At 43.2% G+C, this 62,860-nt stretch overlaps 2 protein-coding genes across 5 annotated transcripts; both read right to left on the bottom strand.

The window, feature by feature from the left end:
- Positions 1-3,816: 3,816 nt before the first annotated feature.
- tdh (L-threonine dehydrogenase) lies at positions 3,817-11,777 on the bottom strand. 2 transcript variants are annotated; one of them, XR_013792060.1, is made up of 10 exons: positions 11,600-11,777; positions 9,496-9,696; positions 8,642-8,684; positions 8,424-8,494; positions 7,772-7,921; positions 6,703-6,875; positions 6,490-6,580; positions 5,691-5,960; positions 5,023-5,444; positions 3,817-4,977 (listed from the first exon to the last, which is right to left on the bottom strand). XR_013792060.1 is itself a non-coding variant. In XM_079526080.1 (9 exons), exons 2-9 carry the CDS (start codon positions 9,683-9,685, stop codon positions 5,305-5,307), a joined length of 1,128 nt encoding a protein of 375 aa, XP_079382206.1. In that variant the 5' UTR covers positions 9,686-9,696; positions 11,600-11,777; the 3' UTR covers positions 3,817-5,304. The 2 variants fall into 2 exon arrangements, 1 of the variants encoding a protein (XP_079382206.1); XM_079526080.1 differs by having other exon boundaries at positions 3,817-5,444.
- Positions 11,778-17,692: 5,915 nt separating this feature from the next.
- Positions 17,693-50,234, bottom strand: mtmr9 (myotubularin related protein 9). 3 transcript variants are annotated; one of them, XM_079526602.1, is made up of 12 exons: positions 50,087-50,234; positions 46,466-46,709; positions 44,690-44,798; positions 43,408-43,533; positions 42,219-42,392; positions 40,022-40,239; positions 36,326-36,487; positions 35,626-35,767; positions 34,464-34,684; positions 32,875-33,026; positions 23,345-23,544; positions 17,693-18,627 (listed from the first exon to the last, which is right to left on the bottom strand). In XM_079526602.1, the coding sequence occupies exons 2-11, from the start codon at positions 46,645-46,647 to the stop codon at positions 23,381-23,383; spliced, it is 1,650 nt and encodes a 549-aa protein (XP_079382728.1). In that variant the 5' UTR covers positions 46,648-46,709; positions 50,087-50,234; the 3' UTR covers positions 17,693-18,627; positions 23,345-23,380. The 3 variants fall into 3 exon arrangements, with proteins under 3 accessions (XP_079382728.1, XP_079382730.1, XP_079382729.1); XM_079526604.1 differs by lacking the exon at positions 50,087-50,234 and adding an exon at positions 49,882-50,004; XM_079526603.1 differs by lacking the exon at positions 17,693-18,627 and having other exon boundaries at positions 22,080-23,544.
- Positions 50,235-62,860: the final 12,626 nt, after the last annotated feature.

Below are 62,860 nucleotides of genomic sequence, written 5' to 3' on the forward strand. Positions count from 1 at the left end.
GGTCAGGGGTGGTGGTCCCTGGTCAGGGGTGGTGGTCCCTAGTCAGGGGTGGTGGTCCCTGCTCAGGGGTGGTGGTCCATGGTCAGGGGTGGTGGTCCCTGGTCAGGGGTGGTGGTCCCTGGTCAGGGGTGGTGGTCCCTGGTCAGGGGTGGTGGTCCCTGCTCAGGGGTGGTGGTCCCTGGTTCACAATCAGTTGAAAACCCCTGATATATAAGTGTTTATTCAGTAACAGTCTTCCCATTCTTTCCAGCTCTTTTGTAAACAGAAAATAAATCTTCAGGTGGGATGCCAATTTCAGCCAATCAGGACCTATCAGCTTCAATAGTGATAGTGTTCCAGTTTCAATTTTGTCTGCTCACTTCTTTCTCTCCTCCTGATTGGATAAATGTCTATACCGGTATCCGACCTGAAAATGCATTTTCGGTTTATTAAAGACTGCTACTGTTACTAAACAAACACTATAGCAATGATAACAGAAAGAGCTATTTAACACTGTATTTTAACAAAGAAATAAATACTGCACCTTTAATGCAATGACAATTGTCTCATATTCCTCTCTGCCATGCATCTGCAGAGTAAGCAGACATAAGACTCAAACAGTGCATGACTCTGCGGGTTCTCTTTGCGCCAAGCTCTCTCCCTACCTAACCTCGGTCTCCTTACTCTGCAGAACAGCACACATCCAGGTCACCCTGCCAGCCAGTAATTACTGACTCGCTGAAATTGAAGAAAGCCCGTGAAGCATGTAATTTCACACAAATCATTTGTGCTATGCGTTACGGTTTATATGGCCTTATCTGCAATTAAGAAAACATCAGTTTGGGACGTATCATCACCGACCTTGCACACTGATATGCATGCAGGGGTCATTCTCGTCATGGTCCACTTGGTAATGCATTAGTTTACAGCGAGCTAATCATTTTGTAATTGCACGTGTTCATGAGGTCATTACAGACGTATACAATAATGTGGTTATTGGGGAAAGCAATAATAAAGCAGTAACTATTTTGTATAGTAACTGTACATGGTTCTTGTAAAAGAAATAATAACACCTTTTCCATTGTGGGATTCTTACTGGGATAAAATATTTTTTCTGGACACAATAATGTAGTTATGGGGAACAGGGATATTTAGGTGTCTTCAAGTATCCAAATACACATTTTGCACTGCACAAATCTATTTCCACAAATCTATTTTCTCCTGTTCTTTGCATAAAACAAATGGAAAACGCAAAACGGTATAATAATGCATGTACACAATTATATAAAAGGTCAAGTTGGCACGCACACAGATACAGTTCTAGCTAAACAAGCAGGCTACAGTATACGATTTGTTTTCATTCCATTCCAATTTCCATGAATTGGAGTTAGGCTATTGGCTATAGTCCACTTGCCAGAATGTTAGAAATGTTGTAGTATGGGTCACCAGCATGTAGAAACTGCCGGATGCTAACTTGCATATGTTGAGCAATTTTCATAGTACCACAGACGAAAAACAGTCTAAGTCCAAATTTCATTCTGACCCCTCCACGAAAAGGCCTCGTTGTCCTGACCCCTTATCTATCATTTATACATTATGGATAAATAGTGTGGACTTCGTCTGTGGCATTCTGGCATAATATGTGACCATACCATTAACAACCTATAGAAGGCAAAAAAAGAAAAAAGATCATCATGCTTTATGTAGCATGTGATGTGTTAAACTAGGGGGTTTTCATGATGCTGAATACATTCCAAGCATTGGTTTTGCAAAAAAACCTCATTGGGCTTAAAACGGCCATAGCTGTCATCACAAATGTGATGGTGTCAGCACATTTGGGCAAGTGGCTATACTAAACATTTCTAACATAAAACCTTGGTGTACTCAACATGTCCGGGTTCACAATGGGTTTACTAGCTTTAAGAGGCGGTGTTGGCTCACACAGGCTATAGTCTTGTGGTGTGGCGGCTAAATGACACAGCAATTACATCAATTGTGTTGTGAGGTTTTGCTTTCCACTTCCCCTGAATTCTCTCTCCGTTGTGCCCTATACAAAGCCAAAGTGCAGTAAATAAGTTTTTTAGGGACTCAGGGGAGTTAAGAATCAGAATCTCAACAAAAGACACTTTGGGCAGTATTATGCGTGTCTTAAGTACCATGTCTTAACTGGAGGCGTGGTCAATGCTGTTTGGCCACTCAGAATAGCCAAATGGCATTGATTACGCCTCCAGGTCTTAAGTTAAGTCATAAGACCTGGTACTTAAGACACGCATAATACTGCCCTTTGTGTCTGTCTCCATGACAAGAAAGAGACAGAGGAGAAAGTGGTACAGTCAGCTGGGGCATTAAGGCCACTGTGGCCTCAGGGCATGCCGTTTTTTTTGAGGGGGCACAAGGCCAAACTGAGGGGCAACGGCGGCCATGGACTTCGTCTGACCTCCCTGAAATTCCTGCCCCTGGCTGAGTCTCTTCATGCATGGTGATCGTGTGACATCGCAGGAGCTTGCCTGTCTGCATCGGCGCCGCACAAAACAGTCCATTGCTGGGGGGATGTGATGTGTGTGCAGTGTGTGTGGGTGGGAGGGGGAGCCCTTGTGAGGGAAGAAGAATAGAACCCACGCACTCACATGCTTTACAATAAATATAATGACAGCCGAGGCAGAAATGGAGCACGTGAGTGAGTGTGCGAGTCCTGACCATATCTTAACCCAGTATACCCTGACAGGTTATGTGTGTATTCTATCAGCTTTGTATGGATTTAAAGCCGCCTTACATGTGCTGTATGTATAGAGTATAGACAAACTGTGAACCCAGCATCTGTTTAAATAACATGCTATCTAAAATACATCCTCGACGAGTCACATGTCACAAGTCAAATGGCAGTCCACGGTCAAATGCATATCACCTTGAATGAACCAGAGTTACCTGTACAGTACAGTACAGTACAGTACAGTACAGTACAGGTAACTCTGGTTCATAACGCTATATGGACCAGAGATATAGTAATGGGTGTTACCCTGAGTGCTCAAGATGAAGAGATGAGAGATGATACTAATTCATACTTGAAAGAAAATGCATGATTTTCAACTGAAAAATCTAATTACAGGGTCGTATCACAAAAGGAATTACAGTAGGTATATTAACGGTCCTCTCACCTTGCAGTGAGGTCACAAATATGACAGACATGCTTACAGGAACTGCGGGGGGGGGGGGGGGGGGTTCACAACAGTCAGTGGCATTTTGTTTCTCAATTTGAGGATGACATGTTGTAGCTGTATTATGTCCTGTGACGTTAGATTATGAGAACGTTAGCTGCCTGGTCCAACCTCAAATGCAAAGTTCTGCAACAGCAGACCTTTATGCAACTTAATCCCCTTTTATTTGAGCAACTGCATCCTTCACACGCTATAGTTTAAGGCCAAGCAATCTTCAAATACCATCTCTCTCTTCTATGTCTGCGCTTTGATACATGACACAACTCAGGCACAGTATCTATGATTCTACAGATTATGTATCTGTTGAAGAACAAGACAATAAGCCACACCTCATTCCTTTTACAATAATGCCATTGAGTTTGCCTCCGGAACCATTCATTTTACCAGAATCCCTCCCGTCTAGTTTCTTGTGTCTATCCAATGAAGAATCAGGCAGACATTTTTGCTCTAAATCTAAATTTGAGTATGCAGCAAAATTAAACTTTTAACATGCCTGCGGTGGTTAGAACATTTTGTTCTGATAACAAATTTCCAGCAGGTATTTGTCTTCAATTGCAGGTTTCTGAGATTATATTGTAACTTAGTGGCAGTAAGAATCTGACAACAGAAGTGATGACGAATGAGGTATTTGAGGAAAAGGTTTTATTGATAAAGCGAGTTTTGTGACTTAAAAAAAACAGACCTTTATGCTTTCACATAGAAAGTGACAGATTCTTGTAATGGCTTGAAAAATGAAAGAACCGTGCAGCGGATATTTGTAAATGTGGCATAAAATGTCACATTTTCCCTTTATGTCCAAATAACCCACTGAGCTGGTGAATAGTTCTCTCATAAATAGAAAAAGGGAGCATTTGGGGCAGCCACTGAGCCAGTCATGACTTCAGAAATGGCTTGGAACACATGCACACAGGTAGTGCAAAACATTCAATATCATTCTCATACAGTACATTTATCACCAGCAGAAAGAATAAATAGACAATGCAAAAAAATGGAATAAACAAAATATAAAAGTTACCGCGGTGCTCATATTCAAATAAGTTGCTCCATACGACCACTCTGAATGCAGATGCACTGTCAGATTCCCCTCTTTTTTTGAGTGGTGTAAACCACTCCTACAACTGGCTTTTGTGTGCAGAAAAAAATGAGCATGGTTGCTATGTTCAAAATAATTTCTGACGTAATTAAATCACACCCGGGTGAACTGGATGACCGTAGCAACCATGGTAATTTTCTCTGCACAGAAAAAGCCAGTTGTGAAATCACATCCGGGTGTGATTTCATTACGTCAGATCAGAGCTGATCAGGCTACATAATACCTTACCTTATTTCATTACGTCAGACCACAGCTGATCATGCTATATAAAACCTTACACCACTCAGTTCACACGGGTGTGATTTTTTATATATAATTTCAAATGGTTGATTTTTCCACCCTTCAAAAGTGCATCAAAGGACAGTTGCTTGAATATTATTTAGTAAACCTCTCATTTAAAAGTCCTTGATTTGTGTTTAGCCTTAGATGTGGGCCATGGACGCCTGAATTCCCTGCTGTATTCTTGGCAAATTAATAAATAGAAAAGAAAACCCTCGAATACGATTTCCAGATAAAGTGGTAAAGAGTTCAGATTGATCAATGCTACATTCACTTGTTCAGTTTGCTTGTTTTTTGGTGTTACTTTTTTAAGCTCAGAAATCGCTGTACTTTTTACTGCACACAATTCATAGTCACGCAAGTAAATTTTCCTTTTCAGTATGCTGTTATAGCCCTGATACTTCTGACAACCTTCCAGTTACAGGCTTCTGTTATAGCCCTGATACTTCTGACAACCTTCCAGTTACAGGCTTCTCTTCACCCTGATTTCCAAGGGTAAAGAGTAAAAAGGATGGCAGAGGGATTGATCGATACTAGGCAGAAAGGTGGGGAGGGTCGTCTGGCATGACTTTTACATTCTGCGGACATGGTAGCTTTGTCCCGGGAAAACAGAGCCCTTCTGACTTAGATAGAGAACAGAGAGAAATAACTATGTACAGGCCAAGGTTTCTCCATTCTCATTCAGCAGTCTTCTTTACACTATGTACAACGACTAAAACCCGCTGCCGTTTTGTCCTCTCAGTTGGCACGCGCGACACGTGTTTCCGAGCCAATGTAGTTGAGCATTGTCTGCACGAGCTCTGGAAGGTCATAGTCGTGTTTCCAGCCCCAGTCATTTCGTGCATTGCTGTCATCAAAGTTCATTGGCCAACTGTCAGCTGGAAAGGAAAGAACACAAAGTGCCGTGTTATCTAGCAGTCATACTCAGCCATTTCAATTTCTTGGCAGGTGAGATGCTAAATTAAACACAGGCCAGACTGGGGGGAGACACGGGCTCTACCCATTTTAGTCACAGAGACAACTTTAGCACTGCACCTTTAAGTTACACAACACAAGGTTCTAACATCAAGCAGCCGTTCATTGGCTGGCATACCAATACAATATAAGTACGTAGTAGGGCTTACCGATGGCCTGTCGGACGTGGTCGATGTCATAGCTGACCTCCAGGTCGGGCAGCTGCTTCAGGACCTCCTGTGCTAGTTCCTCCGGGGTGAAGCTCATGGCGTTGATGTTGTACGTCCGCATGGTGAGCGTATCCGCCGGCGCCTCCAGCACCTCCAGCGTGGCACGTAGGCAGTCGTCGATGTACATCATGGGCAGCCGCGTGTCCGGCTTCAGGTTGCACTCGAACTTGCCCGTTTTGACCGCGTCGTGGAAAATCTGGACGGCATAGTCTGGAGGAAGAGGTGAACACGCAAGTTATTTTTTCAAGAAATATTAGCCACAGTGCTTGTGATCACCATCGTGGGAAAAACTGACATTCTCACGTGTTTAATCACTAATACTGCGTTTAATCATTAAGACTGTAACAAAAGTTGTGAAAAGTCAACTGTGTTGAATGTCATGCAGTACAACAGGTTACAAGCTCCACTAAGTTGACCAAACTACATGCATGCACTGCACAAAGTAATGATGGGGGATGACAGGAAAGATGGGGTTGTTTTTAAGGAGGGGGAAACATAATAGCGGTTATCCTGTACCAGATGTACAGTACCACAAGTGTTTATCAGCTGACCTAAAAATAAACCATGCGTCATAACAACTCTCTGGAATTAGTCCGTTACATAAGTAACTTGTGACATGACAGGAGAGGAGGGGGTACAGGAATAGACAGATAAATGAAAATGGAGAACTTGTGTACGGCCCGGGGTAACTCTCGTACAGAACCATGTTGTGAGAGTGTGCCCAATCTCAGACTCTCACCAGTTGTGCCGCCACCAGGCGTGGAGTCAGCAGAAATGATTCCCGGGTAACGGAGACAGCGGAAATCCAGGCCGTAGCGATGGTGGTAGTACTGTGGAACAAAAAGAAAACAGTACTTTTGGTTAGATAACAACAAGCTAAGCTTAACACGAATAGTCTTGTGTATCCAAAACAGTGTTGTACGGTAACGGAGAAAGTGCTCCGACAGCTTACCTCGCCCATCAGCTCTGCGTGGACTTTGGAGACCCCATAGATGGTGCGAGGTCTCTGCACACAGAGGTCTGGAGTGGGGTTGCGGGGAGACGTGGGCCCAAACGCCCCAATTGTGCTGGGGACAAACAGACGCAAGCCGTGTTCTGCTGCAATGTCCAGGATGTTATGAAGCCCTGGAATGATGAGACAAACAGACCCGGTCGTTAGGGCATTGCACTTCACCAACACGCGTTGAATTGAAAAGCAGCTCACTCAATGTTAACCTGACTAAGTTTGTTAATTAAGCAATATTACACGAGAGGGTGTGCGTTATTGTCATTAATGGCACGCCTGCGTTGCTGCAAGAACGAGCCGAAGGCGAGTTCTGTAAGCAGCGCAGAAATGCACACCCTCGATTATACAACAGTTACCCTTAAAACTAAGATAGTCGCCAAAAAAAACATATTTTTTTTAATAACAGATGAAGCCACTACGACCACAAACGTCCCAAGAAACTAGCTAGCCTAGCCACAGAGTCTGCTGCACTCTGGGACAACACGGCTGAATTCTTCGTTTTAATGAGGTGTTCCATGACCATGATACTGGTTTCAAGCACGGCTAGAAGGCTGTTTGAACCAATCAGATTGCTTCCTCGAAACGACCTGTTGTATAATGTTGAATCCTTCGAGATCCTAAGAGGATTAAGCTAGTTAGACTTGGACTCACTAGTGACACATGGCATATCAGCCTCACCATCAGCGCTGAGTACAGCTCTGTCGTGAACTAGCCAAGAGGACAGTCTTGTCTCTTGGCAGAACCTTGTGTTGTACAGTATATTCCTGGCCTTGATACGTAAGTCCAAATATTGTCCAGTGATTCCATTCACCTTTATGGCAAAATAGGTAAAGAAATAAAATAATTGGTGGAATTCAACCGCCACCACCAAGAAAATTGAGTATTACGACTTCCAAGTTCGATACTGCTGTGTAATGCAGGCATCTTTCAAGACCCCAGAATCTAAGCGACGAGAGAATGCCTAATAAAGCAGACGTGAGACGAATGGACTGTAAGAAAGTTAGGCGTAACTCACCAGTGATGTTGACAGCCCGGGCCAGAGGAACGTTGGCCTCACCAACAGCACTGAGGAGAGCACTGTAGTGAACCAGCCACGTGATGCGGTTGTTCACCACGATCTCTCTCAGATTCTTGTAGTCAAGGATGTCAGAGTAAATGAACGGGCCTGAGAGGGGCAGAGATACAGTATTCATAACAGATTTATTTATTTCGAATTGTCAACATAAAACGCTCATTTATAGTTTGCGGTCTGTTACCAGCCGGGGGCTTTTAACAGGTACATTTATCAAGTCTTTATTAGCAGTCACTGGACATACATTCATCATACATTATGAATCGATTTGATCAATGACCCTGTTCAAGAGAACACATTGACTTTCATTGTGTATTTGAGGCAAAGAAATCAATACCTAATCAAAAAACCATTCCTCATTTTATAAACACACATGGTCATGTGAAAGAAGAATTGGAGCATTTTAAACTGTGTTTATCCCGTATGGGGCATACCGGTATGATGCAGTTGTAACACGTTTAGGACACATTTCAGCAAACTTTACATTATGGGCCAATATCGGAACTCCTGATATATTAGTCAATGACTGATGTGCTCATACTGGAAGTCCCTCTCATGATCTGAAAGTTCATCTCCAGAAGGAACATTTACTCACCACTGTGGAAGACACTGTTCGGGGGCTTCCTGATATCAGACAGAATGACGTTGTTGTTTCCGAACCTCTTCCTGTAAGGCAGGAAAGACAACATTAGCACAAATTACGTAATGATTTCTACCCAACAAAGCCTGCGTCTTATACAGCATGCCAACAACCATTCCGGGAAATGGAAAATACAGTACGCGTGTCTCCACACCATGAGAAGCGCCTCTTACCTCAACAATCGGGCAAGTCCCACTCCCAGCTGGCCAAGGCCGCCTGTGATGAATTGAAACAGATCTCATTAGTACACAATACTCACGTTGGAATCATCACCTAAGGGTTGTCAGTACTGGTTTCCATGGAGATTTCAGTGGAGGAGTGTGAGAATATAAAGGTCACAGCACCAAACACCGCCATCTCCTTGTTGTTGTTGTTATTTTAAACCATCAAACTTTTATATGTCAAGGACCCCTAAGTTAATCGTTTTATGCCAGGAAACCCAATACAAGATTTCTGTAGTTAGAGTGTTTTAAAAAAATATTCCACATTTAGCTTTAAAAAAAAAAGAATTATAACCGATCTACAAGCTCGATGTGATGCGTTGTGAGCTTGCAGGTGGGACATTTTCAAATGGCCGAAAGTGGTAAAACTGATTTTGATGCCCCACTTTGAGAACTACTGTTTTAAACTGCAGTCATCCCTAGATACTTTATTTACCAGCCCCATTATACATGTTTACATCTCTGTTGAGTACATTAAATTAATGACCCGTTTTTATATACAATTCTTCACCAAAGCCTAAAGGCCTGACAATGGCAGGCGTGATATAAATCACAGCCATAAATATTGATATGTTGTTCTGGCTGGTGTGCATTAACCAATTTCAACCTGTCGTTCCATTTTGGGCAGGTCATTATAGACAAAAATCTGAACAAAAATGCAATAATAGCAAAAAAAAGAAGAAGCTATTTTCAATAATATCGATCTACAAGCTCACAGTAGATTGGCTATTTCCACACAACAACACCACATGGTATGATAAAGTATTTCAAATATGGCTGAAGAAGAGGTGTGTTTCTTTGCTTACCGGTGATGAGCACCTTGGGGTGGTCTGTCTCGGAGAAGGACCGGGAGTGGAAGCTGGCATCGGAGCCTGGAACCTGTCGAGGGGAGAAGCTTATGTTGCGTACGGCCACCATGAGAGGCTGGCACCCACAGCCGGGGGAGGTCAGGAGGGCCTGCTTGGCCACCCTGCTCAGGTTTCTGATGACAGGCATTCTCTTGTTACCTTTGGGGGAGAAAAAGTTCAAAGCCCTAGGTCAATGATAAGTTATATTTTACTTTTTTAGAACTATTAATGAAGTGCTATAATATTGAACAAAGACCTATTAATGAAGTGCTTTAAGATTGAACAAAAACATAAGCATTTCATGCAATGAAAACGTAAATGTAGTGAATAACATGATTGTCTGACTGTGTAGTTATATTTTACATAAGCATGCTGCTGTTCCTGTTTAGTTTATCAGGAAGAGGATCTTCTGTGAACGGGACTGACAAAAGGATTTCACTGCCATCGCCTGGTTCTTTCAATGCAACAGTAGCATGCAACTATAGTAGCTTCTTGTGTAATTATGCAGGCATCTTTCCAGACCACATGCAGAACAAGTAGTCTTAAGAAAAGATACCAAGAAAGTCTGTAGCCTATACTGCAGAAAGTATAACATGATGCGACTTAACCGGTCTACCGAGTGCTGTACTGCAAATGCAGAATATCATGAATATGTATTAAAGCCTACTGCGCTCTCATTCATTTCATTATTCTCATCACGGAGCAATACTTTAATGCTGAAATAGATAAATAAATCTACTATCATTCCATTGAAATTGTGTCTAATGCAAAACGAAAGACGGAAGTCACGATTCGTATTAGCCATTTGTCATGCAGAACAGAGCGCGATCGATGCAAAGCATCGTTTTTTATTGAACTGTGCTAATTAAAGTCGCGCATAATAATGAACCATTATTAACCTAAATAATTAGTTGCTAGTCAGCCGTTCGGTGACGTCCAAACAAAACTAATTTGCATCGTAGGCCTACGATCACAATAATACTTACCGAAAGCCAAAGAACTAATGAAGAAGAAGCTTCCAAAAAAGGAAGGATAACGTACTTGACGCTCAACATGTATATCGCCCTGCCTTCAAAGAGAGCCAATCAGAAGTGAAGGAAGGGGCGGACATCATGACAGCTGGATGAAACCCCCGCTGGGTGTTGAATTTGGCAACACAATTCTAAAAGGATCAGCCCTTCATTTGAGTTCTGCTGGTTGAGCACGAGAGACAGTCTGTCTGACCCTACACTTTAGGAACACGAATTACAGGGTTGATCCAAAGAGGTTTATTTTCTCTCTTTTTTTTTAAGGACAAACCAGAGAGTCCCTCCCGGCCATCAGAGTAGCCTATTATTATAGGAATCAATTATACAACGTTGTGATATATAGCTAAAGGCTGTAAATAATAAGTCACACGTTGTGAATTCATTTTCTCGGAATAAATAACGCAATAAGTTGCCTTCTACTAGCTTCTAATGTGTGTACAGTGTGTGTGTGTGTGTGTGTGGCACCATCCTTTTGCTTGCGCATCACGCCTGCATATGTGGCATCTAAAGCTGCATGGTTGCCAAGGTTGTGTAATAGACTAATAGCTGTAGGCCTATATCGTGTTTTCATTTGAACTACATCGGCCAGTGGTTCACAGAATGAAATGTCCCGTTTTACTTTAGGAGTCTTGACTCTTGACAATGACATATGCTGATGAATGCCAATTATGCTGCCTGTTAATTTTAGGCCTATACTGATTGTGATACATTCTGTAACAACCAACTCTTTTATTGGCTTATTTTGGCTATATATCCCAGGACAGGCCTACTGCAATGATCTAGCCTAATATATTAATGATTTAACATGAATCACTAAACTGACTGCCCGTTTGAGCGCATTTTAAGCAGAACATTGTCTCGGCATAACTTAAAATCACCAGTCACAATTTATAACTTGCTTCACTAAAAAGAGCTCATGGCCCTACACACAATTGGAATGGCTGTGCGAGTTATTATTAATAAAAGCCTATCGTGTTTTCTCTTCTTTCTTTAGTTAAAAAAAAATACAATTATTATTTATTAGTTTTACTTACCAATAGATCTTCTTTTCGTAGAAAATGAAACAATTAAGCGTCCTCTTTGCTTTGTCTGCTTCCCCTGACCTCTGTAGAGATACGGGATGCTGCCTGCCTGCCTCCTCACTTTCAATTGGTCCTGTCACAGACTCTGTAAAGAACAGCCTTACAACTGCTGACTCGTGTACACGTGTGTTATCTTAGACTAGTGTTGCATCAGCTCATGTTCGGGTTATATATCACCGGCCATCTGCTTTCACCGGCCTCGCTCTGATTGGAGGAACCTCGGAGGTGCGGTCGGGTCTGCACACACCAGGCCACTCCCACTGTGCGTCACACCGCCGGAGAGGTGACGTGCCGCAAGGTAGGAGTGGTCTGTGAAGAGGAGTCTAGTGGCTCAACTAACAAGGGACCGCTTCAACCGCTTGGCGCTTGTTATTGCCTGGCTCAAGACCAAGAGCCCAGAAGGACCTAATAATAAATATATCAATGCGATAAAAAGTGAGAGAATAAACGCAAAAAATCCCTCACCACATGCCATCTAGACCTATAACACCCAAGCCTGTACTGTACCAAAGTCTGTAAATGGGAAAGGTTTGGCTTGGATGTTAGGGCTTAGGAAACACCCCAGAAATAGATTTAAGTAATGTGTTGAAGGGAACATTCAGTGCATCTCAACTAACTCTCAAGCCCACCCGAGAGAGAGAGAGAGTCTTATTTGACTTTGTGTAAAAAATAAATGCAATGTTTTCATAACCAAATCCACTATGTAAATGAGTGTGTTAATGTTAATGTCTAACCATCCATAACCCTAAATGTTAAAAACATGTAGGCCTAGAAGTGGTTCTACAGAATCCAGCTGACCTTACACTGGCACTGGCAGAGCAATAACATCCAAGACTACGTCACGTGCCTATAAAGACTAGCCTACGCAAATGAGGGGGAAAGAAAATCCATAATAAATATAGGCTTAGGATGAACAATAATAGAAATTAGTGGGTGGACTCAAGGCAAGAGAAGATAAAAATCGATGGAACGGCACTAGGATAATGTCCATACATACATTATTTTATCATAACGCATTTAAAACCGCAGCATGCCTTTATAATTATTCTTAAGCTTTGACATTAACAAGCTCAAGCTCTTTGTTGAGTTTTCCCATGGTAAACACAAGTCTGGTAACTTGTGTTTACCAAGGGAAAAAAGGCGAGATGTGCATTTCCACACCCTCGTATGACTTTCATGTGTGTTTGTATTAGATAGAGGTGTTATGTCTAACACTGGCCCTCTCTAGCATTAGCGGAGGAGGGTAGGGTTTAGGGACATGGGGCGCCTGGGGCGGGCAGGTGAGTGGTGGACAGAATACACACCCACACCCCATCATCACTGCATATAGGAATAGTATGCACGTCATGCATGTCTAAAAACAAATCTAATCTCATGGTGTCAGTAACCTGACACCATCTTTTCCCTGGTAGCTGGAAAAAACCCAAGCTTACTCTTGCGGAAATCTCCAGTGGATGGCATCTATACCCCGGCCCCCAAAATAATTTGTGCAATAGATGCACGGCTCGTTTGTTTTGGATGAGTTCGTGTCAATGAACTTGGGTAGTTGGAACAAGCATGTGGTCCTCTATCTCTCCTCAATCATACAGAGGCAATATAAGATCAGAGAATACTTGCGACTTGACAGAAAGTGGGGAGGCGGTAGAATATTAATAAGCAATATATGTGTCATGTATGACTGTGAACACTGGTCTCCCGAGTCCTCACCCTCAACTATCACATGATCACTTTTATGTAACTCTTGCTCCGCGAGTATATTATACTGTACTATACCTGCTTATCCCCTATTAGCTAATTTTCAATTGGGCATGTGCAGCCCTAAATGTCCTGTTTAACATTAACCCATTTTGGTGTTAGCATTATGTTATGCTTTAGCTATTGAAAAATAGCAGATCTACAAGCTCATAGCGCGCCACCGAGTGGCGCGCTTACGAGCTTGTAGGTCTGCTATTTTTGAAAAATCGAAGAACGACTGACATAGAAAGTAGAATAGCTTTTTCAGAAAACTGTCAGGATGTAGAAGACATTTTTAGAATCTGATCTCAGTCCAAAATGGGTTAAAACAGTCATTGATACAGTATATAATCAGAAGGCAAAAAGGGCATGGCTTCTTCATAAAAAGCCATGGCTGATGCTCTACAAACATCTCTCTGTCATATGCGTCCATCGGGCAGGTGACTGTTGCCATCTACTGTACTGTACTCCTCAATAACTTTAACAGATGATACATTTTGTCACAGTGATTGAAACACAAGTCAGGAGAAACCATCAGTGATGGGAAAAGTACTCAATTGTTTTACTTAAGTAAAAGTACCAATACTGCAATTTAGAACTACTTCGTTACAAGTAAAAGTACGGAATTGAAAATGTACTTGAGTAAAAGTACAAAAGTATCGGCATCAAAATGTACTTAAAGTACTAAAAGTAAAAGTATTCCTATTGCAGAATGTCCCATTTCACAAGTTCAAAATGTGTAGAAAATCGATTGAAAATAGCAGATCTACAAGCTCTCAATGCGTCGCGTTGCGACGCATTGAGAGCTTGTAGATCGGCTACTTTCAAATGGCCGAAATGTATAGGGTTGAAGTGGTTAATGTATGTTTTCTAATCAAAATTTAAATCGCCAAAGTAACTAGTTTTCAAATAATTGTAGTGAAGTAAAAGTACAAATTTTGGCTCCGAGATGTAGTGGAGTAGAAGTAAAAGTATTGGAAATTGGAAATACTCAAGTAAAGTACAAATACCTCAAAATTCTTCAAAAAAGTACAGTACTTAAGTAAAAGTAATTAGTTACTTTCCACCACTGGAAAGCATGCGGGCGAGGTGTTGGTTCTGCAGTGAGGCCAACTATATCAGGCCAGGGTGTTGGTTCTGCAGTGAGGCCAACTATATCAGGACAGATCATGATGGTGCAAGAGAGCAGCATACTGGCCTGCTATCAGTGCTGACTGTCTAGTCAAACTTGAATCCCAGCCAGTGTCACTGGGCAGCGACAGAGATGTCATGATATCACAATCTCCCGCCCTCCAGTACATTTTGTACATACTGTACAGTACAGTACAGTACACAGAATGTGTCCCATTTTAACTATACCAGTATTAGGAGTAGGCAGTCAAATAGTATTCAGTATATTTTATGATGAAAAACATTGAATTAACTTCCAAATGTTTATGGAAATACATTTTAAACAATAATAATGAAAAACTTCCCTTCCTCTGCCACACAAGGCCCTTTTCCACCAAAATAACATTGGGTTCTAGAACTGGCTCCGTTCTAGATTCTTGGAACCTATTGGTGCTTTCACAGAACCATTGTTTGATTCCAGTTCCCAACCATCTTTTAGGGTTCTGGAACCAATTCATTCTCAGTGGAAACCGGTTCAATATTATAGGCAGGAAAAAAGAACCGTACCGGTTCAACCCCGGTGGAAATGGGGCCACAGTTTGAAGAACACTTCTTCGCCCTGGAAAGGAGCCAGCTTAGGTGGTTCGGGCATCTGGTTAGGAAGCGTCACCCTAGGGAGGTGCTCGATGCATGTCCCACTGGGAGGAGACCTCGGGGCAGACCAAGGCGCAGATGGAGGGATTACATCGACTCACTGGCCTTGGAACGCCTCAGGATCCCCCAGGAGGAGGTTACTAATGTTGCTCTGGAGAGTAATGTCTGGAGCTCTCTGGTGGAGCCGTTGCCCCCGCGACCCGACTACGGATAAGCGGTTGAAGATGGATGGATCACTGAATAGAATAGAATAGAATGGAATGTCTGGCAGCCATCTGTTAGATAAATTCTGACATGTTGTTTACACGTCATGTCAAGTTGGCCATTCCATCATATTCTGTTGGTCAACACATATAGAACTTTGGGCCCAGACCGTGTTCCATATAGGTCATATTTTGTCATCTTGCCCTTTTATCATCATTTCACTCATAGCCTACTGCCTGTTTACACAGGGTGGTTCATCTTATCCTTTATATTATTTTATCATACTTATATTATGGATTTCCTGACGCCACATTCAGCAACGCCAGCCTCTGTGCTTTCCCGGTCTATGGCCCTCAATGACGGAACCAAGGAAGATGTCACGATACCAGTCTCATCATCCATGTGCTGGTCCAATGAGCGCTCGACAACCAGCGCCACCGTGGGATATTGCGGAAATGAACTATCTCAAGCCAATGAACATTTTATCAACAACTGACGTCAGATGCACTATTAATGCCAGTAACATACTGTGAAGAGGAGTTCAGGTTCAGTTCGGATCCATATTGGAACAATTGAATACTCTAAATTATAGTGATGTATTGTACTATGATTATTATTATCTGAACCATGTAGCACATTCTCTATGTAAATTGACTTTATTACCTACTAAAAATTACAGTTAAAACCTTAAACTTCCTCTCAGAACTTTATTTCGTCTGTCTCCAATTCGTTTTTAAGGTATCCTTCTATTTTTTATGGTACCGTGGCTGTCATTCAAGATTTAAAGGGCTATCCACTCATTTGTAAGGTAAATACAGCACGGTATTTGGTCTCCCTGCTGGGTTATTGAAGGTATATATATATTTACAGTCCTTTCTAATTAGCATTACAGAATAGATATAATTTATTTTTATACACAACAAATTGGTCTTCGATCCTTCCCTTATCTTAAATTTCTGTAACAAATTGATCCTTGGGTCGCCGGATTTTTTACACAACAAATTGGTCTTCGAGCCTTCCCTTATCTTAAATGTATGCAACACCATCTCACAGTGGATGTCTTCTCACTGCCGCAAGCTCAACGCTGACAAGACTGAGCTTCTTCTCTTCCTGGAAAGTCCTGCCCTTTGCAGGAGATTTTCTGGTCAACACCACCCTGGTGGCTCCTGTTCCAACTGCCAAGAACCTCAGACAGTGGTCCTGTATACAGTCAGTGTATAGTGTGTTGTCCTCAAGGCACACACTGACACATTGCAGTGACTGCTCTGCAGGTTGGTTTGCAGACTTTGCACTGCATGTACAACCTCTGGAGGACCAGACCCTTCCTCAACCCTGGAGTCTGCCCATGCTGCCCCATATTAAACCCATTTAGACCTGAGGACGATTCTACAAATGTCAGTTTTCAGAAAAACCCCATGTTTCTACAGTTGTTCTCAAACATTTTCATGTCAAGGACCCCCACAAATTATATGTAATTGGCCCCCATCTCAAAATATGCACTCGGTGCCGCGCTATGAGCTTGTAGATCTGCTATTTTTCAATAGCTAAAGTATTAACATAATGCTTAAAACACCAAAAGGGGTTCCCGCCCCAAAATGGGTTTTAATATCCACATGTCATCTCCAGGCTTCTCTATCACAACTATACCGCCCTACGTTTTCACATCACCCCTCTATGGTCTGCGTTCCCTTCCCGCATCTAATTTAAAACACTGGTGATGACCTTCAAGACAATCAAGGTCAACTCACACAAATGTGTTTTATTTAGATAGCATGTGTTGTTCGGACGGATGCTAGGTTTGATGTTTACCTGGCATCCTAGTCACTTTGTAGCACAACATTGTTTTCTTTGCAGTGTAATTACTTGACCACTTCACCCTGCTGGGTTCATGCCACTTTGTAAGTCGCTCGAGATAAGAGTATCTACTAAATGCTAATAAATTGTTTAGGAAAAAATAAATAAAATGTATTCCCTGAGTGTAAATCATATTCCATAATCAATGTTTACCCATTTATGATCTGTAGCACTAAACAACAACTTTTATTTTCTTTTTTTATTAAGCTTAAGCAGATACAGGCTATGAGAATGAATACATTCAAAGAGCCTATCAGTGATCTGCAGCTACTCAGTCAGGTGTACAGTATGTGTAAACTGAATGTTGGATGAATGACAGTCCTTGAGCTTTGTGGGATTACAGTCACATACTGAGGAGGTGTTTGTTCAGCCTCTTCTTGAAGGCGTGGACACTGTTAGATGTAATGTCTCCAACAACCAACTGATATTAGGTGTTTGCATAAGTGTGAATAAGCATAGAAAAACAAAAGTACAAAAGGTGCGTTTGCACAATCATCTTTTAATCGCTTAAAAAACATTTAAACGCTCTTTCGCACAATTATATCAATTAGTGATAATGAAAGTTAGTCGGCCTATTTCACATTTGCTTCATAAATTATGTTCCAGTAGTAAGGCATTGCACAGATCAAAGATACAATAATAAGAAGAAAAAGAAAGTGTCAGGGACAAAGCCAAACTATCTCCCAGTATTGTCCTATGCAGGCCTACATTTTAAACATGAATCACTTAGGAGCAAGAACTATAAAAGAAGAAATTATATATATATATTATATATTATATATATTTCTTGGCCAATAAGTCATATACCGTATGCCATTACATTATAATAATTATCCTGTATAACTAAAAGTATAAATGAAAAACAGCATCTATATTTTATTTATTTTAGAAACACTTTTTACTCAAGATAAAAGCCGATTATGTCATTTGTCCATGTGTGTTCCAGCCCTATGGAATGTATGGAATTCATGTGCTAATGGAAACACATCTATGGGCACTTTGGTAGATTGCTTTTTTTGCTCCACAGAAATGTCCCCATTTTGTTATTATCTTAGCAGCTGGAAAGTGCAATGTGTGTGTAAAGCAGCAACAATGCGCTAGATTGGCTGTTGTACAAGGTGGGTGGGCAGTGTGAGGTCAGGTGACAGGTGGAGAGGTGATTCTGGTGGAATAAAAGACGTGTGTCCACACACCAGCTTGGCTTTGTTTAGATTCTGCACGCATAGCGCGACAGGTAGCTCGCCAAAAAGAGGTAAAAACACTGAAATACACCAGCATTGGCAGATTGGATTCTCTCACCCATTTGCTTACTATGTGGGTCAAATACAACATGTGTTTGTCACTCTGGGGCGCAGGGGGGGGGGGGGGGGGGGGGGGCCTTCAGGCTTCAGTGCCCAGGGGCCCTCAGAGGTGCTAATCCAGCCCTGTGAAAACATATTTAAAATGTTTTTTTGATGCTCATATCATATTAACCATAGAAAGTATCAAGTTGATATTTTTGTTAGCATGTGCATTCCATAGGGCTGGATTTATGCCATGGACAAATGGCATAAACTTTGAGAACCTTGAGTAAAATATGAACCATTTCTAAAAAAAATATATATATATTTCTTTTAGTTATAGAGGGCATTATAATAATGTATTAGTTTAAGGCATATACAGCTTATTATTAGCCAGGGATCCTTTTAAAACTATCTCTCGTCTTACCAAATTATAGTGGAATTATGTTTTAAAGTTGGAATGATAGTGATATTTTACATTTACACTTTACAGAAACCCATGAAAGCAGGAAAACTGTAGTTTACACACACACACACACACACACACACACACACACACACACACACACACACACACACACACACACACACACACACACACACACACACACACACACACACACACACACACACACACACACACACACACACACACACACACACAGTAGAATAGTATATAATCCTGGCTGCAACACAGCCAATGAGATATGTTCATTTTATTACTGTGGTGCTTTCACATTCATAACTAAGACTTTTGGTCATGTTGGCAACAATACATGGCACGGAATTAAAGAAGTTATAGTGTTAGATACACAAGAAAAGAAAAATAGTATATATATATTAGTACCACTTTATGTTTTATATATATACAGTAAATTAAATTGCTTTGGAAAAAGGTGACTTTGTTTACAGATAACATTAATGTAAACAACAGTGATGCAAATAGCCTGCATCCTTACTCACTAAATTGAGAAAGGACGCAATCATGTCACCCTCCGGGGGTCCTGGGGTGCAATACTGTACTCAGTACTGTAATCTTAACGTTGTTGAAGTAAGACTCATAACATATCTAAAAGACCACCGCTGGGTCTCGGGACATTAAAGACCACCCCTGGGTCCCTAAAAGACCACCCCTGGGTCCCGGGACATTACATCACTGTAACAAAAAGTATTTTGTTCAATCATACACTTGTGACGTACACACATACACAAGATATCGATTTAAGAAATAAAAAAAGATGATATTTTTTTATATATATTTCTGGGTTCCTTCTCTGTTAATGACAAACCTAAGCTTTCATATTCATCACAGTCTCATTTAGAAAATATTTTTGGTCTTCAACACCGGGAGCAACATTGTTGGAAATAACAAATTAAAATAATTCCAGCTGTTTATACACTTACACTTTAGGGTCTCAAAAAATAGAATCAAGGGTGCAAAAAATATTTTGGAATATAATTTCTGGAATGTAAACATATGATCTGAAGTACTATCAAGATATTGCATTTCAACAAGACTTAATCCACATCGTAATAGCACTTCGTAATATCATCCAATGTGCCGAAAAGACACATACTCCTACCAGTACCGTATGGTGTATGTTGCAATATGTTGCACTATATACCAGTATACCGTCCCAGAATATATATCTTTTAAATCAGACGGGTCTGAAGTGAGTAGTACTGTACTGTACTCTCCCTGGCCTGTGTGTGTGTGTATTTTGTGTGTGAGTGTATTTTGTTAAAACACCATTCTATTAAATCAGGACGCGACGTTTCGGCCGCTCACTGCCGAAACGTCACGTCCTGATTAGAATGGTGTTTTAACAAAAGAAACACTGTTGGAGCAAGGACTGGGTGCGGACTTCTCCTTCTCTGTATGTATCTACCTTTTGTCCAGCACCAGCAAGCCACCTGCTTTTTAAAATAATAGTATACCCTCCGAAAAAACCTAGAACACACAACACCACCAGTGGTGTTGCCACAGTCACTCTGAAAAGCATGTCAGTCTGCAAAGTGTCAGTTTATGGCGCCCTTATTGTTGGCATGTCATTAGGTACTCTTTTAAACATCATCAAAAAGAATAGAGGATCCATGTACAGTACAAGCTTGCGATGGGCCATTTAGAATTTTTGAAAGTGGAAACAGTGGTTAACAATGTGAACATTTTCAGAGCATACCTATTTCCACGCACCTCGACAGTGGGTGCAGGGCCAATAAGGCCATCATGGAAGGAGGTAGGGCTCATTCGTCAGGTCATACTGACCTGATGAAGATCTAAGATCGAAACGTTTATTTATTGAATAAAGTACCCTACGGGCCCCACCTCCTTCCATAACAATGTGAACATTCACGTAAGCATTTCATGCATCGCAAACATGTTCTCTGAATTCATGCGTAAGACGACGCGCCACAGACGGGTTGGAATCCTCAAACTAGTGTTGTGCCAACTAAGGTGAATGCATACACACCCGTATGTGTAACTTAATGTGAATGCATACACACCCGTATGTGTAACTTAATGTGAATGCATACACACCCGTATGTGTAACTTAATGTGAATGCATACACACCCGTATGTGTAACTTAATGTGAATGCATACACACCCGTATGTGTAAAAAGGAGAAAATGAAGCCCGAGTTATACTTGGTTGCACACCGAAGATACTAGCTGATCTAACAGGTCCATATTGAAGATACTAGCTGATCTAACAGGTCCATATTGAAGATACTAGCTGATCTAACAGGTCCATATTGAAGATACTAGCTGATCTAACAGGTCCATATTGAAGATACTAGCTGATCTAACAGGTCCATATTGAAGATACTAGCTGATCTAACAGGTCCATATTGAAGATACTAGCTGATCTAACAGGTCCATATTGAAGATACTAGCTGATCTAACAGGTCCATATTGAAGATACTAGCTGATCTAACAGGTCCATATTGAAGATACTAGCTGATCTAACAGGTCCATATTGAAGATACTAGCTGATCTAACAGGTCCATATTGAAGATACTAGCTGATCTAACAGGTCCATACCGAAGATACTAGCTGATCTAACAGGTCCATATTGAAGATACTAGCTGATCTAACAGGTCCATATTGAAGATACTAGCTGATCTAACAGGTCCATATTGAAGATACTAGCTGATCTAACAGGTCCATATTGAAGATACTAGCTGATCTAACAGGTCCATATTGAAGATACTAGCTGATCTAACAGGTCCACATTGAAGATACTAGCTGATCTAACAGGTCCACATTGAAGATACTAGCTGATCTAACAGGTCCACATTGAAGATACTAGCTGATCTAACAGGTCCATATTGAAGATACTAGCTGATCTAACAGGTCCATATTGAAGATACTAGCTGATCTAACAGGTCCATATTGAAGATACTAGCTGATCTAACAGGTCCATATTGAAGATACTAGCTGATCTAACAGGTCCATATTGAAGATACTAGCTGATCTAACAGGTCCATATTGAAGATACTAGCTGATCTAACAGGTCCATATTGAAGATACTAGCTGATCTAACAGGTCCATATTGAAGATACTAGCTGATCTAACAGGTCCATATTGAAGATACTAGCTGATCTAACAGGTCCATATTGAAGATACTAGCTGATCTAACAGGTCCATATTGAAGATACTAGCTGATCTAACAGGTCCATATTGTAGATACTAGCTGATCTAACAGGTCTATTTTCGGTGCTCGACACTCGAGCACAACAAAGTATAAATCCAGCTTAACCCATTTAGGCCTGACATCGAAATTTAAAAAAAAAGTCTTCTAAATCATGACAGTTTTCTGAAATACCCATGTTTCTATATCAGTTTCTATATCAGTCGTTCTCAAAAATTGCCCGTCGACCCCCCCATCTGAAAATATGTTGTTCCAGGGACCCCCCCAGAAGCAAAGATTTGAGTTACAATTTAGGCATTTAGCAACACGCTCATAATCCACAGAACTTTACATTAAGCAAGAACAAAAAGCATGGCAATACATCACATAAATAAAGTTTAAAACGTTCACTCTGAAAGAATATATATATTAAAAGATTTGTGCCACATTTTCCCAAAAAATAGCAGATCTACAAAGCTCGTAGCACGGCACTCGGTGCCGCGCCACGAGCTTGTAGATCTGCTATTTTTCAATAGCTAAAGTATAACATGATGCTGGAAAACACCAAAAGGGGTTCCCGTTCAGAATGGGTTAATTGCGCACCTGAAAGACTGGGTGAGGTCTAGTGTCTGTGTCTCTACTGAATGTGTATGAGCATGCTGAATGGTGGGATATATTGTATACAAGGAAGGATTGTGTGACTTATCGTCAATCTGAGCAAGGGGTGTGTTTCTTTTGTTATATTCTCATCCTTTCAGCAGTCCGCATCTATTCATTTACAGATTCTTCACAAATGCAATTCTCCTCCAATCACACGATGGCACAATTTCCAATCCATTCAGCTAAAGTAATCACAAAATAGTTTTTTAAACAAGTACTTAAACATTAACTGGGAGTGGAGCTTGATGGAGAAAATCAGTCAAAATGTCCAGGTACCAACCAAACCTGGATACAGTTACGTAGAATCATGATTTACTGGTGGATACAATTATGCTTTTCTGTTATCAGGAAAATAGTATTTTATACTATACACAGACAAACATGTATGTACTTCATGTACTTTATGTGTGTGTGTGTGTGTGTGTGTGTGTGTGTGTGTGTGTGTGTGTGCGTGCGTGCGTGCGTACGTGTGTACGTGCGTGCGTGACTGAACAGAAATAGAAGATTTCAGCAGGAAAGGAACATGTTTTGTTTCGTATCTTCCGTTCGTCATTCTCATATTCCAATACCTTTTCTCAGGTTTCCATTTCCAGGTCAACCTCTCTTTAGGGCGTCTGCAGCAGAGGGTCTTCCGTCTCCAGCTGGGCCAGCTGCCTACGCAGGCTGTTCACTTTGTTCTGCAGCTCCTTGTTGTACTCGATGATGTGGATCATTTCCTCGTACGCTTCGTCCACACACTTGGAGGACCGGTTCCAACGGAGGAACACTCCTGAAACGGAAGGAATTACACTTCCTGTCAAGTTTTCCACTAGGGTTTCTCCATTTGTCGTCTTAATGTGGGACCATTATTATATTGCATAGAGCAGTGGTTCCCAAAGTGGGGTCCGGGGACCCCACTGAAAAATGATAGTTAGGACCCAAATGGACCCTTATGGGTCTGTAACTCTGAGAGTGTACAAATGGGACCCAAATGGACCCTTATGGGTCTGTAACTCTGAGAGTGTACAAATGGGACCCAAATGGACCCTTATGGGTCTGTAACTCTGAGAGTGTACAAATGGAACCAAATGGACCCCATTTGTACCAAAAATAACATTGATTTTACAATATAAATTGGGGGTCCCACAGATAGAAATGCCATTAAATGGGGGTCCGTACGCCGACTAATGCATGTCAAACTGGGGGTCCTTTAAATTAAACGGGTTGAGAATCACTGCTAGAGCCGTAAAAATCTTCTCATATGGGGGTTCCCTGGCATTATGTTTTCAAATGGTGGGTCTTCGGGCTAATTAGTGTCAATTTGGGCATCATTGACATGAAAAGGTTTGGGAACCACTGATATATTGCATACAATGTAAAGAGGAACCTGGGGTAATGAAACCGTTTCCCTCCATTAGTGGTGCAACAGTTAATCAAACTAACCGATTTAATAGGTTATAAAAAATAATCTATAATCTTATAAAATAATCGATTCATAATCATGAATCATAAATCATTTTGCGCATGTCATCATAGGTAAGTAGGTAAGTAAATAAAATAAATCGCACAATGCACGGGCTTGTAGATTGCCAACTTCCCCTTTTTGCATGACACCGCATTGTGTGCAATAATGCTAAAAAGATGACTAAACAACACACTTCGCGATTATTTGATTAATCGAAAAAGTAATAGATACAATAATCGCTAAGAAAATAATTGATAGTTGCAGACCTACTCTGATTGCATTTATTCTGTACTACAACTGGAAAGTACCATCTACTCTAGCCAGTATGCTGGGCAAATGGTAAATGGTGCATTTATATAGCGCCTTTATCCAAGGCGCTTTACATAGATTGTGCATTACATTCACCCATTCACACACACATTCATACACCGATTGCGGCGGAAGCCATGCAAGGTACCAACCAGCACATCGGGAGCAATTTGGGGTTCAGTGTCTTGCCCAAGGACACTTCGACATGTAGACAGGAGGAGCCGGGATTCGAACCGCCGACCCATGGATCATTGGACGACCTGCTCTACCTCCTGAGCCACAGTCGGCAATAAGTAAGTCAGTCAGTAACGGTGAGAATGAGTGTAGCACGAAGAGAGGTACTCAAGCATTGTAATGTAAAAATATAATTACGGACAGGTCGACAGAGCCGGAAATGGTATCTGTTAACGCGTCCGTCTTGAGAGACAAGGGCGGGCTGGTCTCGTGAACTGATTGCATAACGCCTTCCCTACAATGGCTGGCAGTATAGGGTGGGTGGGCGAGGGTCTGGTAGAGGAAGTACCCTATGTTAATGTTACACACAACAAGATACATTAGATGCTGAACAGTCACAACATTGCCGTATATTTAACTCAATAAAGCCTTACGTAGATTTGCCTAATTAATGTAAACGGTGATAAATATACTATATTTGGACACAAACTTTATGAATGTCTTTGAAAAGCAATTTAAATGATTTCCACATTTTACACGACTAACAAATCCCTGACTGTCTGGTATTTCAATGTTACAAATACATCAGTTGAATTATGTCAAATGCATATTGCGTTAACTCTTCATTAAAATTACCGTAAATAAAATAATCTCTGAAGACCTTGTGTATTAGGCCACAGAAAAATAAGGGAAATTAAAGATAATTGTCAGTGTCGGACAATAACCTATATTGTATACTCGGTCATATGACCGTAGTGGAAGTAGCTGATGTACACGCTAACAAAATATTATGACATTGATAGTTTGGCTATTTTCACCATTTCTGAAAAATATTGCCACTTTCCGTCTATATTAGTGACATGGATGTCCTGAAAGTGATTCAGTCTGTCTGGAGGTTTTTATTCATGGATGTCATGAAAGTGATTCAGTCTGTCTGGAGGTTTTTATTCATGGATGTCATGAAAGTGATTCAGTCTGTCTGGAGGTTTTTATTCATGGATGTCATGAAAGTGATTCAGTCTGTCTGGAGGTTTTTATTCATGGATGTCATGAAAGTGATTCAGTCTGTCTGGAGGTTTTTATTCATGGATGTCATGAAAGTGATTCAGTCTGTCTGGAGGTTTTTATTCATGGATGTCATGAAAGTGATTCAGTCTGTCTGGAGGTTTTTATTCATGGATGTCATGAAAGTGATTCAGTCTGTCTGGAGGTTTTTATTCATGGATGTCATGAAAGTGATTCAGTCGGTCTGGAGGTTTTGATTCATTTAACCAATGAATTAACAGAAGCAGGAACACAGGTTTTTGTTTGCGAATTTCCAGACAGGCTATGGTTTTTGGTCTTGTTTTCCGACCTAAGTGACAATACTGTACATTTACGTACTGTAGCACGTCTACAGAATATAATATAATTAAAACGAGCCTATAGCTGCCGTATGAATGAACAAACATAACAGCATATTGTATTATAGTCATTTATATATTTGTTTCTTTCTTTTGGTCAGCTGTCTGAAAGATTAACCCATTTTGGGGCGGGAACCCCTTTTGGTGTTAGCATTATGTTATGCTTTAGCTGTTGAAAAATAGCAGATCTACAAGCTCATAGCGCGCCACTCGGTGGCGCGCTACGAGCTTGTAGACATTTTTAGAATCTGATCTCAGGTCAAAATGGGTTAAATGAATGAATGGAGAAATGGAGAGAACTAGCCAGAGACAGCATGGGTGTCCTCAAGGTGACACACTGTACTCAGTGTGAAGCTGCTACTGTACAGGGATATAGGCCACCAGTCTAAATAGGCAGGCTCAGTGTTTTGACTTCCCCAGCGACGTGAATGGGCTTCTCTGTGGAGGACGTCAGATTCACGTGGCATTCCTTCCTGGCTCTAGCGTCAACCTACAGACTGTCAACAGACAGACTACTGTTGACTTGCGTCAACTGCTGTTTTTGAGTGGTGCAACCACTCCTAGAACCAGCAATGTCCGTCCGTCCCCATGTCTGTATGTTATGGGTACCAACTGTTGCACAACTCTATTCAGACGGGTCTGATTTTCCTTAACCCATTTTGACCTGAGATCAGATTCTATAAATGTCTTCTACATCCTGACAGTTTTCTGAAAAAGCTATGTTTCTATGTCAGTGGTTCTCCGATTTTTCAAAAATAGCAGACCTACAAGCTCGTAGCGCGCCACGAGCTTGTAGGTCTGCTATTTTTGAGTGGTGCAACCACTCCAAGGAACAGCAATGTCTGTGTTGTTCACCTATGTTTGTGACGTTAACCTATGTTTGTGTGTGACTCATGTGTGACTCATGAGTACTAGTAGGGGCGCTGTCGTGCCAGAAACAGAGACGGAGAGATAGTATTGCACTGTTGCCTGCTAATGAGAGAGAGAGAGAGACAGAGGGGGGGGGGGGGGGGGGGGGGAGTTGCACCACTCGGTTCACACGGGTGTGATTTTCAATAGCTAAAGCATAACATAATGCTAACACCAAAAGGGGTTCCCGCCCAGAATGGGTTAATTTCTTTTGCCGAGGGATTCTCTAGTAACTAAAGCTGTCAAATAAATGTGTTGTAAAAAGTAAAAGTACAATATTTGGAACTGAGATGCAGTGGAGTAGAACCTAAAAGTATTGGAAATGGGAAATATAAGTAAAGTACAAAATAAATACCTCGCAATTGTACTTAAGTACAGTACTTAAGTAAATATACTTAATTACTTTCCAGTTTCCACCACTGGTTGGTTAACTTGGTTCCAACCCATATGGAATGTTCAATGTGGGCGGGGCTTTCAGTTTGAACTTAATAACCCCAAAGTTGTCTTAGCTGACACAAGAACTTGCTGTTGTGACAGATTTCCTTTAGGCAAGTTCTCAAAAATGTCTAATAGGCAATAAATGGCATGACTTCATAAACGCCTTGAACATAACTTCTTCTTTCCAAAAGAAAGGCTTCAATCAGTGTTGATTTGTCGACTAAAACTAAGACGAAAAATGTTCGTCGACTACCTTTTTTCACTGACGAAAAACTAAATGGATAAATAAAAATAAATAAATAAAAACGAAGCTACAATGACTACAACTAAGACATATATAGAAATATACTGACAATTTCGTAAAATGTTAGGAAGGGACTAGTGGACAAGAGATCCAGTACAAGTCATTTTACACTTTGCATGCTGAAAATAGCAGATCTACAAGCTCACAGCACTTAGTGTCTGCAGCATCCACCTATAATTTAGGAAAGTGCTTCCCAAACCTTTTCACGTCAAGGACCCCCAAATTGACACTAATTATCCCACAGACCCCCCATTTGAAAAGACATGCCAGGAGAGACCCCCATAAGAGACGATTTGCTCTAGCAGTGATTCTCAACCCGTTTAATTTCAAGGACCTCCCAGTTTGACATGCATCAGTCTACAGACCTCCACCCTGGGCAAGACCTACGCTGAAAAGACTATCAGCGGAAGTTGCGGGATTTTAGCGGAAGTATCGCCCAAGGAAATGACGTTGATGCTTTACAAATCAGTTTACATTCTCCACGAATGAAACAAGTGTTGTGATTGGTCGGAAAAATATCGTATCCGGGGGAAATACATCTGATGGATGTTCCGGAGGATACGTCCGCCGATAGCTTCTCTGCCTTATGTTGTGACCAGGCTCTTCTTTTCGCAGAAAAGTAAGCCTGGGACCGAGGCTAACAGACCTCCCATTTAATGGCATTTCTATCTCTGGGACCCCCAATGTATATTGTAAAAGTAATGTTAATTTAAGCCGGGGACCCACTGGAACTCCCTCAAGGACCCCTGGGTGTCCCGACCCATAGGTTGAGAACCTTCTGACTAGTCTGTTAACAGAGGATAATATTAGTATTCATCGGACGGTAAAACTGGCAGCGGTTCAGGACCAAGTCTCGTCTCTGCTGACGTCACAGGTGTTCCGTTGACGGCGTGGCACCACGCGATTAAGACAGCCATTCAGGCCAGGACAGTCAGTGTCTGCATGCCACTGGAGGATGGAATGCTTAGCATGAAGAGGCATGTGAGACAGAGCAGGGGGTAAAGTGGTCACATGAGCTGCATGTGCAAATCCCAAGTGGCGTGGTCCGTTTATGTAATGTGTTTTGCATGGTTGGTTGGTAGACATTGTGGAGTAGGGGTATCAAAAAAATCTTTTTTTCTGGTTACAGTTACAGGAGTTTTCACTACATGGTGTGTGTGATATGAAATGTAAGCTCACCCTAATCACAGTAAACATCATGCCTTTCAAGTTACTGTAGTATATTAGTCACTTCAGTTGGCTGGAGTAGATTGTGATGAAATCCTATGTATTGAATCGAGAATCATTTTGAATAGTTTTGAATCTGGAAAAAAAATCGAATCGTGACCCCAAGAATCGGAATCGAATCGTGGGACACCCAAAGATTCACAGCCCTATTGTGGAGGTAGATTCCTGCCACTGACGAATATGAGAAAAATGCAGGATTTGTATTCGTAGCTCAAATAGCCACATGTCATTATTGTACAGCCAAATATATTGTATTGTGAATTATTATCACATTAGGGTAATGACATAAATAACTGACTTGACTTGAAATAACTGAAATAATAACTTAAAAGGAGAATTCCATGCTAGAAGGCTTTCTTACCTTTATTTGTAGTTGTTACGTCCCCACCAAAGAGGTCCAGGTGTTATTTTGTGCAAAAGCGCATTATTGGCTATTTCCCCTACCATAAGCCCTCAATGAATTGAATTGCATTGAATTGAATGGGGCATTGTGCTAATTCTCTTTTTTCCATCGCTCAAAAATCAACTTTACTATTTATTTCGATGGAACGAATTAGCACAAAAACCCATCCCCATTGAGGGCTTATATTAGGGGAAATAGCCAATAATGCCATTTTGCACAAAATAACACCTGGACCTCTTTGGTGGGGACCTAATAACTACAAATAAACGTAAGAAAGCCTTCTAGCATTGAATTCTCCTTTAAATAAAGAAAAGAGAGCGAATGTCAACAGAGTGCAGGCATGTGAACTGGCTAGAGGTGAAAAGAGCCACCAGATGGATCCAGAGGGCGTTATGTCCTCTCCTCTCTGGATGGAAGGCTGCAGGCTATACTGTGTCATTATGTCATCCTAGCACATTTTGACCTGAGATCAGATTCTAAAAATGTCTTCTACATCCTGACAGTTTTCTGAAAAAGCTATGTTTCTATGTCAGTCGTTCTTCGATCTTTCAAAAATAGCAGACCTACAAGCTCGTAGCGCGCCACTCGGTGGCGCGCTATGAGCTTGTAGATCTGCTATTTTTCAATAGCTAAAGCATAACATAATGCTAACACCAAAAGGCGTTCCCGCCCAAAATGGGCTAGACATTCTTCCTCTGCAAGTCCATTTTGCCAACGTGCCGGGCTGCCCTTGTTTATTCCATTGTGGCAGAGAATACACTTTGCATGTGTAACACCCGGGAATCGAGCTCGGATCTCTTTGGCGTGGAAAGCCAACATCTTAACCACTAAGCCAAAGGGATATCCTCATTACTCGGGAGGGAGATATTAAGGCCATCAGTCTGAGGTTGTGAGCCACTCTGCTACAGTGATGTAATTTGCAAATAGGTTTTCAATGTAATGAGTCCCGGGATGCAGGGATGGTCTTTTAGATGAGTCCCAGGATGCAGGGATGGTCTTTTAGATGAGTCCCAGGATGCAGGGATGGTCTTTTAGAAATGAGTCCCAGGGACATTGTACGAGTCCCGCTTCAATTACGTTATAGGAGTCATATTTTGCCATTTTTACAAATTGCAGCATTTAACTCCCATTTCATTTTATATGGTTATAATGTGGTTATATCCATGTAGAAAACAGGATTATTATAACTAAAGCTAGCAAAATAAACTAGAATAAAAAAAACACTACAGTAGTACAGTAGTGCATCCCGTGGATGCAGAGGTCGTTGTTTTATTGTGTCCCTTAAAGGACCACTTCACCACTTTTCAACCTATCTTCATATAATAGGTCCTCACTAATAATCATGAAACAATGGCGCAATTTTTGTTCTACTCGGTCTGTGTCTCATAGGAGGGCTGTGGGCAGTTCAGAAACCGTCTTCCAGTGACATCATCGATGGGGAATACAAGCTAATAGAAACTGCAGGCTTTCTAGTCCTGAAAAGTTGCAATGCAAAAATGGAAGCCATCGTTCTCACGATAATGAAAATCTAAACATTTTTGTAAATAAATCTTGTTTAAAAAAAAATCTGCCTAATGATGGTTTCTAAACTGCCCACAGCCCTCCTATGAGACACAGACCGAGTAGAAAAGAATCGTGCCATTTTATCATGATTATTAGTGATGAGTTGAGGACCTATTATTATTATATGAAGATAGGTTGAAAAGTGGTGAAGTGGTCCTTTAACTATAAACTGCGTTTTGGGATGCAAAACGCACCCTATTTTAATCTCTGCTGCGTCACTCCCCCCCCTCTTGACCTCCTCCCACGGGGAAACCCGATCCGCGTCACGGCACCATTGTACCACCGGGCGAATCGAACCCGGCGTAGAATGCCAAGATCTTAACCACTAAGTCAAAAGGATATCCCGATCCCTCGGGAGAGATACAGTATTAGACTTTTAGGTTGTGAGCCACTCCTGCTACACATTGTCCTTCAGCCATAAACAACTCACAGCTGCGCTTAATCACTGGATCCTCCCACCTCACTAGCAAAGTGGCAATGCATTATTATCTCCTAAATTACTCATTCTGAAAAGTAAATCATTAACCCGGTAATCCAGCTGGGGACCAAGGACCTGGAATGGGTCCAGGGCGGTATAGATGGTGGGTGGACGGACCTGGGGTCTTAATTAAATGGTTTATCACACATGACTATATCACTGTAATCTTGACATTTGCAGCCACACAACCTTTAAACCCATTTAGACCTGAGGACGATTTTAAAAAAAAGTCTTCTAAATCCTAACAGTTTTCTGAAAAACCTATGTTTCTGTCAGTGGTGCTCAACCTTTTTCATGTCAAGGACACCCAGAATTATCTGTAATTGGCCGCCGACCCCCATCTGAAAATATGTTGTTCCAGGGACCTCCCAGAAGCAAAGATTTGAGTTTAAACGTTCACTATGAAATAATATATATTCAAAGATTTGCGCCACATTTTCACGATTTTTCAAAAACAGCAGATCTACAAGCTCATAGCTCGGCACCGAGTGCCGCGCTATGAGCTTGTAGGTCTGCTTTTTTTCAATAGCTAAAGTATAACGTAATGCTTAAAACACCAAAAGGGGTTCCCGCCCCAAAATGGGTTAAACATGTTGATCACTGTACAGTTTATGAAAAGCCTACATTACTTTAAATAGGACTACTTAGGTGTACAGTATATACAGTAGCAATATGCAAATAACGTTGGCTTTGGGTAGGTACGCATCACTCTGTCTTCAAGCATTAATTAGGTGTCATCCAACTAGCATCCTCAGGCAAGAAATGATACAATTTAACAAGATAAATGCTGCCCCCCTATGGTGAAACTATGGAATGGCTACATAAAAAAAATCTGTACTGAAGAAATGTCTTCTATATCAGTTTTCTGAAAAAACAATGTTTCTATATCAGTCGTTCTCAAACTATTTCATGTCAAGGACCCCCAAAATTATATGTAATTGGCCACCGACCCCCATCTGAAAATATGTTGTTCCAGGGACCCCCAGAAGATTTGAGTTAAAAACGTTCGCTCTGAAAGAATATATATTCAAAGATTTGCGCCACATTTTCACGTTTTTTCAAAAATAGCAGATTTACAAGCTCGAGTCGTAGTGCGGCACTCGGTGCCGTGCTATGAACTTGTAGATCTGCTATTCGTCAACTAACTTTTTTCACTGATGAAAACTAAATGGAAACTAAATGAAAACGAAGCTATTATGACTAAAACTAAATCTATTCACAATTTCGTCAACAAATGAAAACCAAAATGTTAGGAAGTGACTAGTGGACAAGAGATTCAGTATAGGTCATTTTACACTTGGTTGCATGCTGAAAATAGCTGATCTACAAGCTCACAACGCACCTTGGATAAAGGCGCTATATAAATGCACCATTTACCATTTTTACCCTTGAAATTCAAAACGTTAAAGAACCACTGGTCGATCATAAAACATGATGAGATTCTCACCTTCCCAAAGCAGCAGGCTCTGAGGGTACACGGACGGCCAGATCACCAGACTGTTGGCCTCGTACAGCGGGTTGGACAGACGCTCCAGCTCCTGGGGTCGGTTCACCCACGACCACAGAGAGACGGTCTTCTCAGGAAGACACAGCTTGGCCCTGGAGAAAGAGAGGAGTGTGGAGGTTGTACATTTAACCCATTTAGACCTGAGGACGATTCTATGAATACCTTCTAAATCATGACAGTTTTCTGAAAAACCCATGTTTCTATGTCAGTCGTGAGTCGTTCTCAAACATTTTCATGTCAAGGACCCCAAAAAATATCTGCATTTGGCTGCCGACCCCCATCAGAAAATATGTTGTTCCAGTGACCCCCCTAGAAGCAAAGTTAAAAACGTTCGCTCTGAAAGAATATATATTCAAAGATTTGCGCCTCATTTTCACCATTTTTCAAAAATAGCAGACCTACAAGTTCATAGCGCGGCACTCGGTGCTGCGCTATGAGCTTGTAGATCTGCTATTTTTCAATAGCTAAAAGTATAACATAATGCTTCAAACACCAAAAGGGGTTCCCACCCAGAATGGGCTAAGCAGAGGGCCAGAACTAGGACTGAAGTTTAGCAGCTTGCAGGAAGGACACTCACAGGGTCACAAACTCACAACGGTTGGACCAGTAGGAACAATCAGTGGTTTACACCTGATTTTTTTTACAGGACTTTAGTCCTGCGATGGAGGTGTTCCGTGCCGAAAATGGATCTGCTATTTTGGGGGCGCAGGACACCAACCAACATGCAACAGAATATAAATCAGGCTTAAAAATCTATGTTCTTCTCTCCTCCCTACACAGTGAAAGTGAACAAAACGCTGTTCATAAGCCATGAGTAAAATACTGGCAGCTCTGAATGTGAGACTGCGTAAATGTCTAAAGCAGTGGTGGTAACCAACCTTTTCAAACCCAAAGAGCCCATTTTATTCCCAATTGTAAACCATGATCTACCACTAAAATATGTAAAAAAAAACTAAAAACAAACACTTGACACTTTAGACTCTAAAGCATGGCAGAGATGAAACACAACATGCGCACAGTAAAATACCATGAGAAATATAATAAAAAGCATGTGCATGGGATGTAATTCTCCCCTTGTACAAAATCATTATCTTAGAAAATATATTGTGTGAACACATCACTAAATTCAATATTAGAAACATGTTTAGTACATGTTTAGCTGTACTGTACTGTACTGTACTGTACTGTACTGTACTGTACTGTACTGTACTGTACTGTACTGTACTGTACTGTACTGTACAAGCCCTCCTCCCTGGCCTGTGTGTGTGTGTGTGTGTGTGTGTGTGTGTGTGTGTGTGTGTGTGTGTGTGTGTGTGTGTGTGTGTGTGTGTGTGTGAGGCTGTGCAACAGTGACACTTGGTGGTGAACAAACGCTATAACGCCATTTCCGTGCTTGGACAGACAGACCCAGGGACAGACAGACCCAGGGACAGACCCAGGGGACACACATAGCACTCAAAAACAAACACATTCCCGAACTCTAATGTAGTACAAATAGTCAGAAGGAAGCGGAAGCGACTGTGACGAACCTCTCGGCGGCGCTGTTTCCCAGGAAGGTGCCGAACTGGGAGGCGTAGGCGTGCTCAAAGAGCTGCACCAGGAAGTGCTGGGTGAACTGGAAGGAGCACGGGAACTGCCGCAGGATCTGCCACACGCAGTCCAGGAAGAACAGGAAGGCCGGCGCCTCGTGGCGAGGCTTGCTGTTGGAGTAGGCCGACTGGGCACAGCGCAGCTGGAACGGGTGGCCCGCCTATGAGGGAAGGTTCAGAGACGGGGATGTTAAAACCTGTTTAGACCCCAGGACGATTCTACAAATCAATGCCTTCTAAATCCTGACGGTTTTCTGAAAAGCCCATGTTTCTGTGTCAGCCGTTCTCAAACATTTTCATGTCAAGGACCCACAAAATATTATGTCTTTGGCAGCCGACCCCCATCTGAAAATATGTTGTTCCAGGGACCCCCCAGAAGAATATGTTGTTCCAGGGACACCCCAGAAGAATATGTTGTTCCAGGGACCCCCCAGAAGAATATGTTGTTCCAGGGACCCCCCAGAAGAATATGTTGTTCCAGGGACCCCCCAGAAGAATATGTTGTTCCAGGGACCCCCCAGAAGAAAAGATGTGCGTTAAAAAACATTTACTCTGAAAGAATATATATTCAATGATTTGCACTACATTTTCGTGTAATCAAGCAAGCAAGCAAGCTAAACAAGTTAGGCTGTGCAACAGTGACACTTGGTGGTGAAGAAACGCTATAACACTATTTTTGTGCTCGGACACTATTTTTGTGCTCGGACACAGCCAGCCCGCCAGCCAGCCCGCCAGCCAGCCACCAAGCCAGGGACCCACATAGCATGTCTATAGGAGTGGTTGCACCACTCAAAAATGATATACAGCGTTTTCAGAGTTCTTAAAATCCCAGCAAACAATGCTTTTTAAATCATAAGACCTATTTCTTGAGGCTGAGCCTGCACTTTAAGACAAATTAATCCAACGTTTATTAATTTGTCTTAACCTGCTGCGTCCTAATAAAAGTATTGGCACTCTGGCACTCTGGCTATTGCCGTGTGCAGTCACTTTCTTGTCTTTTGAAGATTCCCTCTGCAGTTCCCTCCCGTGGGCCGGCACCGCTACAAGGACTTTGGGTGTGCGTTAGCATCTTTGTGCAGTAATATTGAGAAGAAGAGCTCACCTGGAGCCATTCTCTCTCCACCAATGCTTGGAACCCCCGGATGGTTCTGCAGGCTGGATCCAGGATGATCTGGGCCAGGGAGGTCACCTGCAGAGTGGAGTCCACTCCCTCTGTGCCATGGACCAGCACCGACGCTCCCTCCCTGAGACACACACAACACAACACATACACACGCCTGTTAGTGTCATCACAGCCCTCTGTGCCAAGCTCGACTAATACTAAGACGAAAAATGTTCGTCGACTCCCTTTTTGCCACTGGCGAAAAGGGAATAAACTAAGCTACGATGACTAAAACTAAGACTAAATATATTGACAATTTCGTCAACAAATAAAAACTAGACTAAAATGTTAGGAAGGGACTAGTGGACAAGAGATCCAGTATAAGTCATTTTACACTTGGTTGCAAGTGTAAAAACAGTCATTACGACGGCATCAAGGCCCGCCAAAATACATTTTAGTCGACTAAATCAACTGTAGACGTAGTCGACTAAAATCTCATGATATTTAGTCGACTGAAACTAGACTAACACTAAAACATTCCAGGTGACTAAAATGTGACTGAAACTAAAATGAAAACTATTCTAGAGACTATGACTAAAACTAAAATAAAAAATGTGCTGTCAATAAACAACACTAGGCTTTCGGGCCTGGTCTGGCAGAGACAACAACAACAACAACATAAACTAGTAGCGATGCTGACCGGTCCAGGCACTGTGCGGCCAGGCAGGCGGTGGTGATGATCTCCTTGACCTGGGTCTGCCAGTTGGAAGCCTCCAGTTTGCTCAGCCAACGGTCCATGCTGTGGGACTGGTCGTTGCAGGCCTCCACCAGCTTAATGAAGCTCTCCTGGAGGACGTTAGATCTAGAAAAAAAGAGTGAATGAGCAGAGATAAAGCCAGAGAGAGGCACTGACCTTTTTTTTACTTAAATTTTTATCCCTCGATTTTGTAACCCATTTTTTCACCCCTGTGTCAATTATCTAATGTGATCCTGGGCTCTACACACCCTCCGCCAACCTAGTCCCCATATATGGGGGACGTGGGGAGAGCAACGGACTTGAACTCATGCTTCCTTCATGCCTGAGTGTCCAAGTTGCTCCTTTACACCTGACAGGGGGGAGTTTCCCTGGTTGGACGTAGCGCGTGGAAGGAACACGTTATTCCAACCAGTTCCTTTCCCCTCCATCAGGCGCCCCGGCTGGCCAGGGGGAGGCAGTTTTTTTAGAGACCAGGATTACTGCACTGGCACTGACTTGACTTGTTGTGGGGTGAGGTTTATTGAAAGCTGCAAGTGCAGAGAGAGCCACAGGGTGGCACTCCAGTGCAGCAGTTCACAATGATTTTTTTTGGCTGTGAGTCTTCAAAAGACCAAGGGCTATATCTTGCGCCACCCCTTAAACCCTTATGCCTAAACTAATTTGCCATTTTAAAAAACCTTTTAAAATAGTTCAAATAGCCAATCTACAAGCTCACAATGTCTCGATGTAGATTGTTGAACTATTTTAAAATGTTTTTCAAAATAGTAAAAAATGGCAAATAAGTTTAGGGATAAGGGTGGCGCAAGATGGAGATATCAGAAATGTGAAATGTAAAAAAGAAAAAAAAGTGAAACATGTAAAATAACCCGGTTAACACAACTAGATTTCTGCTGGAGAAACCCACCTATTTGACCATGTACTAATAACTTAGTTGGCTTAAAGTGTAACTACCCAGTTAGGCCAAGTACAACAACTCTCCCCCAGACTCCCACCAGTCCGTACTTCTGCACACACATCCAACATCTGCGGATACTGTACATCTAGATTAAATGGTGCATTTATATAGCGCCTTTATCCAAGGCGCTTTACACAGATTGTACATTACATTCACCGGCATTCACACACACATTCACCGGCATTCACCGGCATTCACACACACATTCATAACATCGATGGCGGCGGAAACCATGCAAGGCACCAACCTGCACATCAAGAGCAATTAGGGGTTCAGTGTCTTGCTCAAGGACACTTCGACACCAACTCTGGGGGAGCCCACAGGGTTCGAACTGGCAACCGTCCTTGCGGTTAGCATCCGGCCACTCTACCCCTGAGCCACCGTCCCTTCGTGCAACTCACTTCTAAATAAGTCCACCCGTGGCGTGGTGGCACACATACAGTATATCTCAATTAGGGATGAACGATTAATCGGTAGCATAAATGGAATCGGCCATAAAAATGCCATATCGGTATCGGAATGGTCTCAAAATAATACAGATTATTTAATCGGTTTTCACCAGAAAAACAAATACAATTTAAAAGCATATTACATTTAATTTGTGCACTCATCTCATTCAGTAGTCATTCAGTTGTGAAAACAGACACTTGGAAAAGTATTATGGTATTTATTGATTGATTGAATACTTTATTAACAGGCTTTGGGCCAAGCCCCTAGGCTTGTTTCCATTGTGGTCCTCTGTATAATATCGGAATCGGTCAGAATCGGTATCGGCCTATATGACCCTGCAAATAATCGGAGATCGAATATCGGTCATAATTTCATAATCATGCACCCCTAATCTCAATTATTATTATTAGAAATAACTAATTATAATCCTGGTCTCTAAACAAACTGCCTCCCCCTGGCCAGCCGGGGCGCCTGATGGAGGGGAAAGCAACTGGTTGGAAGAACGTGTTCCTTCCACGCGCTACGTCCAACCAGGGAAACTCCCCCCTGTCACGTGTAAAGGAGCAACTTGGACACTCAGGCAGGAAGGAAGGAAGCATGAGTTCAAGTCCGTTGCTCTCCCCATGTCCCCCATATATGGGGACTAGGTTGGCGGAGGGTGTGTAGAGCCATGGATCACATTAGATCATTGGCACAGGGGTGAAAAAATGGGTTACAAAATCGAGGGATACAATTGAATTAAAAAAATAATAATAATAATAACTAATTATTATAATAAAAAACTAAATACAGATCTAGTTCCCACAATGGAGCCTATATTAAAAATGCATATTCGTACTCATTCAGGACAGTGAAAGATGCCATATAGGTCGGACAAAAATGTGTCACTCCAGTCACAGCCGACGACAAACGCCATCCCCACTACCACAGGCACATGGTGTCCAACATTGCTTACTGGAGAGAATGTATATTTAAAACTTTGCTGACTCATCTTCAGAAAACCGCAGAGTGTGGGGTTGAGAGTCTCTTTTTTTTGTCGTTGCATACTATATAGCATCCTTTCCTATTTCCTAGGAAAGGCAGAAAATATTTTTTCCTCAAGGACAAATGAAGAAAGGGCGAAATTAAAAGTTCCAGGCATATTGACACTCTTTCTTTTCAAGACTTTAACCCATTTTGGGCGGGAACCCCTTTTGGTGTTAGCATTATGTTATGCTTTAGCTATTGAAAAATAGCAGATCTACAAGCTCATAGCGCGCCACCGAGTGGCGCGCTACGAGCTTGTAGGTCTGCTATTTTTGAAAAATTTAAGAACCACTGACATAGAAACATAGCTTTTTCAGAAAACTGTCAGGATGTAGAAGACATTTTTAGAATCTGATCTCAGGTCAAAATGGGTTAAAATATAAAAGCAGATCATAATTATATATTGTGACATCTGTCTGATGATTGTGATGAATACAAATATACAAGATAGCGGACGTTAAGTATAATGTTAATAATGACCACTTACATGCATGCTTTAAGTTAGTACGTGGCTAGAGCACCGAAGTCTGACGTCAATATTGGTAGAGGGCGCAAATCCACGGGTTCATGTACTTTTTATTTGCATTGTAATAATCCCTATAGGAGGATTTTAGATTGCCTCATATAAGAACTGTGTTTGAAAAATAAACATGTCATCCCAGCCGTTTCTCTCATTATGGATATGAAGAATCAACTGACTGAGAGAAAACGCTAATGTTACTGCTACTGAATGGGTTACGCTAGAAACAGACTTTATCATATATGAGTGACTGGTAAACGATAAACGATAAACGATCGTAAACGATACAGAGACACCTGACAATAACACCGAGACAACACAATGAAACGATTTTAAGATGACCCCATGTTATTCTCCATAGAGAAATCACTTCCGTGAACCAGGGGAATCGAAGGGACGAGCGAGTGAAGTCAGGACTTCGGTGCTCTATTGAGAGGGCGTTGCCGTTTACGACGTGCTCTTTTGGGAAATACCTGTAAAGTAAGGCAGCCTTCGTAGCGGAGCCTTCGTAAGCCTGCACGTTAAGCTCCCTGATCAGGTTCTCTTTGGGGAAACCCTGTCAATCTACAAGCTCACGACGATACATCCTATCGAGCTTGTAGATCTGCAACTTTAGCCATTTGTGAAAACGTTCGGAAAATAGTGGTGCCAGTGTTCCTGTGGTTAAATGTGGAAGTGCCTGTCCTACCTCTCGATGGATTTGTTAATCCTCCTCCACTGGGGGTAGTTGGCCTCAGACTCGAAGCCCCCGCCGCGAGCCTTGGCCTGCTGGGCCACGTTGATGGTACGCGTGTCGATGACGTAGCCTCGCTTGCCCGGCCTCAGGGTGGCGTTGATGAGCTTCTCGTCCTCCTTGCAGCGGCGGCCATTGGTGCCAGTCAGAGGTTGGCCTGCTCGCATCATCACCTGTAGGGGAGGTCAAACCATTTTGTCAAGATATTTAATGGAAAAAGATTTAAAAAAAAAGTCTTAATAAAATAAAAATATATTTTATTTATTTAAAGTCATGAGATTATGGTGCTTAATCACTTTCAATCCGGCATTTTTGGGGCATTTCATTATTGCCTAAAATGTGTTTTAAAAAAAAGTTATTCAAATATCTTTGCTATTTTGTTTCTTTAAGCCATTTCGCAATGGGGGCTGCCGGCTGCAGCCAGAAGCTATGAATGGGGGCTGGCGGCTGCAGCCAGAAGCTATGAATGGGGGCTGCCGGCTGCAGCCAGAAGCTATGAATGGGGGCTGCCGGCTGCAGCCAGAAGCTATGAATGGGGGCTGCCGGCTGCAGCCAGAAGCTATGAATGGGGGCTGCCGGCTGCAGCCAGAAGCTATGAATGGGGGCTGCCGGCTGCAGCCAGAAGCTATGAATGGGGGCTGCCGGCTGCAGCCAGAAGCTATGAATGGGGGCTGCCGGCTGCAGCCAGAAGCTATGAATGGGGGCTGCCGGCTGCAGCCAGAAGCTATGAATGGGGGCTGGCGGCTGCAGCCAGAAGCTATGAATGGGGGCTGCCGGCTGCAGCCAGAAGCTATGAATGGGGGCTGGCGGCTGCAGCCAGAAGCTATGAATGGGGGCTGCCGGCTGCAGCCAGAAGCTATGAATGGGGGCTGGCGGCTGCAGCCAGAAGCTATGAATGGGGGCTGCCGGCTGCAGCCAGAAGCTATGAATATTTGGGGGTCCTTGGCATAGAAAGGTTTGGGTTGCCCTGTCCTATACCAGTGGTTCCCAAAGTGCCGTCCGGGGACCCCTAGGGGTCCTTGAGGGTAGTTCCAGGGGGTCCCCAGCTAAATGATAGTCAGGAACCAAATGGACCCTTATGGGTCTGTAACTCAGGTAAATTAACTTTGATTTTACAATATATATTGGAGTCTCAGAGATAGAAATGCCATTAAATGGGGTTCCGTAGCCTCATTCACGATAAACTGGAGGGGTCCTTGAAATTAAAGTTAGGTTGAGAATCACTGCTAGAGCCGTAACAATCTTCTCTTATGGGGGGTCTCTGACATATCTCTTCAAATGGGGGTCCGCGGACGAATACATGCACATTTGGGGTAGCCTGGCTAATAAGCCAGACTAATATCACACAACACTGTCGCGGTATATTAGTCTGGGCTGGCTCCACTTGGATTTCATTTCCCGGGGGGCGGGTTCAAACATTTTCTCTTTGACGCAATTGGTCAGAGATACTGTCAGTCAAAGGTCTCAAGCATTGAACGTCACTGTACCAAAGCCCGCCCATATTGCATACCGTGTCCCGATTGGTCCGACCTGTTCTCGGTTGTAGGAAAGAGGCGTGCTACTGAGCCTCGCCAGACCATAATCCGCTGGTAGGCAATTTTTTTTTGCCAACGGCTGATTCGGTCTGGTTTATTAACCAGGCTACATTTGGGGGTCCTTGTAATGAAACAGTGTGGGAACCACTGTCCTATACTATTACAAACACATTGATGTCCAGTTGTAGTACAGGAAATCTATGGAAAATACAGGATCAACCTCTAACTAATTGCAAAAAACCCAAACTCAACTGATTTTGTATCTTCAATATATCCTGAATAACAGAAAAAAAGTTGCCTGGAATTGTCTGAGGGGAAAGTGTTGAAAATGGCCTGTACAGTATGGCCACCATTGACATCCTATTATAAGGCAATATTTTCTAAATGCTTTATGCTTTAAGTAGAAAGTGACATATCAAACTAGGGGGTTTTCATGATGCTGAATCCATTCCAAGCATTAGTTTTGCATAAAAACACTCATTGGGCTAAATTTGGCCATAGCAACTTGCCCAAATGTGCTCACAGTTTGGCAAGTTGTTATGGCCAATTCTTTTTGCAATTAGTTAGAGGTCAAATTACATTATTACTGGACTATTGCTGGTCCGTCATGCTCTCACCATTCCATTCTTTTTGTGATAGTAACTCAGTACTGGGAAACGCCCACCGTGACGGAAGGTTGCAACCTTCCTCAACGCTTCGTCGTCGATGTCTTTGGGCACCGCCACGAGCGGGGGGTACGACGGACACACGCTGAAGTCCTTGTTGACCTCGCTCAGCCGCCACTCATCTGTCTGAGAGAGGAGGGACCGAGGGAGGGAGGGACCATGGCATGTTAACTTAAATGTTAAATGTGATACTGGGATTATAATTGTGGTTACATTTGTACACAGAATGGGTCAATTATCACTGAGGATTTTGTGTGTACGTAACAGTGTTGTTTTCGTCGACTAAAACTAAGACGGAAAAAGTTTGTCGACTACCTTTTTTCACTGTCGAAAACTAAATGGAAACTAAATGGAAACTAAGCTATGATGACTAAAACTAAGACTAAATATACTGAAATTTCATCAACAAATAAAAACTAGACTAAAATGTTAGGAAGGGACTAGTGGACAAGATATCCAGTATGAGTCATTTTACAATTAGTTGCATGCTGAAAATAGCCGATCTACAAGCCCACAACGCGTCACGCTATGACGCGCTGTGGGGTTGTAGATCGGCTATTTTCAGCAAGTGAATTTTTTTTTTACCATGCCGTCATTACGACGGCATCAAGGCCCGCCAAAATACATTTTGTTCGACTAAATCAACTGTAGATTTAGTCGACTAAAATCTGATGATATATAGACTAACACTAAAATGTGACTAAACTAAGTGAAAACTATTCAAGAGACTAATGACTAAAACTAAAATCTGCTGCCAAAAACAACACTGGTACGTAATAGGGCATTCACTTCTAGTCATTTTTACTAGTTGACTAGTTGCCTAGTTTACTAGGTCGCCTAGTTGTTTAACTACCTATTATGTTAAAAAAATAAAATATATATATTTTTTTTTATTTTTTTTGGAAATAAATATTTGTACATTTAAAAACATTGGTGACTATAACTATAATCTACATTCTACCTGATCTTGTGGCCTGCAAAATCGGGGGAAAAAATAAAAAATAAACTTTTTTTTTCTTCTTATCAACTAGTCAACTAGTACCAACGAGGTCGACTAGTGGATTTACTAGTCGACTAGTTGCTTAATGCCCTAGTACGTAATAGCCGTTAATAGTGTTAACGTTATTGATTCAGTTCATACCATGGACTCCAGATGTTTGAAGGCATTCTCTGGAAGGAATGAGTTCCAGCCGTCTTCTATGACCTCGAACATGGGCCGGTAGAAGAACGGGTACATCAGGGACACTGAATCAAGGGTTGATAGAGCCTACAGAACGGGTACATCAGGGACACTGAATCAAGGGTTGATAGAGCCTACAGAACGGGTACATCAGGGACACTGAATCAAGGGTTGATAGAGCCTACAGAACATGGGCCGGTAGAAGAACGGGTACATCAGGGACACTGAATCAAGGGTCGATAGAGCCTACAGAACATGGGCCGGTAGAAGAACGGGTACATCAGGGACACTGAATCAAGGGTCGATAGAGCCTACAGAACCAGAACATGGGCCGGTAGAAGAACGGGTACATCAGGGACACTGAATCAAGGGTCGATAGAGCCTACAGAACATGGGCCGGTAGAAGAACGGGTACATCAGGGACACTGAATCAAGGGTTGATAGAGCCTAAAGAACCAGAACATGGGCCGGTAGAAGAACGGGTACATCAGGGACACTGAATCAAGGGTTGATAGAGCCTACAGAACATGGGCCGGTAGAAGAACGGGTACATCAGGGACACTGAATCAAGGGTTGATAGAGCCTACAGAACATGGGCCGGTAGAAGAACGGGTACATCAGGGACACTGAATCAAGGGTCGATAGAGCCTACAGAACATGGGCCGGTAGAAGAACGGGTACATCAGGGACACTGAATCAAGGGTCGATAGAGCCTACAGAACATGGGCCGGTAGAAGAACGGGTACATCAGGGACACTGAATCAAGGGTCGATATCCAGCCCATACTGGATATCAGTGGCGTTTCCAGGAATTACATTTTGGACAGGCAATAATTACATTTTGGACAGGCAAGAATTACATTTTGGGCAGGCAAGAATTAAATTTTGGACAGGCAAGAATTACATTTTGGACAGGCAAGATGTGTTATTTGTCGTCTCCCCGCGCACAATCGTAGCACTAAAGGTTTTCAAAGAGATATACCTGCCAGACGAGTAGGATACAAAGGCTGAAAGGCATGCATTTACATTCCAATGGGTGATTGAGGGTCGCGCTCTACCGCAACGGCCAATCAGCTGTCCACTAATAGTTCTCAGGTCTTGTTTTTGTATGGATTTTGGCCAGGCCAGAAATGGATTTGGACAGGCGGACGCCTGCCCTTGCCTTATTGTAGATACGCCTCTGCTGGATATATACATATATATGTACATACAGTGGAATGATGGTAAAATGCTCTGCTTCTTACCTCGATAGAGCTGGCAATGTTGAGGCACTCCTCCATACCAGGGATGTCCAACTGGATGACCCGGAGATCTTTACATTTCACTATGACGGTACCAAGAGAGCCCACGAACCTGCAACACATGAAGGATTAGGTACCAACTGTTAACCCATTTCACTATGATGGTACCAAGAGAGCCCACGAACCTGCAACACATGAAGGATTAGGTACCAACTGTTAACCCATTTCACTATGATGGTACCAAGAGAGCCCCCTGCAACACATGAAGGATTAGGTACCAACTGGTACCAACTGTCGTTAGGTCCCCACCAAAGAGGTCCAGGTGTTTTTTTGTGCAAAAACTCCTTATTGGCTATTTCCCCTACCATAAGCCTGCAGTGAATTGCATTGAATGGGAATTGAATGGGGCTATGGGGTGTTGTGCTAATTCGCTTATTTCCATCTAAATAAGTAGTAAAGTGTGCCGCTTGGGATATTATTTACATTATGAAGAGAGGATATATACAAAAAATATATAATTTTGAGCGATGGAAATAAGCGAATTAGCACAACACCCCATAGCCCCATTCAATTCCTATTCAATGCCATTCATTTAGGGCTTATGGTAGGGGAAATAGCCAATAAGGAGCTTTTTTTAACACCTGGACCTCTTTGGTGGGGACGTAACAACTACAAAGAAAGGTAAGAAAGCCTCTTAGTATGGAATTATCCTTTAAGTGCATATAAAACAAATCTTTCTGCTTCTACGGGCCGACGGCATGGAACAAACTCCCACTGTATTTTCGACTGGCAGCCTCTGTAGACATTTTCAAAGCGCAGCTCAAGACCTACTTCTACACTCTTGCTTTTAATTGATCTTTTAAATTCCTTGTTATTCATGTCCTCACTTTTTTATAATTTTTATCCCACGATTTTGTAACCCATTTTTCACCCCTGTGTCAATTATCTAATGTGATCCTGGGCTCTACACACCCTCCGCCAACCTGGGGAGAGCAACGGACTTGAACTCATGCTTCCTTCATGCCAAGTCGCTCCTTTACACCCGACAAGGGGGAGTTTCCCTGGTTGGACGTAGCGCGTGGAAGGAACACGTTATTCCAACCAGTTCCTTTCCCCTCCATCAGGCGCCCCGGCTGGCCAGGGGGTCATGTCCTCACTGTATTGCATTACTGCTATTATTTTAATGTTTTATGCCTGCTTTCTTTTCTTTTCTTTTTTTTCTCCATTGCTCTGTAAAGCACTTTGAGCTGCATTACATGTCATGAAAGGTGCTATACAAATTACGTTTTATTATTATTATTACTAGACCTGTACGTGCCCGTTGGCCACCGGCCTACTTGAGAGCGATGCAACTTGGGAACCTAATAATACCCGCTGTCAACTTGTCATAGCACCCGTTTTAACTATCTGTCTGTGTCCCACATGGAGATCTCTGTATTTGTCTGTCTGCCTATGTGTGAAGAGTGCAAACTGACTGTGAAAGGTTTTGCAGTTGTGAGGTTGCCATGGCAATCAATTGGCTGAGGCAGAGGCTGGAAATTGCACAGGTGAGGGAATTTAGGCTGATTTAGGCCCACTGGCAGAGCTGACCAGAGCCTTTTGGGGTGGTTCTGGAGAACCGTGGGTCTGACCGACTCGATGCTGGACTACACTCTCTGCGGGGGGGGGGGGGGGGGGGGGGGGAGTGCGCGGTGGGGCAAACGGTTCTCGAGTTACGTGCATTACAACCGTACACACACACACGCTCGCAGACACGTGGCGCATTTATAGTAGGATTACCTCTTCTCGATGGAGTCGATGTTGGAGTGCAGCAGCCACAGCTCCTCGGTGTTGTCCTGTCTGGAGGACAGGATGAGGTGGTGACCCGTCAGACACAACGTTCCCTCCACCGTGGGCATGAAGGGCCGATGGAGGACCACACCGTCCACCCTGGGTGTCTTTATGAGCTCCGCAAACTCCATGACCTGAGCCTGAAGGACGTGGTGGTGTGGTGGGCAGGGCAAGGACAACGCAGATAGGAATACTAGGGAATGAAACAGAATTATTATGAACCCATTTTAGACCTGAGGACGATTCTACAAATTCCTTCTAAATCCTGACCAGTTTTCTGAAATAACCTATTGTTTCTATGTCAGTGGTTCTCAAAACATTTCATGTCAAGGACACCCATATGCAATTGGCCGCCGACCGACCCCCCCCCCCCCCCCCCATCTGAAAATATGTTGTTCCAGGGACCCCCCCAGAAGCAAAGATTTTGAGTTAAAAACGTTCATTCTGAAAGAATATATATTCAAAGATTTCAAAAATAGCAGATCTACAAGCAAGCAATCATCGATCTACATCAATGTACATACAATGTAGATCGATGATTTGATTGACTGAGCACGGAATATGAGGATAAAAATCACACCCGTTTGAAGCGAGTGGAATTTAATCTTTGTATAGGACAAAAATACCGATTTGCTCAGACGCATACAAAATAATATCTCCATTCAATTGTCAATCATGGCATTTAATGTTTAATGCGTTAGGACAAAAGATCGACACTATAGCTGAATATAGGAGGGGGCCCGGGCCGGGGCTAGCGCCCCTCAAAACAGAAAAGTGAGGATGCCAAAAGTGATTGGCCGGAATGTGATGATGTCTCACTTCACACAAGTGTGATTTTTTTCCCTTCAAGATGCCGATTCCGATTTGCAACTTGCGTATCGGTCATACCGAGTACGGATCCGATACCAGTGTGTAATTTAAACACATCTTGGACAGTGGTTCTCAAAGTGGCATCCTTCCAGGGACCATCTGGGTTCCAAATGGACCTTTACTGTAACTGTGAGAGTTATGGGGGTCCTTGAAATTAAAAAGACTGAGAGCCACTGATCTAGGAATAATTAAACACAAATTCCATTAATATTGTAAATGTGCAGCTAGTGTTACAGGCTAGTGAAATTATAATGTAAATACGAAATAGTAAAGTAAAAGTATACAGTCGTGCAACATCAACTGAAGCAATATCTCACGTAATAAATGACGTGGTACCGGAATTCGAACCCGGGCTCCCCCAGAGTTAGTGTCGAAGTGTCCTTGAGCAAGACACTGAACCCTGATGTGCTGGTTGGTGCCTTGCATGGTTTCCGCCGCCATCGGTGTATGAATGTGTGTGTGTGTGAAAGTGAATGGGTGAATGTAATGTAATGCACATCTATGTAAAGCGCCTTGGATAAAGGCGCTATATAAATGCACCATTTACCATAACAGTTTCCTGTTCTGGTTCATTTTCTCATGCTCTTCATTTGACTGGGCAGAAGATTTGAAGAGGAAACACATTATGCCATCATGTGTGTTTCTTTCCGGTCTGCTGCCGAGCCAAAATAAACAAGCCTACAGTACAGACAGACAGTATTGGGAAATGAACCCGAACAGGGGTCCGGGGACCCCTAGGGGTCCTTGAGGGAGTTCCAGGGGGTCCCCAGCTAAATGATAGTTAGGAACCAAATGGTCCCTTATATGGGTCTGTAACTCTGAGAGTGTACAAATGGAACCAAATGGACCCATTTAGGGTCCCTTTGGTTCCATTTGTAGTACACTCTCAGAGTTAAATTAACTGTGATTTTACAATATAGATTGGGGTCCCAGAGATAGAAATGTCATTAAATGGGGGACCGTAGCCTAATTCAGGTCAAACTGCGGGGGGGCCCTTGAAACGAAAATGGCTGAAAATCACTGCTAGAGCCGTAACAATCTTCTCTTATGGGGGGTCCTTGGCATATATTTTCAAATGGAGGTATTCATTTATTCCATTCTGGGCAGGAACCCCTTTTGGTGTTTTAAGCATTATGTTATACTTTAGCTATTGAAAAATAGCAGATCTACAAGCTCATAGCGCGGCACCGAGTGCCGCGCTATGAACTTGTAGGTCTGCTATTTTGTGAAAAATCGTGAAAATGTGGCGCAAATCTTTATGTAGGCCTATATTCTTTCAGAGCGAACATTTTTAACTCATATATTTGCTTCTGGGGGGAGGGGGGGGTCCCTGGAACAACATATTTTCAGATGGGGGTCGGCGGCCAAATACACATGATTCTGGGGGGCCTTGACATGAAATATTGAGCACCACTGATACAGAAACATAGGTTTTTCAGAAAACTGTTAGGATTTAGAAGACATTTTTGAAATTCCGACATCAGGCCTACATGGGTTATTCTACAGTGCAGAAGTTTCCAGGCACTCATCCTCATATTTAGCACAACAATGACACAAACCATGTTAAGTATAATGTGCTACTTTTGATACGAATTGGGATAAATACATATCGTCCTAATCTGTTTGTAGACTGCATTTATATTAGCCAAAAGCTGAAAATGCAATACTGTATGTTTTACTACAATTCCAGCAATGTGAATGTGGTTTTCTTTTGGATTACATGTAATGCAATATTGTCAATACTATGATAGATAGATAGATAGATAGATAGATAGATAGATAGATAGATAGATTTGGCAGCGGTGGCCGAACGGATTGCGGAGCGGTCTTGATACCGGAAGGTCGCCAGTTCGAATCAGCGGTCCGACACGTTAAAATTACCACCGCTGAAGTGCCCTTGAACAAGACATTGAACCACTACGATGAAATGTTCTATGAGCAGGGCCTGGCTGGAAACAAGTTATTGAGCTTAGCCCAGATACCCTGGGTAAATATAGTAATAATTTCATTTCATTTCATTTCATTTCATAGATAGATAGATAGATAGATAGAGAATAAATGAGGTGAAAATGTCCAGGTGCTTAATAGCCTCTAACAGACTGATTGTCTGATTTTTTTATCGATTTTGAGTTGACATCTGTTAAAGACTTATATGCAAATGTCAGAATCGATAATTTAGTTAATGTCTGTTGAGGCTAGTAGGCTACACACATGACTGGGGAAGCGCTATTATTAGCTATGTGCTAGTTGACGTTTATTCCCATCGATGCAAATTAATACAGTCGATTACTGACTGCCACTAAGCTTTCTAGATACCTATCTGAGCTAAATTAACGCATATCACTGTATCACAAATATCTACTGCAACGTTTAGGTTAATTTAGTAAAGCAGTTGTGTATATTCGTACGTCTCTAATTGTTTTGATGAATTGAAAATGGTGGGCCCTATTGTAAACAAGTGTAATGCTTTATGGTGTCGTCCACTCACAGTTAACAGTTGTTGTATTGAGTTGTCCTTGAAATGTACTGTAATTCTGCAAACTGTTAATAAATCAATGAATCAAAAAAGCAAACAAAAAAAGCTAGTTGTGAAAACGGTGAGACAAAGAGTCTCCTCCGTGACGTTTCGTATACAATTATACCTTATGTACCATACGAACACCTTTTTGTGAAGAATAATAACGAGAACGGACTCAATACCTTAGAAGAAGCTCCTCTTCGTCGCAGTTTGTTGGGCTGGGCGGCTGGGCGAGACTGTGGTGCGCTCAAAAAAACATACCGATTGGAACAATTTGATTTGTGACAATTGGTTCCGAGTTCCTACCAAGGAAAAAAATGTAGTGAGCTCCAAATAAATCTCTCATGCACGTCTATCTGTATTTAGAAATGTTGTAACATTCATTCATAGACAGATGAATTGAACAAGGTGGACCCTCTTGTAAACAAGTGTAATGCTTGATGGTGTCCACTCACAGTTAACAGTCTTTGTATTGAGTTTGTGCTTGAAATGTACTGTAATTCTGCAAACTGTTAATAAATATTTCAAATTCAATCAATCAATCAAAAGCTACATCTCTGGATATAATTGTCTATGATATAATGATAGCGACCATAGGTCGTATTTACTATGAAACCCTGCATCGTCCGTCACTGATGACTCCATATATTATGGTCATGCCTCGTGACATCACGTCTCCATATATGGTCACGCCTCGTGACATTACGTCTCCATATATGGTCACGTCTCGTGACATTACATGACATCATGAAGACCCTTAGATCTCCATATATGGTGCCTCATCCTCGTGACACGTCACGCCACAATATATGGCCATCTCCATATACCAATGCCATACATGGGGAAGACTGGATCATCACCTAGATCTGCATATATTGGAGGAACGTCGCCCAAAAAGATAAAAAATATTTTCGGGCGATAACGGGCGATTGGGCGATGTGTCGGCCGATGCTCGCCCGCTGTTAAAACGCACTGTTAATGTATATGACTTCTGGCATATTGGTTGGATTGGTGGTTCTGGACTGGATAGTTCAACTGGATATCCATCAGAGGCGTATCTACAATAAGGCGAGGGCAGGCCAAATCCATTTCTGGCCTGGCCAAAATCCATACAATGAGAAAAAATCACACCCGTGTGAACTGAGTGGTGCAAGGTCTTATATAGCCTGATCAGCTGTGGTCTGACGTAATGTCAGTGACCATGGTAACCATGCTCACCTGTGCACAGACACGTATACAGGTACACAAACATACAGACAAAGCTGGTTGTTGGAGTGGTTTGCACCACTCAAAAAGAGGACAAAAACAAGACCTGAGAACTATTAGTGGACAGCTGATTGGCCGGTGCGGTAGAGCGCGACCCTCAATCACCCATTGGAATGTAAATGCATGCCTTTCAGCCTTTGTATCCTACTCGTCTGGCAGGTATATCTCTTTGAAAACCTTTAGTGCTACGATTGTGCGCGGGGAGACGACAATTAACACATCTTGTCTGCCCAAAACTTAATTCCTGGATACGCCTCTGATATCCATATATGTCCATAATACGGACACATCGGCAGGCCTGCCACAATTATTGCATAATCGTCTAATCCCATTATTTGAGATATTATTTGATCATATTTTTGCATAATCGTCATAATCGCTTCCATCAATTCCATGTTGAAAAATGTTCAACATTTTTGACAGAAACAGTTAAATCGTTAATCGCAATTATTTTTGTGACGAATAATCAATCAAACCTGCTACAGAAGAACCGTACCTGGCATGACAGGTTAATTCAAATAGATTAAAAATGTAATGCATTAAGTCCATAAATTAATCACAAATGTTGACCAGTGTGTGTGTGTGTGTGTGTGTGTGTGTGTGTGTGTGTGTGTGTGTGTGTGTGTGTGTGTGTGTGTGTGTGTGTGTGTGTGTGTGTGTCATTATAATTGACGAACAGCAGAGAGGTTTTTCTATTGGAAGCTGTGCTGTGCTTTTGATTCAAGTTTAGAGGAAGCTTTCCTTACTAAACAAGTAAAATATCAACCATTAGTACAGGCCATTATACAACTGGGATATACGTGTCAGCTCATTGTTTTTATATTTGGCAGCCTGGGCCATGTCCACAGGCTAGTGGTCAGAGGCTTGAGGATTATAGGGCTGTCCAAGTGTAAGGCAAAGCAGCTTGCAACATACTGTTCAATCTCCTCCATTATAGGCAGTCGGTCTATTTGGAGGAGAAGGTGCTTTTTGTACCCATTATTCGGTGTTGGTAATATGACAGACTGAAGTGACCAATGTTGGCTGTGATTAAGTTCATGTGTTGCCTATATTCTGTACATTTAGGGCTTGTTTGGACTCAAGCACATGATGTTTCGAGTGCGTGGGATATCAGAAGCAACTGAAAATATTTGTGCCCTTGATAATGTAGTTTATAAAGGTGGACTCAAATAAAGAAATTGAAATGTGTGCGTGCGTGCGTGCGTGCGTGCGTGCGTGCGTGCGTGCGTGCGTGCGTGCGTGCGTGCGTCTTGCAGCCTGTTCTTCTCTGCGTATCTGCTCGACCACAAGACCTCTGCGCCAGTGGCGTGCACAGACATTTTACTTCCATAGGGCAGGTGCTCAAGTGAAAAAAGAGCACATTGTGCAGCGCATGGAACTGGCCGGTTGCCTTAATAGTGGGAGATTTATACATTTTGGGGCATAAATAATATATTAGAAGCTTTTTTATCAAGAATTGATCAATGTCACCATGGTCCATGTACACTGTACAAAAAACATTTTTTTCTTCCAAAAGGGCACATTGCTGTCCAGTGGGCAAAGGGCAGGTGCTCTAGCACCACCACTAGTGTCTATCTGTGCACGCCACTGCTCGTCGCTGAGCTGGAGATGCCTTGTACCAGGATGATTCACTCTCCCCGAGCCCAAGGCCTCCACTTCCCCTTTGCACGTGGCCGACTATGTGTCGGTGCTTAAGGGCTGACTTGGCCTCCTGGTGACTATGTGTCGGTGCTTAAGGGCTGACGTGGCCTCCTGGTGTGACTATGTGTCGGTGCTTAAGGGCTGACTTGGCCTCCTGGTGACTATGTGTCGGTGCTTAAGGGCTGACTTGGCCTCCTGGTGACTATGTGTCGGTGCTTAAGGGCTGACTTGGCCTCCTGGTGACTATGTGTCGGTGCTTAAGGGCTGACGTGGCCTCCTGGTGACTATGTGTCGTGCTTAAGGGCTGACGTGGCCTCCTGGTGACTATGTGTCGGTGCTTAAGGGCTGACTTGGCCTCCTGGTGACTATGTGTCGGTGCTTAAGGGCTGACGTGGCCTCCTGGTGTGTGACTATGTGTCGGTGCTTAAGGGCTGACGTGGCCTCCTGGTGACTATGTGTCGGTGCTTAAGGGCTGACGTGGCCTCCTGGTGACTATGTGTCGGTGCTTAAGGGCTGACGTGGCCTCCTGGTGTGACTATGCGTCGGTGCTTAAGGGCTGACGTGGCCTCCTGGTGACTATGTGTCGGTGCTTAAGGGCTGACGTGGCCTCCTGGTGACTATGTGTCGGTGCTTAAGGGCTGACGTGGCCTCCTGGTGTGACTATGTGTCGGTGCTTAAGGGCTGACGTGGCCTCCTGGTGTGTGACTATGTGTCGGTGCTTAAGGGCTGACTTGGCCTCCTGGTGACTATGTGTCGGTGCTTAAGGGCTGACGTGGCCTCCTGGTGTGTGACTATGTGTCGGTGCTTAAGGGCTAACGTGGCCTCCTGGTGACTATGTGTCGGTGCTTAAGGGCTGACGTGGCCTCCTGGTGACTATGTGTCGGTGCTTAAGGGCTGACGTGGCCTCCTGGTGTGGCTGCAGCTGAGAGGAGGTAGTCCACTTCCTCCCAGGAGGTTGCAACTGGGTGGGAGCGGTTTTATAGCTCCACGGGGGTCTCTGGGTTCTGCCACCATCATCTCCAGCCTGACTCTGGTTTTATAGCTCCACGGGAGTCTCTGGGTTCTGCCACCATCATCTCCAGCCTGACTCTGGTTTTATAGCTCCACGGGGGTCTCTGGGTTCTGCCACCATCATCTCCAGCCTGACTCTGGTTTTATAGCTCCACGGGAGTCTCTGGGTTCTGCCACCATCATCTCCAGCCTGACTCTGGTTTTATAGCTCCACGGGGGTCTCTGGGTTCTGCCACCATCATCTCCAGCCTGACTCTGGTTTTATAGCTCCACGGGAGTCTCTGGGTTCTGCCACCATCATCTCCAGCCTGACTCTGCATGGTGCTCTTGTACTCCTCTGTGAGGCTGGACAGAGGAAGCTCCAGGAGGCATGGTGCTCTTGTACTCCTCTGTGAGGCTGGACAGAGGAAGCTCCAGGAGGCATGGTGCTCTTGTACTCCTCTGTGAGGCTGGACAGAGGAAGCTCCAGGAGGCATGGTGCTCTTGTACTCCTCTGTGAGGCTGGACAGAGGAAGCTCCAGGAGGCATGGTGCTCTTGTACTCCTCTGTGAGGCTGGACAGAGGAAGCTCCAGGAGGCATGGTGCTCTTGTACTCCTCTGTGAGGCTGGACAGAGGAAGCTCCAGGAGGCATGGTGCTCTTGTACTCCTCTGTGAGGCTGGACAGAGGAAGATCCAGGAGGCATGGTGCTCTTGTACTCCTCTGTGAGGCTGGACAGAGGAAGCTCCAGGAGGCATGGTGCTCTTGTACTCCTCTGTGAGGCTGGACAGAGGAAGCTCCAGGAGGCATGGTGCTCTTGTACTCCTCTGTGAGGCTGGACAGAGGAAGATCCAGGAGGCATGGTGCTCTTGTACTCCTCTGTGAGGCTGGACAGAGGAAGCTCCAGGAGGCATGGTGCTCTTGTACTCCTCTGTGAGGCTGGACAGAGGAAGCTCCAGGAGGCATGGTGCTCTTGTACTCCTCTGTGAGGCTGGACAGAGGAAGATCCAGGAGGCATGGTGCTCTTGTACTCCTCTGTGAGGCTGGACAGAGGAAGCTCCAGGAGGCATGGTGCTCTTGTACTCCTCTGTGAGGCTGGACAGAGGAAGCTCCAGGAGGCATGGTGCTCTTGTACTCCTCTGTGAGGCTGGACAGAGGAAGCTCCAGGAGGCATGGTGCTCTTGTACTCCTCTGTGAGGCTGGACAGAGGAAGCTCCAGGAGGCATGGTGCTCTTGTACTCCTCTGTGAGGCTGGACAGAGGAAGCTCCAGGAGGCATGGTGCTCTTGTACTCCTCTGTGAGGCTGGACAGAGGAAGCTCCAGGAGGCATGGTGCTCTTGTACTCCTCTGTGAGGCTGGACAGAGGAAGCTCCAGGAGGCATGGTGCTCTTGTACTCCTCTGTGAGGCTGGACAGAGGAAGCTCCAGGAGGCATGGTGTTCTTGTACTCCTCTGTGAGGCTGGACAGAGGAAGCTCCAGGAGGCATGGTGCTCTTGTACTCCTCTGTGAGGCTGGACAGAGGAAGCTCCAGGAGGCATGGTGCTCTTGTACTCCTCTGTGAGGCTGGACAGAGGAAGCTCCAGGAGGCATGGTGCTCTTGTACTCCTCTGTGAGGCTGGACAGAGGAAGCTCCAGGAGGCATGGTGCTCTTGTACTCCTCTGTGAGGCTGGACAGAGGAAGCTCCAGGAGGCATGGTGCTCTTGTACTCCTCTGTGAGGCTGGACAGAGGAAGCTCCAGGAGGCATGGTGCTCTTGTACTCCTCTGTGAGGCTGGACAGAGGAAGCTCCAGGAGGCATGGTGCTCTTGTACTCCTCTGTGAGGCTGGACAGAGGAAGCTCCAGGAGGCATGGTGCTCTTGTACTCCTCTGTGAGGCTGGACAGAGGAAGCTCCAGGAGGCATGGTGCTCTTGTACTCCTCTGTGAGGCTGGACAGAGGAAGCTCCAGGAGGCATGGTGCTCTTGTACTCCTCTGTGAGGCTGGACAGAGGAAGATCCAGGAGGCATGGTGCTCTTGTACTCCTCTGTGAGGCTGGACAGAGGAAGCTCCAGGAGGCATGGTGCTCTTGTACTCCTCTGTGAGGCTGGACAGAGGAAGCTCCAGGAGGCATGGTGCTCTTGTACTCCTCTGTGAGGCTGGACAGAGGAAGATCCAGGAGGCATGGTGCTCTTGTACTCCTCTGTGAGGCTGGACAGAGGAAGCTCCAGGAGGCATGGTGCTCTTGTACTCCTCTGTGAGGCTGGACAGAGGAAGCTCCAGGAGGCATGGTGCTCTTGTACTCCTCTGTGAGGCTGGACAGAGGAAGATCCAGGAGGCATGGTGCTCTTGTACTCCTCTGTGAGGCTGGACAGAGGAAGCTCCAGGAGGCATGGTGCTCTTGTACTCCTCTGTGAGGCTGGACAGAGGAAGCTCCAGGAGGCATGGTGCTCTTGTACTCCTCTGTGAGGCTGGACAGAGGAAGCTCCAGGAGGCATGGTGCTCTTGTACTCCTCTGTGAGGCTGGACAGAGGAAGCTCCAGGAGGCATGGTGCTCTTGTACTCCTCTGTGAGGCTGGACAGAGGAAGCTCCAGGAGGCATGGTGCTCTTGTACTCCTCTGTGAGGCTGGACAGAGGAAGCTCCAGGAGGCATGGTGCTCTTGTACTCCTCTGTGAGGCTGGACAGAGGAAGCTCCAGGAGGCATGGTGCTCTTGTACTCCTCTGTGAGGCTGGACAGAGGAAGATCCAGGAGGCATGGTGCTCTTGTACTCCTCTGTGAGGCTGGACAGAGGAAGCTCCAGGAGGCATGGTGCTCTTGTACTCCTCTGTGAGGCTGGACAGAGGAAGCTCCAGGAGGCATGGTGCTCTTGTACTCCTCTGTGAGGCTGGACAGAGGAAGCTCCAGGAGGCATGGTGCTCTTGTACTCCTCTGTGAGGCTGGACAGAGGAAGCTCCAGGAGGCATGGTGCTCTTGTACTCCTCTGTGAGGCTGGACAGAGGAAGCTCCAGGAGGCATGGTGCTCTTGTACTCCTCTGTGAGGCTGGACAGAGGAAGCTCCAGGAGGCATGGTGCTCTTGTACTCCTCTGTGAGGCTGGACAGAGGAAGCTCCAGGAGGCATGGTGCTCTTGTACTCCTCTGTGAGGCTGGACAGAGGAAGATCCAGGAGGCATGGTGCTCTTGTACTCCTCTGTGAGGCTGGACAGAGGAAGCTCCAGGAGGCATGGTGCTCTTGTACTCCTCTGTGAGGCTGGACAGAGGAAGCTCCAGGAGGCATGGTGCTCTTGTACTCCTCTGTGAGGCTGGACAGAGGAAGCTCCAGGAGGCATGGTGCTCTTGTACTCCTCTGTGAGGCTGGACAGAGGAAGCTCCAGGAGGCATGGTGCTCTTGTACTCCTCTGTGAGGCTGGACAGAGGAAGCTCCAGGAGGCATGGTGCTCTTGTACTCCTCTGTGAGGCTGGACAGAGGAAGCTCCAGGAGGCATGGTGCTCTTGTACTCCTCTGTGAGGCTGGACAGAGGAAGCTCCAGGAGGCATGGTGCTCTTGTACTCCTCTGTGAGGCTGGACAGAGGAAGCTCCAGGAGGCAGGGTGCTCTTGTACTCCTCTGTGAGGCTGGACACAGGAAGCTCCAGGAGGCATGGTGCTCTTGTACTCCTCTGTGAGGCTGGACAGAGGAAGCTCCAGGAGGCATGGTGTTCTTGTACTCCTCTGTGAGGCTGGACAGAGGAAGCTCCAGGAGGCATGGTGCTCTTGTACTCCTCTGTGAGGCTGGACAGAGGAAGCTCCAGGAGGCATGGTGCTCTTGTACTCCTCTGTGAGGCTGGACAGAGGAAGCTCCAGGAGGCATGGTGCTCTTGTACTCCTCTGTGAGGCTGGACAGAGGAAGCTCCAGGAGGCATGGTGCTCTTGTACTCCTCTGTGAGGCTGGACAGAGGAAGCTCCAGGAGGCATGGTGCTCTTGTACTCCTCTGTGAGGCTGGACAGAGGAAGCTCCAGGAGGCATGGTGCTCTTGTACTCCTCTGTGAGGCTGGACAGAGGAAGCTCCAGGAGGCATGATGCTCTTGTACTCCTCTGTGAGGCTGGACAGAGGAAGCTCCAGGAGGCATGGTGCTCTTGTACTCCTCTGTGAGGCTGGACAGAGGAAGCTCCAGGAGGCATGGTGCTCTTGTACTCCTCTGTGAGGCTGGACAGAGGAAGCTCCAGGAGGCATGGTGCTCTTGTACTCCTCTGTGAGGCTGGACAGAGGAAGCTCCAGGAGGCATGGTGCTCTTGTACTCCTCTGTGAGGCTGGACAGAGGAAGCTCCAGGAGGCATGGTGCTCTTGTACTCCTCTGTGAGGCTGGACAGAGGAAGCTCCAGGAGGCATGGTGCTCTTGTACTCCTCTGTGAGGCTGGACAGAGGAAGCTCCAGGAGGCATGGTGCTCTTGTACTCCTCTGTGAGGCTGGACAGAGGAAGCTCCAGGAGGCATGGTGCTCTTGTACTCCTCTGTGAGGCTGGACAGAGGAAGATCCAGGAGGCCTGGTGCTCTTGTACTCCTCTGTGAGGCTGGACAGAGGAAGCTCCAGGAGGCCTGGTGCTCTTGTACTCCTCTGTGAGGCTGGACAGAGGAAGCTCCAGGAGGCCTTTCCCATGCATACGTACATAGGCCAGTCACTCTGTGCTAAATGTGCTGACCTCATCACATTTGGGCATGTCCTGTAGTTTTATCATGTAGTTGTATCCTGTAGTTTTATCCTGTAGTTTTATACTGTAGTTTTATCATGTAGTTTTATCCTGTAGTTTTATCCTGTAGTTTTATACTGTAGTTTTATCATGTAGTTTTATCCTGTAGTTTTATCCTGCAGTTTTATCATAAACTACAGGATAAAACTACATGATACAAATACATGATAAAACTACATGATAAAACTACAGGATAAAACTGGCCTCATAAACTACAGGATAAAACTACAGGATAAAACTACAGTTTAAAACTACAGGATAAAACCACATGATAAAACTACAGGATAAAACCACATGATAAAACTACATGATAAAACTACAGGATAAAACTACAGGATAAAACTACAGGATAAAACTGGCCTCATAAACTACAGGATAAAACCACATGATAAAACTACAGGATAAAACTACATGATAAAACTACAGGATAAAACTACAGGATAAAACTACAGGATAAAACCACATGATAAAACTACAGGATAAAACTACAGGATAAAACTACAGGATAAAACTACATGATACAACTACATTATACAACTACAGGATACAACTACAGGATAAAACTAACTACATGATAAAACTACAGGATACATCTACAGGATAAAACTACAGGATAAAACTACAGGATAAAACTACAGGATAAAACTACAGGATAAAACTACATGATAAAACTACATGATAAAACTACATGATAAAACTACATGATAAAACTACAGGATAAAACTACATGATAAAACTACAGGATGAAACTACAGGATAAAACTGGCCTCATAAACTACAGGATAAAACTACAGAACTACAGGATAAAACCACAGGATAAAACTACAGTTTAAAACTACAGGATAAAACCACATGATAAAACTACAGGATAAAACCACATGATAAAACTACATGATAAAACTACAGGATAAAACTACAGGATAAAACTACAGGATAAAACTGGCCTCATAAACTAGGTAAAACCACATGATAAAACTACAGGATAAAACTAAATGATAAAACTACAGGATAAAACTACAGGATAAAACTACAGGATAAAACCACATGATAAAACTACAGGATAAAATTACAGGATAAAACTACAGGATAAAACTACATGATACAACTACATTATACAACTACAGGATACAACTACAGGATAAAACTAACTACATGATAAATCTACAGGATAAAACTACAGGATAAAACTACAGGATAAAACTACAGGATAAAACTACATGATAAAACTACAGGATAAAACTACAGGATAAAACTACAGGATAAAACGACATGATAAAACTACAGGATAAAACTACATGATAAAACTACATGATAAAACTACATGATAAAACTACAGGATAAAACTACATGATAAAACTACAGGATGAAACTACAGGATAATTGTGAAATTATTTTTGAAAGAATTGTGAAAAAGAATTGTGAAAAAAGAATTGTGAAAAAAGAATTGTGAAAAAAGAATTGTGAAAAAAGAATTGTGGCACTGAGTGCCGCGCTACGAGCTTTTAGGTCTGCTATTTTTAAAAAATTGTGAAAAATGAAACATTTAAAAAAAAATCACACCCGTGTGAACTGAGTGGTGTAAGGTTTTATATAGCATGATCAGCTGTGGTCTGACGTAATGTCTGACGTAATTTAAAGATCTTTGGCTAGGTAGGGTCGTCTTCTGATGTGATGATTTGTGACCATGAAGTTGATTCAGCTGGAGTTTTTGTCCGATGTGAGGTATTATATAAGGTAAGGTATTATATAGCCTGATCAGCTCTGATCTGACGTAATGAAATCACACCCGGATGTGATTTCACAACTGGCTTTTTTTGTGCAGAAAAAATGAGCATGGTTGCTATGTTCACCCTGTTCACCCGGGTGTGATTTAATTACGTCAGAAATTATTTTGAACATAGCAACCATGCTCATTTTTTTCTGCACACAAAAGCCAGTTGTAGGAGTGGTTTACACCACTCAAAAAATGGAAAAAATATTTCTTAAATGCCATTCTTGTGGCTTTTCAAGCAGGCCAGGACCTAAGGAGGCGGTTTGGGACATACCTGGGCAAGCAGTCCTGGAGGTAGGTGGGAGCGAGAGACCATTTAAAGCTTTATAAACAAGTAAAATAACGTTAAAAGAATTGTGAAAAAATTGTGAAATAACTTTCAGGAATATAGACAATGTTTCAGCGTTGGGTCGCAACTCAAAGCCTCTGTAAATCTCCCAAAATGTCCTCCATATACCAGTTAATCTTTAAAAACACACACACACACACACACACACACACACACACACACACACACACACACACACACACACACACACACACACACACACACACACACACACACACACACACACACACACACACACACACACACACACACACACACACACACACACACACACACACACACACCCTCTGTTGCCTGCCCTTGAGCAACCCATTGTTACAAGCTTATTTTGTAGAAAGTGCTTTATAAATACAGATGTGAATTTTGATGTTATTGATGAGAGACATCATGCACAGCAGTGTTGTTTTTGGCAGCAAAATTTGATTTTAGTTTTAGCCATAGTCTCTTGAATAGTTTTCATTTAGTTTTAGTCACATTTTAGTCACCTGGAATGTCTTAGTGTTAGTCTAGTTTTAGTCGACTAAATGTCATAAGATTTTAGTTGACTAAATATCACAGTTGATTTAGTCGACTAAAATGTATTTTAGCCTTGATGCCGTCATAATGGCTGTTTTTACACTTGCTGAAAATACAAGCTCACAACGCGTCACACTGTGACACATTGTGAGCTTGTAGATCTGCTATTTTCAGCATGCAACCAAGTGTAAAATAACTGGATACTGGATCTCTTCTCCACTAGTCCCTGCCTAACATTTTAGTCTAGTTTTTATTTGTTGAAGAAATTGTCAGTATATTTAGTCTTAGTTTTAGTCATCGTAGCTTAGTTTCCATTTAGTTTTCGTCAGTGAAAAAAGGTAGTCGACGAACATTTTTCCTCTTAGTTTTAGTCGACGAAAACAACACTGGTGTATTGAAATTCAATAAAAAGGTTACTTTTCAGGATTCCAATTCAAAAATAGCAAAAAAAAATATTCAGGTTTTCAATTCAAATATAGCAAAAATAGCTGATCTACAAGCTCAAAACGCATCGCATTGCGACGCATTTTGAGCTTGTAGATCAGCTATTTTTGCTATGACAGTAATATGCACTGTGGCCCTCTGGAGTGAGTGTGGAAATATATTGGCCCTCGTCATCGTCAAAGTAGCCCATCTCTGCTCTATACCGTATGCCCAGCATGTCATTCTTGTTTACAAATATGGAAGAAATGTTTTTGATGATATGTTTAAGACCCCAGGAAGAGTAGCTGCTGTGACTCACAGTAAACTAATCTAATAAATACATCAATAATAAATCAAAAACAAGCCAAATGTAATTTTTGTGTATTATGTTCTAACGTCCAATGTGTTGTATATGACAAATGAATCGTCCAGTAAAATGTCATCCATGACAACCCTGTATAGCTGAGTGTAGACTAGAGGGACTGGCAGAGTCCTGACAAGGCAGAGGAAGAAGATAAGGGGGATTGACACATGATTGACACATGTTTTTATCTTGTGACAGTCATCGCTCACACTACATGCGTCTTTTCATGTGTTCTTCAAAAATATGTGGCCTGGCTGCATGCAGGGATGGCTACGGACTTACAGTGTTCTACAAATCCTTATCATATTTTATGGAATAGTTATAATTCCATAAAATACCGTGGTCAAGTGTGCGTGCGTGCGTGCGTGCGTGCGTGCGTGCGTGCGTGCGTGCGTCACAAATTCTCCCAGATGTGGGCCCTGACAGTGAACCTAACCAATATTTCTTAAAAAAAAAAAAAGATCTAGCCGCCAAAACCAGCAATTCTTCCTAAATACAATCCCATTAGAACAAACAAAAAACTATACCTCGGCCCAAACATCAGCAGCACAGCGAACTTCAACCAAGATGTAAAGTAAACGACCTGAGAACAGGACCTGCCATCAAAAGAAACATCAACTAGACATCCCAAATAAAACCTGGCTTAAAATACTGTACTCTGTGAACCAATTTCCGTCTATGGCAGTGATATCATGGGGACCATTAGCAAACCAAGACCTCAAAAAATGGGATAAACGCCACATCGAGACCTCTGCAAATCCATTCTCCAGGACCGAGCAGAAAACCCCACAAACACAAACAGAGCCAACAGATAGAAAACCCATTGGACTAAAACAAATTATAAAACAGCAAAAGGAAAGCTATCTGACTGACACAATGGAAAGAACCCAAACGCAGAGTAAACTAGAATGCTATCTGGCCCACAGAGAACAC

This window comes from Electrona antarctica (assembly GCF_951216825.1).
Source record: "Electrona antarctica genome assembly, chromosome: 17".
Classification (NCBI taxonomy): Eukaryota; Metazoa; Chordata; class Actinopteri; order Myctophiformes; family Myctophidae; genus Electrona; species Electrona antarctica.

Excerpts from the sequence above, each read along its gene's own strand:
- tdh (XM_079526080.1), bottom strand. The coding sequence starts at position 9,685 with ATGCCTGTCATCAGAAACCTGAGCAGGGTGGCCAAGCAGGCCCTCCTG. Across the intron at positions 8,685-9,495 it reads CCCCAAGGTGCTCATCACCG|GCGGCCTTGGCCAGCTGGGA; the intron begins GTAAGCAAAGAA and ends AATTCATCACAG. Across the intron at positions 8,495-8,641 it reads GGACTTGCCCGATTGTTGAG|GAAGAGGTTCGGAAACAACA; the intron begins GTAAGAGGCGCT and ends CCTGCCTTACAG.
- mtmr9 (XM_079526602.1), bottom strand. The coding sequence starts at position 46,647 with ATGGAGTTTGCGGAGCTCATAAAGACACCCAGGGTGGACGGTGTGGTC. Across the intron at positions 44,799-46,465 it reads ATCGACTCCATCGAGAAGAG|GTTCGTGGGCTCTCTTGGTA; the intron begins GTAATCCTACTA and ends CATGTGTTGCAG. Across the intron at positions 42,393-43,407 it reads TCAAACATCTGGAGTCCATG|ACAGATGAGTGGCGGCTGAG; the intron begins GTATGAACTGAA and ends CTCCTCTCTCAG.